We start from the raw sequence: 72,089 nt of genomic DNA, 5'->3' as shown, positions 1-72,089 counted from the left end.
GCGCGGAAGTGATTCAAAGGTTGCTGAAGACGAGATGTCAAAGTTGAGAACAATTATGACTCAAAATTCAGCCAAGGTTCAGAAAGTAACAGTAAAAGAACTTTTATCTGTTCGTGGTACGAGGAAAGCCCTATTAATAGGCATAGTGTTAGCAGTCTGCCAACAGCTCTCTGGAATTAACCCTGTGTTCAGTTATTGTGCAGTCATATTTGAAATGACAGGTGGCCACTTCACTCCAAATATATCTTCTTTCATAGTCAGTGCCGTAACTCTCTTGGGCTCGTTATTTTGCATCTTTTTCTCTGATAAACTAGGAAGAAGAGTACTACTCATCAGCACATACACTCTACAAGGCATATGTCTCTGCATTCTAGGATTGTACATGTACATGAAGCATCTGGGCATGGACGTCTCAGCATTTGGAGTACTGCCGGTTGTGTCCATATCATTTTACTGCTTCTTTGTTGTGGTCGGCCCTTGCAATATGTATTACGTAGTTCTGTCAGAAATATTCCGCCCTGAAGCTAGAGGTTTCGCCATGGGGTTGACGACTACGTCATTGTGGATTTTATCATTCATATCTTTGCAATTTTACTCAACATTAGTGAATCTATTGTATGGTCATGGTACCTTCTGGGTTTTTGCTGCATTTTCTTTCATAGGAGCCTTATTTATCTTCATTATGTTGCCAGAGACAAAGAATAGGAGTTTAGAATCCATTTTGAAAGAAATGGACGGTGTCAAAGGCTAGACCTAGTGAAGTAATTGCAACAATATGATATTCTTTGTATCTGTATCTGTAAAATTATGCAAATATTGCACACAAATTTGAAGAAAATACCAATTCAAGATACTACATTTGTAACCTTAAATTAATACAAGTGATTTAAAGTAGCATGTTAGCTACTGATATTTTATTATGTAGTTAACCTACTATTGAATTTGAATGGTTTCAAATCAGTCATGACCATTCTGCATGAAATATTTTCAGAGCTATTCTAGATTTAAGGTCAACTGCGAAAATGTAAATCCATATGATGCTAAATTTAATCTCACAATTGCAGCCCTCAACAGTTAAGGAAAGAGCTATTCATACTCACCATAAGGTCGATTAAGATAAGGTGTGATTAAGATAAAGTTTTAGTGATATTGTAGAATAGTCACGCCTGTCTTGAAACCATTTATGTGCCAACAGTCTAGTTACTGAATGACATCAACTGATTCAGGGACCAACATACAACAGAGGCTGAAAGGTAAACTGACTAATTGACCACATTAGCTTAGTTAACTAATCGGATTGATTTACTGACCTAGTCAAAGGACAGAATTAATGGATGTACATACCAATTTCTGCCATGACTAACTGACCGACAAAATGAATAGACTGACAAAGAGACCGAGCGGTCAACGAATTAGATTCACTGACGGACTGACTGGCTTTTCCAATCGATAAACTGACTGTATTGACAAACAGATCGATAGGTCAACAAATTGAATTCATGGACAGATTGATCGGATTCACCAACGATCAATTACTAGCTGAACAATCATTTCACTGTTTTAACTTACACTGTATACCTAATAATGTATAAACTGAATTATTTGATCGACCAACCAATTAATCGGCAGGATTTGACGATCAACTCTACTGTTCGAATGGATTTTCCAACATACTGACCGTCTGTATTGACCAATCGACAACTTAAGAGTGATCAAACAGCTGACCGACTGGCATGACCAAACCGACAACCGACTAGATTGAACAAACGGTAGGTCGACCGACTAGGCAGAGCATACGACCGGCCGACCGTCTAGACTCAGCAAACAGTCGACCAAACGGCTGATATCCTGGATTGACTAATCTATCAGACAAATGGGCTAACTGATACATCGACTGATTGAGTTGACTAACCAAATGAATTGACAACCTTCGACCGCCTGGGTTGACTAACCAATCAAATGACTAGTTTGACCAACTGGATTGACTAACTATTGAGTAACTAGATTGATTAACTTGTCGACCAAGTCCATTTACTAACCTATCAACCAATTGTATTGACTAACGTCGACCAACTGGATTAACTAACTTATCGGCCGATTGGATTGACTAACCTATCGACCGATTGGATTGACTATCCTATCGACAAACTGCATTGACTAGCCTATCGGCGTATTGGATTGACTAACATACGGACCGATTGGAATGACTAACTTATCTGCATACTGGATTTACTAACATACCGACTGACTGGGTTGACTAACCTATCGACCGATTGAATTGACAATTAAAATCAAGAGAATTAAGAATCACGCGTAAAACAGCACACTATATAATCCGTGCTAAAAAGAGATCAGATCATATCCTAGAATAATCAGGCGTGCCACTAAATATAACTTTTCTCAAGAATGTATAAAGAGATGGAAGATCACGCTGAAAGAATGGAAAATCTTAAATGGCCTAGAAAGTACAGTATTACCGGCCAACTGGTGAACAGTCATAGTGACGTCTCTTGAAACGCTGGCATGAGTCCGTTTTCGAGAAAGCAACGAATCAGCTTGCCAGATTGATTATGTTATTTATTTTATTTTATTTATTTATTATAAGATGGGAACATAATCATAAAGGACGAACCCAACAACAACATTCACGTATACAACAGTACTCATAATATTTATTCATAATAGTAATTTATAGTACAAGAGAGTAAAATTAGATTTTATGCGCGAGTAGAAAGGTTAGCGCGAGGGCACGATTTCCACGAGCGCATAAAATCTGTTTACTCTCGTATACAATATTTCATTCATTACTGGTATCTAAATTTAATTTTAAATGTTACGACTTTTCTTTGTAATGTGTTGTTTGTGAAATAGTTATAAATGAATGAACGTATGAGTTTTATGGTTGCTAATGTGTTGGTTGTCATGAAAAAAGTTTTTAATTCACAGAATATCAGTTATGGATAAACAAATTTTACAAATATACAGAGTTGAAGTGAGATAACCTTGCAGATTGAAAGGGATGCTAGGGTAATGTAAAATGAAAAGAAAACCTGTATTACGTTTTGTGATTAAATGGACAGATATTGTCGACCTGGTTGGCGAGTTGGTATAGCGCTGGCCTTCTATGCCCAAGGTTGCGGGTTCGATCCCGGGCCAGGTCGATGGCATTTAAGTGTGCTTAAATGCGACAGGCTCATGTCAGTAGATTTACTGGCATGTAAAAGAACTCCTGCTGGACAAAATTCCGGCACATCCGGCGACGCTGATATAACCTCTGCAGTTGCGAGCATCGTTAAATAAACCATAACATTTTGGACAGTTATTAGAAAATTAATTTTGAAGTTTCAGCAGTCTGGTAACATCGTTGTTAACACACTCTACTCATGATACAGATGTAAGAGGTCAACGAACTCTGTATATCTCCCTAGATGAGCTGTTTTCTGGCGCAGTGTTGCAACCAAATTGCACATTGCAGTGGCTTAAATTTAGAGATTTTTTAAATTAAATTTAAATGAAAACGACTGCACTATTGAAACAAGCCAGAGGGGTAAATTATTCTTTATTAGTTTTCCTATCGATATGGACAAAAATCACGATCATACTCGCAATAGTTACCGAATGAGAGGTTGTTAAACATTTGGGAAAAAACATTCTTTTTCTGAAAAAAAAAAAGACAATGAAGTTTCCACCAATATATCATAATTTTTTGTTACATACAACATGAGTTATTCGCTCTGAAAATCTACAAGGCTGTTTCACTTCCACTCTGTGTGTTCATAATTTTATACTGACAATAAATAGACACCAAATATAAGTAGAATGATATGCATAATTATAACAATAAAATATATAAAGAAACAGAAATTTAAACATCGAAATATAAATCTTAATACAATATAAATCTTCATACAATAGAAAACAAAACAATACAGTTACAATACAGTAAAAGCTATAGATCAGGCTCCATCATCACAGTGCCCTATCGGGCTTCAGATATAAAATACTTGTCCCGCTGCCAGCACTGAGTGAACGAATCGTACGGCTATGAAGCTTTTTAAAGCTGCAAGTACTGTCGGTGACTCAGGAGAAGACGAGAGCGGACTGAGGAGGAAGGGATTTGAATAGATAACGTACGACAACACGAGCAATATTTGTACTGCAGTAAGCGGAAACATTAGGTCTCCTTCTGTTCAACTTAGCTTTAATTTCCATACGCATTGTTACTCATGTTTCCTGCACGAGTAATAACCTGGCTACTGGGATGCTTATCTGAGAGATGTTTATAATAATAAACAGCGATAGTCAAGAAGGTCACATTCTTTCCGCTCGTCTTCTCCTGAGTAATGGACAGTAGATGCTGCAATGGCGGCTTTATAATGTACATTTATGAACCTGGGGCTTCATGTTCATTTTAATAAACATTTATCAAAACCTGTAATATGTACAGATACGGAAATAAAATTTTGAGCTCTCTTTTATATATATATATATATATATATATATATATATATATATATATATATATATATATATGGGCGGTCCGTCCATAAGGGTATAAGGGCACATGCCCTACCCTAACATTCTTGAGGAAAAAGAGGTTTATATTTTACCACGGTTTATTAAACAAATAACAGTCTGCTAATATTCGGTTCAAATCTATCACGTACACTACGTATTTGTACAAGTTTCACTGTTGCACGGATTTGTGTAACTATAGAAATGGCCAGACTGCGCATGTCCAGGTAGAAAAATTTTTAGGGCAGTCTGAGATTTTGCCCAGCTTTGCTAGTAATGGTGAGGCATGCGCACTGCGTTTGCTGCTTGTCATTGGCCGCTGTGATGCTTTTGGCGCTAGTAATTTAACCTGCATTGGGGCAAGAGCCTTGAACTGCCCATCAGCAGGGTAACCACTGGTAGTACGAAGAACATAATTCCCTCTTTACAAATACAGCTCAATAGCATGCCCTAGTAACTGTTGTGTTGGTAATAAATTTTAAAAGAAGCAGGAAGGCAGAAAGCAAACCGCGGTACCGCATTGTTCGTCGTGTTTTAATAGTAGTGATATTTACAGCGACAGCGTTACGCGTGCAGTGAAAATGTGTTAGTCGTTTCAAATCCTACTGTTTGTTACGGAATACAGAAAATGAACACAGTCAATTATTTGATTAATAAACCATTCTCAACTCATCCCTTGAATGATAAACTTGTAATTAAAGATCTGGGTAGGCCGAATCCTGATATTAAATTAGAACAAAGTTATTTGGTGAAGAGGTCATTCAACTCGGAAATCTATTCGAAACATGATTGGCTGTGTGCTTGTGAGGTAAAAAATGTACTATTTTGCTTTCCGTGTTAGTTGTTTGGAGATGACATTTCATGGACTAAAACAGGTGTTACGGATCTGAAATATTTATCTGAAAAACATTAAAAAACATGTTGCGTCTTCAAACCACAAGAGTAATGTCATGGATCTGGCCGTGCTGGGGAATCAGAATATTGCAAGTCGACTGAGTTCTGCTTACAGTCAGCAAATTGAACTTCACAACAAGAAAGTAAGAGAAAACAGGTATGTGTTGCCTCTGCTTATTAATTGTGTTCGATTCTGTGGTGCTTAGGAACTTGCTCTGCGCGGACATGATGAGTCGGACACTTCAACTAATCCAGGGATTTTTCGTGGACTTGTCGATTTTAGTGCAGAATTGAACGAGTCGCTGAGAACCCATTTAGACAAAGCAATGTTTTTAAAGGAACCTCAAAAACAATCCAAAATGTTTTGCTGGATTACATGCTTCAGGTTCGTCACAAATATATTTCCGAAGAAATTAAAGCTGCCAACTTTGTGACGGTTATAACAGATGAGACATCTGATGTTTCAAATATTTCTCAGGTGGTCCTGGTATATCGTTGCATTGTAAATGATAAAGTGGTAGAAAGATTTTGGCGTTTTCTGAACCCGTCCAATTATGATGCAGAGTCCCTCTCCGCCTGCATTTTGAAAGAAGTTAATGCTCAATTAAGAGACACTCCACATAAGTTAATTTCACAAAGTTACGATGGAGCTGCGGTTTTGAGTGGAAAAGAAAGGGGTGTCCAAAGACGAGTAAGACAGCATTATCCTCAAGCGTTTATGTGCATTGTCATGCTCACCAAATTAATTTGGTCATGTCTCACGCGGCTACAATAAACCGTGGCGTGCGCATATTTTTTTCTATTCTGGAAGGAATAAGTGCATTCTTTTCAAAATCACCACAGAGAACTAAGGTTCTGGATGAGGTGGTTGGTCGACGTCTTCAAAGGGCAGCTCCTACGAGATGGAATTTTCATTCGCGGGCTGTTCTTACTGTTTATGAATACCATAAAGAGTTAATAGAATGTATGGATGAAATTAAATCGCGGAATGACATTAAGCAGCTTTCCACTATTTCACAAGCTAGTGGGTTGAAGTTCATTTTGTCGGATGAAGAATTTAAATTCTGGCTTCATTTCTTTTATAGAATTATGCCACACGTTGACATTCTGTTCAACCAACTACAGAAGAGAGTAACGGATTCTGTTCAAGTGAAAGAACACATAAACGTTTTTGAGAATCACATCAAGATGACAAGGGACAATATGGAGAGATCTGCAGGGGTGAAAGAAGGAAGTGCGGTGTCCAGAAAACGAAACCACGAAGAAATGTCCGGAAATAGGTTGCGTGAAGCAAGGGAGGTTTGTGATGTTATAATCACACAAGCAAGTGAAAGATTCAGTTTCACTGGCCATCTCAGCGCTTCTAACTTATTCGTATCGGAAATGTTTCCTGAGTACTGTACATTATTTCCAACGAAACACCTCATATCAACTGTAGAAGCTTTTCCCTTTCTGGATCAAAAGAAACTGGAAACTGAGCTTGGAGTGGTGTACAGAAGGAAAGAGTTCAGATCCGTGTCCGGTGCAATTCCAATGTTGAAATGTATAGTAAATACAAATACCATCAGCATATTTGAAGAAACCGTAAAACTGCTACAAATAATAATAACAATTCCGATGTCAACATCAGAAGCAGAAAGATGTTTTTCAATTCTAAAAAGAATAAAGACATTTTTGCGCAACACGATGCATCAAGAAAGATTATCTTCCCTAGCCATGTTGTCAATAGAACGAAATCTGGTCACGGACATACCTGATTTCAATAATAAAGTAATTGACACGTTTGTCGCAATGAAAGATAGAAGATTGGATTTTACCTACAAAATGTGACAAGACAAAGTGTAAATGTAAATAATCTGCGAAATGTAAATAAGTGTTCATATATGTATAGTGAGACTAAGTGCATTTTTATAGTGTAAATAGTGTACCGGTACATAAAATGTCTTCAACATCACACACAACCAACTTGAGCAGCAACAACACAGCACATACTGATGACGACGGAGACGACGACGACAACAACAACAACAAGGAGCATTACGTAATTTTTTTTGTGCCCCACCTAGTTAGAAAATCTCGAGCCGCCACTGCTACCAAGTCTCATACTCAGACGCCCAGACGAACACCTAGATAATAAGCCCAAGGATCCGGAAGTCCAGCTCTTCCTATTTCACCCTTACTCCTCCCCCCCAGACTTCCAACCGCCCTACTTATAATATTACTGCAGATGATAGATGAAATGAGAAGAAGGTGGAGAGTGTTGGTGGAATGATAGAGAGAAATGAGAATACCCGGAGGTACACCCTCTGTAACATGCGCTTTTTTTCATCACAAAATCCTATCGCGACCTGGTCGGGGATCGAACTCGGGCCGCCTGCTTGGAAGACCAGCGCGCTAGTACTTGAGTGAGAAGCGCGGCGATAATATTAAAACAGTCGCTCGTCACGCGATAGTACGTCACTATTGCGTCATTGTGTCACGGGGTACAGTTGTCTTTCATGGTCGAAGTCGTGTAATTATCTGCTGCAACTTTAGATAGGGAGAGTTGCTTTCCAAACGTAAAAACAACGAGACACCTAGAAAATCAATAGCAATGCGTGCAGTTTGTGTAACTTTTTGGAAATACTGTCTTGATTCCACTTCCATGTTCCTGAATGTTTTATATAGGTAGGGGAGACTGGGAATGTTTGATATACAGAGATAAAAATTAATATTCTGGCCTTAAATATGCTTCCTATTGCTTTCTTTACCCTACTGTTAAATTACACAAAGCATATTGATAACATTAAGAAAATACATCATTTTAAACCTTTTTTGAACGCGATGTAGCAATATTTTCTGTCCTTGTCCCACGTAACTGCTGACTGTCTTTCACGTCTTATGCAACATGTGCCAACGCTGTACTGCAGTGAGCACGCTGTATTGGCTTAGGCCATATACCATCTTATTCTGAAACCCCTGTAGTATGTCTTGATGCCAACGATAAAACTCGTCTGCAGCTTCCCTTGTTTTGTGACTGTTCCTGCAGAGCAGTACTATTAGTTCCACTCGCTATTCAAGAGTCAACATGATCTCTTTTTAAACTCATGCATTGACATTTCGCTAGCCCGCGCTACGAGCGTGCTAAATTAGTCCCGGCTATCGAGTGATTTCTTGTACAGGATTCACATCACATCACATCACATCACATCACATATATCATATCACATCACATCACATCACATATATCATATCATATCATATCATATCATATCACATCACATCACATATCATATATATCATATCATTTATATTTTTGTTTATTTTATTAGGTTACTTTACGACGCTGTATCAACATCTAGGTTATTTAGCGTCTGAATGAAAATGAAGGTGATAATACCGGTGAAATGAGTCCGGGGTCCAGCACCGAAAGTTACCCAGCATTTGCTCGGATTGGGTTGAGGGAAAACCCCGGAAAAAACCTCAACCAGGTAACTTGCCCCGACCGGGATTCGAACCCGGGCCACCTGATTTCGCGGCCAGACGCGCTGACCGTTACTCCACAGGTGTGGACCATATCATATATCATATCATATCATATCATATCATATCATATCATATCATATCATATCATATCATATCACATCATATCATATCACGTCATATCATATATATCACATCACATCATATATATCACATCACATCACATCACATCACATCATATATATCATATCATATATCATATATATCATATCATATACATATCATATCATATCATATCATATCATATCATATCATATCATATCATATCATATCATATCATATATCATATCATATCATATCATATCGCTAACACTGGTTTATGAATACGAAAAACGTTAGTTCGCTGATCATCCACCAAGCCCTCGCTAAGAATGTCTATGAATATGGCCCTCAATCGATAACAATTACAACTGAAAATAATAATGATCTCTCCTTCAGCTCTCTATAACTAAAGCAACAGACCAAACAAAAATCAAACTAATATACCGTTGTTTACCATGACCTAGCCTACTTCACGATTGAATCACAAAACATAAATATAAATGAAAGACAGGTGTCATTACAAATAGAACGCGCTCAATTTCGCAAGTGACTTTTGTCTCTCTTGTCGGTATTTTAAAATAAAAAATAATGCTGTTCAGTTGTGCTCTGGCATAGACGCGAAACAGACGTGTATAATATATTATCGGGGGCTTAGAGTCATAACGACGTATCTACAAAATTCATGTTTTGAGATAAATGCAAAAGAATTTTTGCAACAGCTGAAACACTATCACTGTTACCGACTATGCTATTGTGTGCGACATACATGATAATGCGTTGTTATTAGAGAATGTTTACATCAACTCAAATTTGTTTAAGCTAAGTGCTACATTAGAAAAAAAAGATTGTGTTGTAGATACGTTGTTTTGACTTCAAATAAATTGTTCTTTTTGCAAGTTATATTTGATTTTAATGTTAATAACAACAGAAATAATGCACTCAAGTATTTATACATTATTGTTTAATTACATCTAATTATTGTGAAGCAAACAGTTTTATAAGTCTTTCTTCTAATAATGATTAGCAAGATGCTGGATAATATGCCAAAATGTTTAAAACACTAAACTGATGGCAATATACCATAATTTACCATATCTAACTGTAATGACTTGTATACAAACCGGTATCACTGAAACAATAGTACAAAAAGCCGCAGCCGTTCTCGCACAAAGAGACAGAAACAAATCGAGTCTTCGGTAAACCGAATAATAAGGCACTCCGCATGGTGGAAGAGCTTTGCATACTGCATACACCGCCCGGCGCTCGGTATCGTTGGACAATTTATTTTATTCTCAACCGGTTTTGCAGGACTCTAATCTCGATCAATTAATGGACTGCAACAGGAACTTTACTGCTTAGAGAGTTACTGTAGTTAATGGTGTATAGCCGTTTATACAGACAAGACTAAGACAGTTACTTTTGAAAATGGATTTGTATGTGGCAGGGATGAGACATGGACAAATGCTGGGCATACACTGGAAAATGTGAAACATTTAATATATTTTGAGGTTATTTTATCAATGTATGGGAGATGGACTAAACATATTGACATAACGAAACGTAATTGTGGGGTAAAGAGGGCGGAAGTATAAAAATTAGGGGAGAGTCGGGTAGTATCGGACATCGGGTAATATCGGACAGTGAGTTTCTTTCATCTACCACACGATGATAGTACCTCATTGACATGGTTACGTTTCTGTGATGTCGCATAGAGAAACGTAACCATGTCATTCAGGTACTACCATATGGTGGTAGATGAAAGAAACGCACTGTCCGATACTACCCGATGTCCGATACTACCCGACTCTCCCCTAATCACTAAGGTGCCAAAAATTCCTGCAGTAACATTGGAGCTGGTATATGGAGCTGTATTAAAACCATCTATGTTGTATGGGGCGGATATTTGGGATTGAAAAAAATGCGGGAAAATTAAAAAAAGATACAAACGGATTTCCTAATACGAATACTTCCCATTGAAAGAAGCAAAGATAATTGCAGGGTGTTAAAGAAGTTTGGACTTCAAAACGAAGCAATTCATATGAAAGTCAGGGTGGTAAAGTGCTGGGTAAGAATTATATTTGGGGACCAATCGATTTTAAGGGAGATTTGTTACATAATTCAACAAAGAGGGGGGTGGCAAAAAGGATGGGTTTATATAGTGTAGGCAGGGCTGCATCATATAGAAATAGGTTGGGTGTGGGGGAAAAGGAGAGTAAATGTATGACGTAATGTAAATATGCTCTTAAATGATATCGAGAGACAAGAGATTGAGCTCGAATGTTCGGAAAAATCCTCACTGCATTTACAATCAGACTTTATGCTTGGTGAGTAGAGGCTATTACAAATTCTTCTAGAAAAGACGGTATTGCGGGTTTGGCGTGGTTAAGATTGTAAGCATGGAAGAATCATAAAGTTGTCACCGAAGAAGGAGACTGCATCTGTCCATTATGTTTGGAAAAGGGGTCTTGGGAACACATTCTAGCGTTGTACAGAAACAGAGAATCTCCAATGCTAGGCCGAAATAGGGGTTCGCTTGTATGATGACTTCATGGGAATAGAGAATACGAACAAAAGACTGGATTGTTCCTCTTCAAGGCGAGACAGCTTAGGACATCAGCTGTTGAAGTTTATGATGCGAACTGACGAAGAGATAATGCTAACTATTGAATTTTACACTTTTATATTTGTTATTAAGTTAAGTTAGGGTATGTACATATAATGTATTTTGTATGTATACCACTTGCATATTAATGTCTGTGTTTTATGGAGAGTCGTTGGATTTTAATCACTGGTGAGGAAGGAAAAACCTACAAAGTAGGACCGATTGTGCAAAGCACGTATGGTCAAAAGACCCGTGCTCTGGGTTTAAAGGCAAATTTTGATAATGTAATGCATTTGTACGTTATTGCTGAATAAATCAACATCTATCTGCCAACTTAGATCTTGTTTTTTTCTGTATCATGGATTCAAAACCACACAGAAATACTCCTAATGCTGATGTTTTATAGAATTTTAATTATGTAACTTTTATTGCTTTGTTATATTTTAGTGATCGATTTATAGTTCCACATATTCCTTGGAATTTTGCTATTTTATTCATTATATCTCTATTATAATCAAAGGAGATGTCACATCCAAGTTAATTAAAATGTTTTCTTGTTCGATGAATTTGTTCTCTATTGCTATTTTGGATCTAATTTGTTTGCGTTGGAATGCAATAACCTTGGCTTTTTTCAAAGATATTTTAAAACTGTACTGTTGACATATTCTCTGTAATTTAAAATATTCCTTTACAGTTGGTCTTGTGCACTTGCTACTATTATCTGGTCATCATCATAGTAATGTTTTCAAGTAATTTGTGTTACCCAATTTTATTCCTTTCTTTGTTTCTTCATTCCATTTCTTATTATTTCATTCAAGTATAGATTACAAAAAACCGGAAAAAGACGGAAATCTTGTTTCACTCCTTGGTTAGTGTAAATTTGATTTTTTTATTTCGAATTGTTATGACACATTTGTGTTCTTATATAAGCTTTTAAGGCTTACATTAAGTGTCTAGGGATTCCATTATTTCCTTTTAAAATTGGCCAGAGTTTTTCTGTCTACTTTATCAATTGCTTTAACATAATCAATGAATGCTTGACCTCTGCACTCTTTTGAAATCGGCCGACCTAACTCGCCGATCAGTCCTCGGTTGCAAAGAAAGCAGCGGGAAATGATAGCCTACGCTCGAGCGCATGGAGTCGAGAATTTTTAACCGATCGGTTGAAACGTTTACTCGGGCGATCGCGAGCGCTCGAGATTGTTGCACTACAATAACATCATCTTTTAATCCTGAGAAGGTTACCATTTTGTTTTTATTTCAGGTAGCACGAAAATTAGAAAGAATTTGAAGATTTAAATAAAGAAACATAATTTTTAAATAACATGATTCTTTAAATGAAATAATGCTTTATGTTATCAATAATGTTATTCAGCATCCATCTTGTTGAACTCATTTATATCAGTAATGAAAACGTTTAACGTAGTGTAGTAAATATGTGATTGCATAAAAAGGACAGAAATTTTGTGATACGCCTCAAATTTCTTCAAAAGCAGACAATTTATTTATAATCATAATATAACTGTTTTGGATACAGAATATAATTACAACAACAGAAATAGAAATAAAGTAATACAACCAATATAAAAAAGAAGATACAGTAATATTAACAAAATTTGAGGACCGAATGAGCAGCGCTCGTGTTCGGTCGCAGTTGAGATATATTATTAATAGGCCTATAAGATAATATACAAAATAAAATAAAATAGGAACTAAAATTAAAATTATAGCTACAGTGAAATTATATAATAAAATTTAAGACACAGTATTTAATAAAAAAACATATCTACATATTCACTTGGCTTAATAATTTTACAGTAGTGCACATTAAGAGGTGTTTAATCCCAGACAATGATTGACGTTGGAGCTACATACTTATGGTAAGGTATATGCAGATCTGTTATTCCACATTCAACAACCATATCACGAAATGTCAAGGTTGGAGCAAACAAAATTCGTGCTGAAGTTATTCCAAATTAAAAGAATCAATGAGAAAATCGCCATTCGGTTTTAAAATTAATAATTTTTGTTCAGTCTTATCTAGAATTTCGTCCTTGATTCCTTTAATGCATTTACTTTTCCTGTGCCATTACGAATATAACACTGTTACAAAATATTATAATTTCACTGTTCCGTTTAAGTAGAGGATAAAGAGTAGGCCTAACTATTTTTTTATCTTTTATACTACTGCTTATACTTTATATTTATATTCTTATAGACAACATGGTCTGTTAAATTTTATTTCATTTTATTGATTTATTAATTTATCATTTAAATAGTTTATTGCAATTTTTATTCAATCCGGTAGCCTGTATACCTACTAGGTTCATTAAACAGGTGAGTCGACCTGGTTGGCGAGTTGGTATAGCGCTGGCCTTCTATGCCCAAGGTTGCGGGTTCGATCCCGGGCCAGGTCGATGGCATTTAAGTGTGCTTAAATAAGACAGACTCATGTCAGTAGATTTACTGGCATGTAAAAGAACTCCTGCGGGACAAAATTCCGGCACATCCGGCGACGCTGATATAACCTCTGCAGTTGCGAGCGTCGTTAAATAAAAAACATAACATAAACAGGTGATGGGATATCAGGCAGTTTAACAATTCCCATAGCGCATACTGTAAACACATCGATCGAAGACAGTTTTCAGTCTATATACCAGTCATATGACCGGGACGATCGATGGGCCGTGATGCTTCATTTGGTGTTTTGCTTTCTGCGAGTCAGAACACGTGGCAGCCAGCCTGCTGCGTATAGTACGGAGCGAGCGACCAATTACGCGTATTATCATGACTTTCGGTCGGTCGTTCTTAATGAAATGCAGCGCTCTAATAAATGCTATATGGTTTCCTTGTTATGTTCTTTTCTTTTAGTTATCATTTCCTTTAACATAAATATATTGCCCATAGGCTACATGATGGTCTTGGTTTGAATTAGCTTTATTCTTCTGTTAAAATTGATTCTGCTGTTTGTTTTAGCCTAATGTTAGAAGTCTTTACACCGTAATTGAAGCATGGCGTTGTAATCTCGCGCAGGTTACGTGGACGGAAGCTTGTGGAAGTCTTATGATGTAGGCGCATTTTCGTCTACAGCGCATCCAAGGTCATGCTTCAACCACTGTGGAACGGCTTCTATTATTTTTTGTTTATTTCTTATAAATCATCTATAGGCTATTTGTTGCAGTCTGTGCGCTGTAACGAATTCAATAATTGAAGACCTCGGGGATAAATAGTGATAACCCTCAAAATTTAGATTGACAGTTTTCCGCTTGTTAGGCCTAACAGCTTATAAGCGACATTATCTTTTATTTGGTTAAATAATTATGTAAATATGTTAAAATAATTGGATTATGCTGCTTGAAAATATGACAATCATCTTGTGTTTGCAGTAAAAATTGAAATGTATGCAATGTGTAATTGTGGACTATTTATCATTATTTACTCCCGAAGTCTTCATTATTGGCGATAGATAATTCTGCAGTTAAACTACCATCGTTTAAGGGGTTAGGTACTAGAGTCATGCAAAACCGGTTACAAGAGATAGGAAGAGACATATTGCTACTGAACGCCTGGCGCTATAGACAGTATGCGAAGCTCTTCTGTCTCGCGGAGTAGTCCAATATTCGGTTTGACGAATGTCCGAGTCTCACACGGTTGGACGGCTTTGGATCACGAAAGACAGATATATTGAGCCATCCAGGAGTTCCAAGAATCGTTGCAAGGACGCGATTATCATCGTGTACTTTGGATTGATATTTCCTTCTCTCTTCCCATTGATTGATTGATTGATTGATTGACTGATTGATTGATTGATCCAGGTAATGCACCAGCATGCATCATGAAGCTACAATATTTTTAGACTTAAAGAGTGCTTTTATTTTTATTAATAACTTTTTATCTCCTTAAAATGATTTATTAGTGAAATAATAATACATTCACTTACAACAAATTTCACAATTTGGGATATCTGGCCGAAATCTACGGCTGACCACTAGGATCGAGAATACAAAGCAGAGGTTAAATTAAAAATACAATATGATTGCGGAGAGAATACGGAACAGTGATAAATTTAAAAATAAAGTACAATTTGAATTAATAATTAATAAACAATAATTAAATGACATTAGGCTATATTAACAACTACTCTTTCAGAGGTAGCCTATGTATTATGAATTTAAAGTATGAATATTACAATAGTAAGTGTGTACATATTTGCTCTTATATTTTGTAAGTAACTGTAATTTATTTTATTCTTGTATTAGTTTACGTGTCAGATTTCATCTATGCATTATTTCCTTTGTTACCGGTGTCCATTAGTTGATTTATACTGTATATTAGTTATGAAGATAAATGTGCCAAAGTGTCCAATCAATTATAATCCTATTTCAAGCTAGCTTACTTAGTTACTTACTTACTGGCTTTTAAGGAACCCGGATGTTCATTGCCGCCCTCACATAAACCTGCCATCGGTCCCTATCCCGTGCAAAATTAATCCAGTCTCTACAATCATATCCCACCTCCCTCAAATCCATTTTAATATTATCCTCCCATCTACTTCTTGGCCTCCCCAAAAGTATTTTTTCCTCCGGTCTCCCAACTAACATTCTATATGCATTTCTGGATTCGCCCATACGTGCTACATGTCCTGCCCATCTCAAACGTCTGGATTTAATATTCCTAATTATGTCAGGTGAAGAATAGAATGCGTGCAGTTCTGCGTTGTATAACTTTCTCCATTCTCCTATAACTTCTTCACTCTTAGCCCCAAATATTTTCCTAAGAATTTCAAGCTGACACTTTTTTTAATTAGGAAAATTAAATTTCCTTCAATTGTTACTCCATTTGTGTAGTTACAAAATGTCATCAGACTTCCTGTATGATGAAATTAGAGTCCTGCAAAACCGGTTGAAAGCCGAAGGAACTTGCATAGCGCTACTGAACGCCTGGCTTTATAGGCAGTATGCGAAGTACATCTGTTTGCGTACTGTCTCAGTATTCGATTTAACGTGTATTCGAGTTGATTCGATCTCTCTGTGGGTGGACGGCTTTGGCGTATAAAATGAAGATCACAGTGAACCATCCAGATATTATAGCTGCGGATCATCAAGAGGAACAAACAGCATGCAGCGTGAAACTACAGACGTTGTAAAGCGTAAATTGCAGAAAAAAAACTTTCGGTATCCACAAATTACCAAGGTTGTAATTTTTGCTTACACTAGAAAACTGAATTATAATATTACAATAATGACACACTTAAAAACAGAAAACTCGATCAATAGTAAAACTAAAACAAAAATAACTTTATATCTTCTGAAACCTACTACAACCAATGCTTTTAGTATGTTTACTATGACTAGAGAATTAAACGTAATATAGGTTTTCCATTCATTTAAGTGAACCTTATCGCCCCGTACAATCTGCAGGGTTATTTCACTTCTACCCTGTATATGAATAGCACTGTTTTGGAGGAATGCATTTAGAGTTAATAATTATTTAATTTTATGTTTTGTGATTAATTGTAATTCTATTTTGGATTTATTTACTTATTATATCTCACATTACACATTATACTCATTTCATTTTCTACATACTAAATTGATGGAAAGATCACCAAACAACTCTAGCCTCTCTAGCAACACTTGTGAAACGAATATTGGCCATTCCATGAATAAGTGTGCACCGAGCGTAACTTTAGACTATTAAAAGAGATTTATTAATACATAAACACAAGAAGTCAACTCTGATCATGTAGTCTATGATAATAGGCCCTAATAATAATTGTGAACATCAAATAGTTGATATTAGCAAGTGTATAATAAAATAGTTCCTTGAAAAAAAAATGTTATGTTTTATTTAACGACGCTCGCAACTGCAGAGGTTATATCAGCGTCGCCGGATGTGCCGGAATTTTGTCCCGCAGGAGTTCTTTTACATGCCAGTAAATCTATTGACATGAGCCTGTCGCATTTAAGCACACTTAAATGACTTAAATGCCATCGACCTGGCCCGGGATAGAACCCGCAATCTTGGGCATAGAAGGCCAGCGCTATACCAACTTGCCAACCAGGTCGACAATTCTTTGAATGACACTTGTTTTCTCTGAAGTAGATCTTTTCTATACAGAATGATTTGTTTCTAAACCTTGCTAATCTTTTGCTATTCGTAGTTTAGAAATGTGTAAATTATACTTATTTTGTACAGAACAACCACCATTGGGAGCCAAAGTAATCGTATTGTTGAAAATAACATTACTGTTTATCTTTTTAAATTGATTTCTTAATAATAAATAATATTGCAACTGATTAGAATAATTAAAAAGCATGCAACTATTGTTTTAGAGGTAGGTTTATATATATTTTTTTTAGTTTAAAGTACAAACGTCATAATGGACTTATGTACTTATTTCCTATTTTGTTTTATAATGAATTGTAATTATATTTTTGAATATGTTTACATTATGGTATTCCACATTATACATTACGTCTATTTCCTTCGATGTCACTGTGTCCATTGTTCATTTATTTGTTACTAGTCAAATTACTGCAAGTTCCGAATACAAAAATAAATTATTAAAGTGTCAAATTATTTGTATTCCTATTTGAAGCAAACATATTTTTGTAATTAAACAAAATAAATATCCTTCAATATTTTTACTCTGTTTGTATAGCCTGCTGAGAAAATGTTAAAAAGTTATTGTATGATGAAATGTACCTGGTGTTATTTGGAGATTGTATTTTGTTCCTCCTTACCATTTCTTTCTGTGTGAGATTTGTGTTCTAAATAATTCGCGTTCTTACATGAACTTATGTAATATCGATCATTGGGTTATACAAATCGAACAAGATTCAGTCAATATGTGACGAGAAAGAGTTACGACGTAATCAAATGATGAAGTTATGACGTATACTGTTTAACACTGGTATAGAAAAACGCCAGGTATATAGCGTTTGTTGGTAAGAAAAATATACATGGCTTGTGCACGTCTTGTTCTGTGAAAAACTATAACATTGTTTAACATATCTTTAAGCAACTTTCATTAGTAACACTCTAAAAGTTTAAAATATAAACGATACTTATAAAGCTACTGCAAGTTCAGAATAATAAAGAAAACATATGTGTTATAGTGTCGAATGAACTGTAAGAATACTTGCAAACACTTTTTTTTTCAACGTAAATTTCCTTGTTAATCCGGTTGTGTACTCGAAAAACGTTAGTTTCATGTAAATGCGCCTGATGTTCTGTCTACTCTGCAATACATCAGGCGTAATTGCTCGACAACCGAGTTATTCGGCCCGATGTCATCGTAGCCGGTTGAGCTCCCGACCGGACGAATCTAAACCGGTTGTGAGCGCAGTTTTGCAGGTCTCTATTAGGTACATCTTACAACAGTAACATTTTTTTCTCTATTACTGTATCTTGTACACTAATGAAAATTAGTGTCTGTTAAACACTGTCCTTCTGAAATATGAAACAAATATTTTTATAATTAAAAAAAATATATTTACATTTTTTCAAAATACAGTTTACTGTGCAGTGAAAGCGTTTTCCACATAACTCAAAAACTATCCAACATTCTGTGATGAAATGTTTTGTGTATATTCATATCTACAATATGATGCAAGATCACTTTTCTACCTTTGATAGATTATCTGATGGTGAAATTAGTATTTTCTTCTAACACAAAATAAAAAAAAAATATTATTGATTAAGGAATGTAGTTGAAAGAGAATGATATTGTAAACATGAGTTTCAGCAATAAAGTAAAAGAGAGAGAACATGAAAAAGTTAACAAGTTTATGAGTTATGAGGGAAACGCTTCATTATTGCACAGTGAACTGCCAACATTTTGAATTTTGAAAATATATATATATATATATAAAACTAATTTTTTAAGTCGTAAAAATATTTTTTTTTTCGTATAGCAGAAAGACAGTACTTTACACATACCAATTTTGATTATTGTACAAGATACAGTAATGAAGGAAAAAAATGTTGAATATTTCAAAAAATGTTACTGCTCTAATCTGTACCTAACCCCTTGATAATCGGTAATTATCCTACGCAAAGTACACCATTTTGTAATACTAACTAATAATAACGAAGGTCATCTTTAGAAATATCTACTTTTTCGTGTGCATGCTAATTGCAGGCTTACACAAGAAGTGTTGGTGGAGTATAGTTTACGTAAGTAGGGCTGTACAATTTGATCAAATGTGCTCTTTATCGAGCTAGAACATACAAGTCAACAACTACAGTTACAGTGTAACCAGAAATCTTGTAGTGTGTAGTCGAAACAGTAGAAGAGTAAGTAAACACTTTCCTTCCTTTAAAATGAACTTGTACTTGAACTTGCTCATATGAGTACTTACACCGTAGATGTACAAAAAATTGCTGGTATTATTTTAAGTACTTATATAGCCTCATGATGAATGATTTAGAAATGTTTTTAAATATTAGATATACACTTTAGGTGCATAGTTTCTTTTTATTTACTTACTATTTGAAACTTATTTTTAAACATGCATGTATCAATTAGAGTGCACACACCTCAAAACATTACGTTAGGAGATTTATTTCTTTACTGGTTGGCAGTCTATAAGATAATCTCTGAAATAAACTATTACTTTGTAATACTATTGTTCCTGTGATTAATTATATTGAAAAAAAAATATTTAGTTATCAAAAATCACTTCAATTAAAATGCACAGATTCATAGTAAAAATACTTCAATATCAATAGAAAATGTTTACTATTAACGTACGAGTTCTGAAACTCTATACAAAATGCCAGCTTTCTGGAATTTATCGTAATATTTTAAGAAGAAACTGTCAACTGAAGGATACACTAGAATGATAACAGGGAAAAAAGTTCGGGACAGAAGAAGATACCAACCAGTTAGACATTATATGGGTTCGTACACAGAGAATAAGATGAAGGCGGAAAATAGAAAAGATTAGAGAATGCTGGGCTTGCAGTGAACTATGAATGAATTAATTTCATTATGAAGGATTTCACCCTCCGATTCGGAATATTAAAAACAATAAGTTATGTCGGGAAGAAAAGGGGTTCTTATTTAAGGGAAAGATAGATTTCACTTTCACCTTTGCTCATGATGTATGAAATAACATTTTCGACGTTTCCATCTCGTTTCCATCTCCCTTAGTTTTCTCATCAAGATGTTGAGGTGGAACAGGTCTTCTAATTTTATTGTTGTGGTCGATACATGCAGTTTAATGCAGCCAATGTCTAAATGTTTAATGATCCGAAGAAGTAGGATTCCTATCCCTTCTTCTTTCATTTAATGAAACGTAAAAACACACTTGGTTATAAGCTAAAACTAAAAGAAAATTGCATATTTAAGCTTTTCTGCATTTACGAATACATACTGTGTAATACGAATACGCCTAATATGTTCGTCTGTTCTCTGTACATAAATCCTCAGTGTGACCGTTGATTGCCACCTTCTGACGCTGAAATTAATTCGGCTGCCATACTTTGCAAATTTCGATTCACAGTACCAGGGTGTAGAAGACAACGAATATACACAGAAATGTAATGAGTGGGAAATAATTTTGTTGGTAAAAACACTAATAGGGTAAATTGAGTAAAGTGCAATAGGCCAAATGGTCAGCAGACCAGATGCTGTAGGTACTATACCTTCGAATCATTCACTATTCTGTTAAGCTTTTTTATAGGTATTGCCGTAATTCAAAATTGCCTGTAAAATACGTTAACCTATTAATTTACGTAATATTACTGTTATAATTTCCATATTTAGTTATGTATGGTTACATTCTCTTTCCTCCCCCCGAATTTATAAACTAATCTTTTTTTTTCGTTTGGAATTATTTATTTTGAATTAGTCATAATTGCAATCAGTATTTTTAAATGGCTATTTTACAGCTTGAAATTCGGTAACGAATTTGTTGACATACTCGTATCTTCGTAACTTCGGAATTATAGACACCCCATGTCTTGAATCCCGCATTTCTCTTCTCCAGTAGATACTGATTGTTTCACTATTTAATGACGTTGTAATTGCAATGCGTTCACCTATCCAGTATGCCAAGATCGCTGCCACAGTGCAGCGAGGTGCTGAGGCTTCGGTGGCATTGCATAGGAATAGGACCTAATTACTCTTTTTGTCGTGTGGAGGGTACAAAAGACTGTTGCAAGACTGTTCTGAATTGCTCTTTTTACTTCCTGAATTTCTTCTTTATTTTTGTACACGAAATTAGGTTCTATGTCAAATGTGAAAATGCCTAGACTGTTTTTAAAATTAATATCACTTAAATTCGCCCTTTGTTAGTTTTTTTAACAATTTCCGTCTGTGAACGGATGGTGTTCCGAAGCTATTATTATATACTATTTCATAATTAGTCCTTAATACAGCTTCAGGTGAACATTTGTTTATGGCCTAAAAATAAACAAATAATTTTAAATAAGAATATCATCGAAAGGATAGCCGGATGGATTTAAATGATATATTTAAAATATCGGCATCCTAATGAATTTCAAATGAACAAAAAAGAAAATGTAAATTAATGTTAAAAAATGCATAATGAAATTTAAAAAAAAGAATATTCTGCGACAAGATGTGGTGGCTATCAAAACGATAACAATTTATTGAAAATAAATAATATACATTGAATATTATAAATATGAATAGAGATGGTGATTGATGATGTTCAGTGAAGATTTTAAAATGGATGATGCAATTGTCTGAAGAGACTTATCAGGAACCTTTAATTTTCTGAGGATCTCCAATGTAAATTTGGGAATTGTTTTTCGCGCACCAAACATAAGTCCAATGACATTCCAATCTTGAATATTGTATTATGACTGAGATCATCACAGCATGGAAGGTAAATAGAGCGTTTCTATTCATGTACCTGCTTTGGTTGATCTTCATTAATTTCGAACCTCACAGTGGAGTCAAGAATGAGACCAGTTTTTTTATCTCGGTTCATTATTATGATGTCAGCACGCGAGTACATATCAGTATTAGTTTATTAATTTCCGTCGTAGCTACGGTTAAATTTAAATTATGTTTTATTTAACGACGCTCTCAACTGTCGAGGTTATATCAGCGTCCCCGGTATGGCGGAATTTTGTCCTGCAGGAGTACTTTTACATGCCAGTAAATCTAGTGACATGAGCCTGTCGCATTTAAGCACACTTAAATTCCATCGATCTGGGCGGGGATCGAACCCGCAATCTCGAGCACAGAAGGCCAGATATGATAGTTAATAGCCGTTAAATTACTCAAATTGTAAAGACGAAAATTTAAATTATTAACAGAAGCGTAATATTAATTAAATATTACTTACTGAGAAAGCTCTTCTCTCAAACGCAATAACATATCATACTTTCATCGCCTACCACGTGTTTATAATCATTTATATTTTAGATCATATTAAGGATACGATTTATATGAGAATACATATTTTTTATGTATATCTTTTATTTTACTGCAAATTTTCATTATCTTAATTTGTAAAACATAATCTTCTGTAAATTTCAGTTTGTGTAACCAAACCAATTTCTTGTAAGACATTTTTTAATGTCACACTTTAAATTTTACTGTTTATCATTTTTTGTATCTTTTTACTTCGTTATTTAACAATGCTGTGATAGCGAGATGGTATTTGGCGAGATGAGGCCGAGGATTCGCCATAGATTACTTGGTATTTGCCTTACGGTGGGGGAAAACCAGGTAATCAGCCCAATCGGTAATCGAACCCACGCCCGAGAGCAACTCCTCATCGGCAGACAAGCGCCTTAGTCGACTGAGCTACGTCCGTGGCCACATTCTTTGTATTTGACAACGAGTAGATATTATTATTATTATTATTATTATTATATTTGGAATGATATAAAACATATATTATTCTATGTTAGGCCATATTTACAAGTGTGGTGCATGTTTTATATATTTGAAAAGAACTCACGTCTATATATTTTAACATTTTACTTTCACATTTTATTTCAGAATTCTTATCACATAATATTTAAAATCTACTTTACTTTAATCACAATTTGAAAGATTTTGCTTTTACATGAAATGTGGGAACCAGACTTCGTTTTATTTTAATTACTGTAAAGAAAATACTCCAATAATTTTAATGTCAAACTTCGTTATCTTAAATTTGTATTCTATGGCTTGTTATGGTTATGCAATATGTTCAGTATTTTTGTATAATTCGATAGCATAAAAATCATTCAAGATATACTGTTAAAATGCAGTATTTATTTTCATTGTTTGGGTTATTTTTATAAAATTCTTAATCCATATTTTGATAATGTTCAGTCCGTATGTACAGCCTTAGACACAAGAAAATGACCGCTGTCTTGTAGCGTGAATTTGTCTAAGTTCACTTTCTGGCAGCGCCAGGTTCACACGACTAAGAAGAGAATGTTTATTTTGCACTTGATTTACTCCTTGAATATACAGTTATAGATTTTGATAACATTTGACCTATGAACAGACAGAAAAAACAACAAACAAAGAAAACAAAGGAAAAACAGAGCGGAGCGGAGTCGTACATACACCTAAGCTCTCACGGAATCAACCGAAGTCTTCTGACATACAACGAAACAAAACTAATTTTATTGCTTCAACTAGTCGTTCTCTTGTGAATCAGGTCTCTGCCTTCTTTCTGGGACTTAGAAAAAAAGTTTTGTCGCACCTTTATAAGACTGGACATATTTAGCCAATTAAGTCGTCTTGGCTATAGTGATTGTTTACATGAGGCCCCTAGAGTCATAACTCACAATAAAATGAATACTTATTTTGTAATAATTCATAAATTTATATGGAATTAACGATTTTACTAAAAAACAGTAATTAATATTTAGAATTATAATAAAAGGTATATTTACAAGTCCACACCTGTGGAGTAACGGTCAGCGCGTATGGCCGCGAAACCAGGTGGTCCGGGTTCGAATCCCGGTCGGGGCAAGTTACCTGGTTGAGGTTTTTCCGGGGTTTTCCCTCAACCCAATACGAGCAAATGCTGGGTAACTTTCGGTGCTGGACACCGGACTCATTTCACCGGCATTATCACCTTCATTTCATTCAGACGCTAAATAACCTAGATGTTGATAAAGCGTCGTAAAATAACCCAATAAAATAAAAATAAATATATTTACAATAATTCTGCCAAATGGTAATTAATGAGATGTAAGTTTTTGCTTAATTGCCAAAAAAAAAAAACAAGTTTTTGAATATTGTGAGTTATGATTCTAGAGGACTCATATTATCTTATATTTCTTTACTTGCAGTATTTGATTACAGAGCAAAAACTTCATTTACGCACCATACCGAAATTCTCACACAGAACGGCTTTCCCCAGTCAGAAACAAGATATTTAATAGCGCCTCATGCACAAGCCATTGCTGTACCAGTACAAATACTGAACGCAGAGTAGGTACTTCAGTTTGAGATCAAGGGGTGCACTGATGGGGTAGTAGTACGAGGCATGCCATAGCCAATAGGTAACCTTGATATCCCCGACCTAAGCAGTGGAGGGGAAGAATACATGAACTTGCAACGTGAAGAAAAATATCAAATGTCGTGGATCGCTCATGTGTAAAGATAGCAACATTTATTTTCCTTTGTTTTGAAATGTGTTAAAAGATAGCATAAAAAATTCATTGACGATAAGAAGAACATACGTAAATACAACTTAAAAACTTCGCAAACTAATATTGTCATAATTAGGATTAGAACAAGTTTGCTTTGCCCAAATAAAAATGTTGCAAGGTTGACAACAAGGGCTCGTGATCCAATTCACTGAATTACAGAATGCTTACGTAATAGTTATTTACGATACAATTGTTAAAAATGGAACTTTATTTTCTGAGTAGGAATGTTTGCCAAACGAGGCCGCAAGTGAAACATTTTTAACATGTGTGCTGAAAACGTTATTTTTTTAGACAGACGTCTGAATAACAAATAATTACAACAATGCATTGAAACGGTTACAGGTTAACCAAACAGTAAAGCAGAAAAAGTTAATTACCAGAATTGCATAAAATACCTTTTCCAAAGCATTCTTCGTACTGTACCATGTCACAAAATATCTCTAGATGCAGTACCTAAGGTTTGTGTCATTATGACATTAAAATTATCTTCAAATAACTTGAAAACAGTTAGAGATATATCAAAACAGATTGCACCATTGTTTTGTTTGTACGTACGTATGTATGTATGTATGTATGTATGTATGTATGTATGTATGTATGTATGTATGTATGTATGATCAGTTTGTTTTCCTCTTTGGTTTTTACTAGTAAACGTCTCAAGATATTTACGAATGTATTATTTTATTATTAACCTATTGTTTTGCTTCATTTCTGTAAATGTTACCCTGTGTTATATTTTATAGGTGTATATGATGTAAACATGTAAAGAGCAATTGTATCAATGTCAATCTATATGTATGTAACAATTTGTATAGTTGTACATAAACATAATTATGTAACAAGCAGTGCAATGCCCCATAGGTCTTCCTTTTTTTCGGAAACGGGAATACTGCCTTGACGAGTTTGTTTTCCTTTCCACTGTACGTTCCTGTTTCTATGACTAGCTGTAGCTGTTTTTTGATGACGTCGCACCTGGCTTGACGTACTCTGCACAGGGCGACAGCTATCGGTACGAAGTTCCTAGCTCTGATTACCATCAGCTTCCAAATTCTCCCTTGAACTGTGATTTGCCTACTACACGTGATTTTACTCCTGATAGAGCCATAATTTAGCAATGTATGTTACTATACGTTGGCGTTTTAAGAGAAATTCATTATAGAACATATTTTCTATTTCAGAGAATGAAAACTGCTGCTAAATGGAACTTCTCGAAGAAGTTCAAAGGAAGAATTCGGCAGTTCAGTGCGTCTATTATAGGTACGGTAAGAAGGATTGCAAATGCATTGTACACTTCGAGAGTCATATGTAATGATCTTGTTTTAACACAAGACTACGATTACTACACGTGTAAAATTTATTAGTGTATATTATGGCGTAATATTTGTAGTAGGACAGATACAAAATTATTACTTATTACACATCTTCGAAATCGTTTACCCTGAGTGACGCGACACACTTCTCGTTAAATGGTACCCTTAGTACGAAATGTGGGGAAATATGTATGAAATGCCTTATATTTTGATGTAGAATAAAATATATAATATTACTGTGAATACAAGGAAGAACATACCGAAACCTTCTTTCTCCGAACTTTCTTTCGTTACTAGTATGTACGAATAAAATTAAAATATTTGATGGTCAGTTTTTGTTCTACTAATAAATCTCAAGATCCCATTGCAAATTTTTGTACTTTGAAAGACTTAAAAAAAAAACATGTTTTTTCTATGTTCCACTCAAATCTCAATAAATGAAAAAAACTCACTCCAAATCTCATGACGTCCTGGAAAGAAGTTATAGGCTACAAAGACAAAGTGACGGCACAAAGCTCTGTAGCTCCTCTGTAGCTCAATATAAAGGTGCAGATTACTGCGAACCACTTGTTAGACTAAATTCTGGCGTCACATTATTACAATATGAGTAAACACTAACTTAAACTCCTATCCCAGAAACGCCAAATGTCGGATTTGAAATCATCAAGATGTACAAAACAGAAACTGTAAATTCCTTATAATAAAATTACATTTCAAATACAGAGATATTTAATTCCATTATACGAGGGTGGATCGAAAAGTAACGCACAATATTTTTTTTTCTGCGTTTGTATTACGACTGGGATGTTGACATTTCATCGAGATATAGTTTGAAGTTTTCACTATAGACACAATTTGTTTTGCATGAGCAGCTCTAGCGAGAGAAGCGTGAACTCCGTAACAAAGATGGCGCGCATGTTACTGACGTCAACTTGTGAAGAGCAGCGAAGTGTTGCGCGATTTTTGTGTGCTAAAGGGCATAACCAAGTGAAATTCACAAGGACATGAGTAGCGTGTACGGAGAAGACTGTATGGACCATAGCTACATCTCCAAGCGGTGCGCATTCTTCGCAGACGGCCGTGAGAACCTTTGTGATTCGCGATGTTCCGGGCGGCCAGTAACAGCTGCAACCCAGCGGAATGTCACAGGCATTGAGGCAGCAATTTTGAACGACCGGCGGATCTAACTGCGAACCTTATCTCAGCAGTTCAAAGTTCATACGGTGCGGTGTACGATATCGTGCACGACACATTGGATTTTCATAAAGTTAGTGCCGGCTGGGTGCCTAAGAACCTGACAGACGACCACAAGGGCAAGCGAATGATGATATGCTTGGACCACTTAAGGCGTAAATGCCTTTCTGGAAGCAATTGTCACTGGTGATGAGTCCTGTGCTTACCACTACACGCCCGAAACGAACTCTATGGAGTGGAACCATGCTCCTTCCCCAGTAAAGAAACAATTTAATGTGACTCACTCTGCTAAGAAAGTGCTTGTGACAGTGCTCTGGGATACGCATGGTGTTTTGTTGGAGGACTCTGCTAAACATGGGACCACTGTAAATGCTGCAGCCCACATTCAAACTTTGGTAAAGTTGCATCGTGTCCTTCGTGACAAACGCCATAACATTGATGCTGACGATGTCAGACTTCTTCATGACAATGCGCGCTCTCATGTTGCGGCTTGTTCGTGAGAAAATCAACACATTTGGTTGGGAGGTGCTCGAGCATCCAACATACAGTCCAGACCATTCATCGTCGACTTTCATCTGTTTGGTCCCATGAATAAATTCTTGGCCGTCCATTGCTTTGCGACCGATGCAGAAGTGCAATCAACTGTCCGCAGATGGCTATATTCCAACCGAACGGAGTTCTATGAATAGGGTATATTGAAACTGACACCACGATGGGAAAAATGTGTTAGAAACTTGCCGTCTATGTAGAAAAGTAGCTGAAAGATGTGAGTTCAATTGTGCATTTTCTATTTTTGCTTACCTAATAAACCTTTTCTTGTGTTGCAGTGAACATCATGAACGTCGCTCATGGTGTTGCTTTGGGATGGCCTTCTCCAAGTCTTCCTATTCTAAGAACAAATAAAGAACTATTCGGAGCACTCAGTGACGATCAGGAATCATTGACAGGTTCTCTACCTTATCTCGGGGCCTTGTTATCAACTCCACTTTTCAGCTACATCAATCAACACATGGGACGGAAAACGGCCGGGTATATCAGCGCGGTACCAAATGTCGTCGGATGGTTACTAGTCATTTTTGGGGACTCTGTAACGCTGCTCTGCATCGGAAGGTTTATTTTGGGACTCGGACTATCGGGAATGAACATATTCATTACTTTATACATAGGAGAAGTTTCTGAGGACTCTCTAAGGGGAACTTTAGGAGCTTTGAGAGGATTAGCTCTGGACACTGGGTTTCTTCTTATATACGTGGTGGGATCCTATTTGTCCATTCGAAACACTGCCATCATCAGTATTTCCCTTCCCCTCTTCTTCATACTTACATATATATGGCTACCAGAGTCACCAATGTTTCTGTTGGGAAAAGGAAATGATAAGAAGGCATTTGAATCTTATTTGTGGATGCGCGGAAATGATTCAAAGGTTGCTGAAGAAGAAATGTCAAAGTTGCGAGCAATTATGGCTGAAAATTCAGCCAAAGTACAGAAAGTAACAGTAAAAGAACTTTTATCTGTTCGTGGTACGAGGAAAGCTCTATTAATAGGTATAGTGTTAGCAGTCTGCCAACAGCTCTCTGGACTTAACCCTGTGTTCAGTTACTGTGCAGTCATATTTGAAATGACAGGTGGTTACTTCGCTCCAAATATATCTTCTTTCATAGTCAGTGCCGTAACTCTCTTGGGCTCGTTCTTTTGCTTCTTCTTTTCTGACAAACTAGGAAGAAGAGTACTACTCATCAGCACATACACTCTTCAAGGCATATGTCTCTGCATTCTAGGATTGTACATGTACATGAAGCATCTGGGCATGGACGTCTCAGCATTTGGAGTACTGCCGGTTGTGTCCATATCATTTTACTGCTTCTTTGTTGTGGTCGGCCCTTGCAATATGTATTACGTAGTTCTGTCAGAAATATTCCGCCCTGAAGCTAGAGGTTTCGCCATGGGGTTGACGACTACGTCATTGTGGATTTTATCATTCATATCTTTGCAATTTTACTCAACATTAGTGAATCTATTGTATGGTCATGGTACCTTCTGGGTTTTTGCTGCATTTTCTTTCATAGGAGCCTTATTTATCTACATTGTGTTGCCAGAGACAAAGAATAGGAGTTTAGAATCCATTTTGAAAGAAATGGACGGTGTCAACGACAAGACCTAGTGAAGTAATTGCAACAATATGATATTCTTTGTATCTGTATCTGTAAAATTATGCAAATATTGCACACAAATTTGAAGCAAATACTAATTCAAGAGAATATATTAGTAAACTTTGTGATTTCAAGTAACATATTAGCTAGGCCTACTAATATTTTATTATGTAGTTAACCTACTATTGAATTTGAATGGTTTCAAATCAGTCACGACCACTCTGCATGAAATATTTTCAGAGCTATTCTAGATTTAAGATCAACTGCGAAAATGTAAATCCATATGATGCCAAATTTAATCTCACAATTGCAGCCCTCAACAGTTAAGAAAACAGTTATTCATACTCACCATAACGTCGATTAAGATAAGAAGGTGTGATTAAGATAAACTTTCTTATGATATTGTAGAATAGTCACGCCTATCTTGGAGCCATTTATGTGTCAACAGCGTAGTTACTGAATGACAACTAATTAAGGGACCATCATACGATAGAGGTTGAAAGGTAGACTGACTAATTGACCACATTAACTTAGTTAACTAATCGGATTGATTTACCGACCTAGTCAGAGGACAGAATTAATGGATCTACATACCAATTACTGCCATGACTAACTGACCGACAAAATGAATAGATTGACAAAGAGACCGAGCGGTCAACGAATTAGATTCACTGACTGACTGACTGGCTTTTTCAATCGACATGTTCACTGTATTGACAAGCAGATCGATAGGTCAACAATGTGGATTCATGGAGAGATTGATCTGATTCACCAACGGTCAATTACTAGCTTGATTGACCGGCTGAACAATTAGTTCACTGGTTTAACTTACACTAATGTATAAACTGAAGTATTTGATCGACCAACCAATTAATCGGCAGCATTTGTTCGAATGGATTTGCCAACCTACTGATCGTCTGTATTGACCAATCGACAACTTAGAGTGACCAAACAGCTGACCGACTGGGTTGACCAAACCGACAACCGACTAGATTGAGCAAACGGTTGGTCGACCAACTAGGCAGCATACGACAGGCCGACCGTCTAGACTCAGTATACAGTCGACCAAGCGGCTGACAACCTGGATTGACTAATCTATCAGACAAATAGGCTAACTGATATATATAGCGGCTGATTGAATTGACTAACGGAATGAATTGACAACCTTCGACCGCCTGGGTTGACTAACCTATCAAGTGACTAGATCGATCAACTGGATTGACTAACTATTGAGTAACTGGATTGATTAACCTGTCGACCAAGTCCATTTACTAACCTGTCAACCAACCAATTGTATTGACTAACGTCGAACAGTCCACAACTGTGGAGTAACGGCTAGCTAGTCTGGACACGAAACCATGGTATCTAAATATAATTTTAAATTGTACAACTTTTCTTTGTAATGTGTTGTTTGTGAAAAAGTTATTAATGATTTAATGTATGGCTTTTTTAGTTGCTAACGTGTTGGTCGTCATGGAAATAGTTTTCAATTCACAGAATATCAGTTATGGATAAACAAATTTTACAAATATAGGGTGAAAGTGAAATAACCTTGCAGATTCAAAGGGACAATAGGGTACTCTGAAATGAATAGAAAACTATATTACGTTTTGTGATTAAATGCACGGTTATTAGAATATTAAATTTGAAGTTTGAGCAGTATAGCAACATCGTTGTTAACACACTCTTCTCGTGTTACAGATGTAAGAGGTCAACGAAATCGGTGTGTCTCGCTAGATGAGCTGTTCTCTGGCGCAGTGTTGCAACCAAATTTCACCATGCAGTGGCTTGAATTTAGAGGTTTTTAAAATAAAATTTAAATGAAAACCGACTACACTGTTGAAATACGCCAAAGGGGCAAATTATTCTTTATTAGTTTTTCTATCGATATGGACAAAAATCACGATCATACTCGCAATAGTTACCGAATGAGAGGTTATTAAACATTTGGGAAAAACATTGTTTTCCTGAAAAAAAAAACAATGAAGTTTCCACCAATATGATATCATAATTTTTTGTTACATACAACATGAGTTATTCGCTCTGAAAATCTGCAAGTCTGTTTCACTTCCACTCTGTGTGTTCATAATTTTATACTGACAATAAATACTGTAGGTACCAAAAATAAGTAGAACGATATGAATAATTATAAAAATAAAATATATAAAGAAACAGAAATTTGAACATCAAAATATACATCTTAATACAATACAAATCTCCATACAATAGAAAACAAAACAATATAGTTACAATACAGTAAAAGCTATAGATCAGGCTCCATCATCACAGTGCCCTATCGGGCTTCAGATATAAAATACTTGTCCCGCTCCCGTATTGAGTGAACGAATCGTACGGCTATGACGCTTTTTAACGCTGCAAGTAGATGCTGCAATGGCGGCTTTATAATGTACATTTATGAACCTGGGGCTTTATGTTCATTTTAATAAACATTTATCAAAACCTGTAATATGTACAGATACAGAAATAACATTTTGAGCTGTCTTATTGTGCAAATTTCGCTTACAGCACACAAGAGCCCTTATATACAGTATATATATATATATATATATATATATATATATATATATATATATATGCTAATTGTGGACAGTCTTGCGAAATTGTTGTCTACAAACAGGTGGACTCCCATCAAGACTCGTTCGAAATTTTCTTTCAGTATCTATACATGTGTTTTGTTGCTGCTCTTGTAGTTATAGGCTATGGTAATGGTGATTGTGACGAGGCGTGGTTAATTACGGATATGATGACAATTATGAATATGACGATAATGATAATACCGTAACAGTACACACAAAAACTAATATTTTGCCATAAATTAAGTAAATAGTGATCATGAATATCAAGTATCAGATAATTTTCCTATATTTGAAATGAAAATGTATTAATTTACCAATGCTGACATACACAAAACTGCAGTGATTGAAACGCAAAATGTAATAAAATAACTGTAGTAGTCCAAAACAATGTAAATGTAGATTACTTTACATATGATTTTGAAAATACGCTTTTTAACATTGTGATAATTCATAATATTATTGAAATATTCATTCGGCACTAGCTTGCAATTTTGACTTTCTTGGTCTTACTAAGGTGACTTGTTACGTCCACTAAGAAAACGAACCGCATACCCAATTTTTATTCCGTACTTCTATAACTGGGTTCCCTGTTAACTTCATAAATAAAGCTATTTCTTCATGTAATTAGAAAAATCGATCTTAAGATTCATTGTCAACGGAATATAAATAAATTTTCACATTAGTCCTTTTCATTCTAACATAATAATAGTATCTATGTAGCTTAGGAAACAATACCCTATCTACAGGTCGCTAGGACAAATATATTTCAATACACACGTAAATGGAATTCGCTTGAAGTTCATATCCCATATGAAATGTGTTTTTCAGTTAAAAAGGAACATTTAAATATTTTAAATAAAAATAACATAACACACGGTGTCCCGATTAGAGGGATCGAGAAATAAGTGCTAATTTAAAGTATAAATAATGGTTTTATAACATAATTTTTTGTACAACTTGATGCAAAAACTCTCCGAGTTACGGAGAATGGTCAGTGCAACTCGATGTGTGCGCCTCGAGCTACCCTGAAGACGTCCAAAAGGCACTCAACCTTCTGGAAAGTGTTCCATAACATTTGTGGGGTGATTAGCGCAGCTGCATTTATAATGCGTTGACTCAGTTTTTCCAAAGTGTCAACTGTACCACGTTGGTACGCAACATTCGTCATAAAGCCCCAAAAAAGGTCAATGGGCGTCAAGTCGGATGACCTAGTTGGCAGGCAAGGGTTCTTCACCACTGGTGTGGATCAGTCGGTTAAGGCGCTTGCCTGCCGGTCTGAAATTGCGCTCGGGCGCGGGTTCGATCCCCGCTTGGGCTGATTACCTGGTTGGGGTTTTTCCGAGGTTTCTCCCAACCGTAAGGAAAATGCCGGGTAATCTATGGCGAATCCTCGGCCTCATCTCGCTAAATACCATCTCGCTATCACCAATCTCATCGACGCTAAATAACCTAGTAGTTGATACAGCATCGTTAAATAACTAACTAAAAAAAAGGTTCTCCTTTTCCGCTCAACCTATTGTGAAAGTTTGCATTCAAGAACTGCTCCATAGTAATGGGGTGGAGCACCATATTGCTGAAAAACCGATCCAGGGTGAGGTGATCAACAACAAAAGTTCTGCACATGTCCAGATACACATTCCCTTTGATTGTCGCCTCGATGAAGAAGAATGGTCCAATGACGGAATATTCTACTGAATGGCGCCAGGCTTGTTTCCACGATAAAGGTTAGTGCGCATGCGCATGAAGATGCAACTGTTGTAAACCATTGGTGCATAAACTTGGACAGTTTCTGCATCTTGTCAGATGTAAATTATACAATATCTTCATCTGATTTTAAATAGTGAGCATATATTTCTCGATCCCTCTAAGCGTGACACGGTGTATAAGATAATTAGGATAGTTTCACGAAATACTTTCCTTCTGTAACTGTGATAGCCATTATTTAGAAGTAGATAAAACCAGTAATTTCATTAATGCTTGAAATGCTATAAAAGTGTAAGATTATGAACTAACGATTTAAACTTCTGAAGATTTTATATCGAAAATATGAAATAATGTTGACGATTTTTTATTTTTCCTGCGCTTTTTACTTTTGTATTTATAGATATATAAATACCCATTTTAGTTTTGGAAAAAAATGTGTTCCTGATAATAGTAATAAAATTCTGAAAATTGTTTTATGAACTGATTTAATAACTAATTGTTAAGAAATATTTTCTGCAAAAGAATTTAACAACTGACGACCTAACATTCTAAATCTGCTAAGTCCCAATTTTTCAAATGCCATTTTATTCAATCTATGGGAGGAACATCCATATGAAAATATCATACTGAACTGACTTTGTTGTAGCTCAACTGTAAATGACTCATTCGCGCGCCAAAAGACGATATTGTGGGTATCTCAACATGCATTACGTAGTGTGTTTTTCATTAATAGCTCAGAAAGTTGTTACTAAAATGTAGTAAAAATTAGTATTTTACGTGGACGAAATAAATTTTAAATAGGTATATGTTACCGCAACTCATCCAAATATGTAATTAAGCAGTAAAATATTTACCAGTATCTTACTGAATAATTAATACTTAATAGAAGATAAACGTGCGAATTATAAATGAGGCAGTAGAGCAAGTGGACAGCTCCAAATACTTGGGATGTAGTATAAGCAGTAACATGAGCTGCTGCCAGAAAGTCGAAAGGAGAATAGCAATGTCCAAGGAAGTTTTAATAGAAAAAGGAGCATTTTCTGCGGACCTCTGGCAAAGAACTATGGAAGAAATTAGTGAAGTGTTTTTTATGGAGTGTGGAATTGTATGGGGCAGAAACATGGACATTACGAATAAGTGAAGAGAAGAGACTAGAAGCATTTCAAATGTGGATATGGAGAAGAATGGAACGTGTGAAGTGGACAGACAAAATAAGAAATGAAACTGTGTTGGAAAGAGTGGGTGAAGAAATAATGATACTGAAACTGATCAGGAAGAAGAAAAGGAATTTGCTGGGTCACTGGCCGAGAAGAAACTGCCTACTGAATGATGCACTAGAAGGAATGGTGAACGGGAGAAGAGTTCGAGGCAGAAGAAAATATTAGATGATAGACAACATTAAGATCATATGAGATAAAGAGGAAGCCAGAAAATAATGTGACGGCCACGTGAGGTTCGATTTCACGACCGACGGAGGAAGGGCAGAGGGGGTGTATTACGGTAACGCGGCGAGGGGAGGTTGCGCGCGCATCTGCTACCTGCCGAGTGAGGATGGAAGCAAACTGCTACGTGCGGAGTGAAGGGGGGGACGGACACTCCCGAATCGTCCAGAAGTCCGTCGAAGTGGAGATACCAGATAATTCGAGAGAGCTATCTCTGGACACCCGTAAAAATTTCTCGTAACTATGGTTTAGTTATAAAAGAAGAAACGCGAGTGAACTTGAGCAGTTTATTCAGCCAGTCAGTAAGCCAGCGTTGTTACAGTCAGTGAACAGAGCAAGCCAGCCAGTCTTGTGTACCGGAGTTCGACTTGAGTATGCGTCCGCAACTGTGTCAGCATCCGAAGGCCTGAGTTCGAGTGCAGTGGACCGCAGTTGGAGGGACCTGAGTTCGAGTACAGTGGACTGTCTCTGAAGGTCTGGGGTTCGAGATTCTGTGAACGCGAGTGACTAAGCTAGAAGAACTAGCCAAGACAAACGAGCTGTGAACTGAGAACTGACAGTTCTGTGTTGTAAATAGTGCTTTGTGAATATTAGTTAAGATTAACAGTTCATTGTTGTTCGTAATGGTCCAAGTAAAATTGTCATTGTCGTCTGTGGAGTGCACTACCGGATACTGTGTTACTGTGTGGAGACCAAATCCTATTGTTGAGATAATAAAATTACATTGTTGTTGAGTTGAAATAAATTTACAATAAGAAGGATTGAAGAATGCTGTGTTTGCAGTGAAAGACTTGCCCTTGGGCAGAATACTGAATGAAATGTGTCACGTGTATATTTGCAAAATTATTGCGTCTTTGACTTTCATTTTCTCATATATAAACGCAACGCAAATTAGAAATCTAATTTTATTACCTTCAAAAAGCATTAAATTTAACTACATATCGCTCATTCATCTTCAGTTTCGACAGTATACAAAGCTTTCTGTACGTAAGGTAATGTTTTAGTCCTACCTTATGATGCAATTTTTGTCCCCAGTCCTCGATTTCCTCATGAGCTTCTGTAACGACATAAAGCCTTGTCAATCTAAAGGACTATTACACTTTTCAATGGTGAAATAACTAACCAGATCGGTAAAATAGTATCTGAGATTGCCTGATACAAGCACACAAACATTTTCTCTTCATAATTATAATTATTCAGCATAAATAAACACATAAGAATATCATAGAATACAATAATATCCGAAATAAAAAGCGTTGTTGAATGAATATTTTCCTATTGTTATACAAGACCGCCTTAAATGTATGCAGAGTAATTTTCTTTACCTTTATTACTCATTAAATAATATGACAGGCGGAAATGCCATAAAAAGCATTGTTATTTTAAACTCGAATATCTCATTAAATGTCAGCCTGTAACATTCTACTAAAATATCAATAATAAGCGAGATATTTTTATTTATTTACTTCAAACACCCTTATAACGCCCCTTTCAATGAAAGTATTTTGAATGCCATATAGCCTAAAATCTAAGTGGGAACTAACTTATCTTGCATACCAATTTTCATAGAAATCCGTGTAGCTATTTTTGAGTGAAAAGGTAACGAACATATAGATACAAACAAACCTGTCAAAAATGCGATTTTCGGTCTCGGAATAGCTAATTACAATATAGATGTTTAGAGCAATTATTATTTTTGCAGAAGGAAAAATTACCAGAAAAATTTAGGTTACAGTTTTATTATTAGTATAGATTGGCAGTAATTTTACTCTTAAAAGAAAATTGTTATTAACGAACACGTTTAGTGTGCCTATTTGTGCATTTTTAACCACAGAAAAAAGCACAATTTTTAAGCACAGCAGCGACTTAATAAGAATGTTTTATTACTATTAAAGAACTATTGTTGCATTAATCACGTACCGAGGTGTATTTGTTTCAAAATATGCCCACAATTCCTAGTAGTTATTGACCGTTGTAAGTCTGGTCAGGTTATCAAGAAATATTGTGTGTTTAGAATAATTCTAGGAGTTTATGTTGCAGTGGCTATAATACTTTACTTATCCCTTGGGATGATATTGTAGAAGTTGTACATAATTGTATTATTTTTCTAGGAGATTAAGTTTCCCGTTCTGAGATGTACTTCTGCTTCTTCAACGTTTACGAGTAGAAATTTTTTACAACTTATCTTTATGTTTGAAAAATTTTAACTGATCTATTTATGTTGTGTCATTAATCATTATATATGAGTGTAGTACATAGAAATTTCAAGATATTTTTATTATATTGCAATTTATATTTTTTACCCAATTTATAATTTATAATATACAATTTTCGTCAGCATCATTTAAGTGCTACTGTATTGAATATAAAATAATATTTTAGTCTCCCTTCCTCAAAATCCAAATCTTCACTAGAGATTATGGAAAAACAATGACTAAAGGATAAAACGACAAGTCTTAACATAAAAGTGATTAAAAGATAAGTACTATAACCATAGAAACGATAAAACTATAAATTAATTTTTAGTAAATGGAAAATATAACTAAATAAGCTAAGAGAAATATAATTGTATAAGTAGGTACAGTATTTAATTAATCCATACAGAAACTAAAGAAGATAATTTTATTTCTTATGAAAATTGTACAAACGAAAACAATTCTTAATTAATGCAATTGTTAACATTGATACAGAATATAATATTGGGCCGGCGCTCTGATTCGGGTCTCGGCATAACTCAGACAGCGCACATAGCTGAGAGGTCCTGGGTTCGATTCCCGGTTCCGGAACGAATTTTTCTCCAATAATAGGTATTGGTACAGAGTTTGGTAATATTTCAGTATAACACAAAAATATGAAAATAAGTTAGAGCCTGTTAAAATCGATTTTATATGATCCAATAACGAAAATCAAATTTAAAAATGTTAGAAGATTTTGAAAATAGTTCAAAAGAAGATCCAGAACCATATGAACAAAAAGGAGAACCTTGTAAATTACTTAAAAATTAATATTTGACCAACTCAAAAAATTTGAAATTCTAGACAAGATACCGTCTTTGGAATTAGACAAGAAGAAAAACCTAACGAACAATATATGGAGACTCAACTTATCTACAATAATAATATTAGTGCCAAAAATCGGAAAATATATTACAGAGCAAAATGACTATCGGTGTTATCTTTCTTTTTTTCTTTCTTTTTTTTTTTTTTAAGGAAAAGTGATATTCGAATAATATTTTAAACGAGAAGATACGTTGAATTAAGAAAAAAAAATTAAACAAAAAATAGTAACTTCTTCTGCCGTTGTGGCTACGTGGATAGCGTGTTTTCCTTCTCAACCAAACGGTCCGTGTTTCGAATTCATGCATGGGCAATGGAAGAGATTTATTTATCTTCCGTCCGTAAGACTGAGTGTTTGCCCCTTGTCCTTGTAAACAGTCGTGTTCGACAAGATAGTAAGTTATCACCAGATCTAGGAAGTTGGTACCAAAACTGATAAGTTGTGTGAGCTTGGACTATATCTCTACCGAATGAAGAGTAATAGCGTATCTCTCAATGTCAGTGAAACAGAACGACAAACATGTACAGCCGGTAGCCAAACATGTGCTCCAATCATCAACAGTCTTAGAACAAGGAAATAATAAACTAATAATATAAACAAAACAATAATTTGTAATTATAAACTTCGTAACTCTCAATCTAAAATCATTTATCCATACATATGAAAATAACATACAAAGTATACAATTATTATTCTAACCACATTATAAAAAAAACAATTGACATTTTCATTTTATCAAAAGAAATACTCCTTTTATGTTAAAAAAAAAAGCAATATTTGTACTCTGAAAATATTCATTTTACGTGACAAGACGTTAATGGAGAAAATCTGAAATATGATACAGTATATCTTACTATCATCAGGTGAATTTTATGAATCTAATGGTGTTTCTCGCATGTGGTCCACAATATTAGATCCGTAATTGTTTTCAAGAAAATGTTTCATTTCTATTGTAATGACAGCTAAGAAGTTCGTATTGTAATTCTGATGTTCAAATTGATCTGTGACGCAACCGAAAGCATAGCAGCACGAGACGTCAGTATCTAACGAAGAATAATCCGGTAAAATCAACCTGTTACACACTCCTGTTTACATAATTATTTAATAATAGATGCGTTTACTTTTTTGGAATCATTCATAATATTAACATTTCGTAAATAATACAATAATAACAGAATAGCTCACTTCGTTCAGAACCTAAAATATTAATATAAATTAATATTCTTCAAACTATTCACGACTCTACACAGCTACACAGAATGCCACTATACGTTGTTTATGTGAACTGCGTATCGTCTGTAGCGAGTGGCAGCAGAACGAGGAGCGTGCGACATCTATACTCCTCGCTGTACTCAACTGAAATCTAATGTTTTGGTACGAACTTCCTATCTATGGTTATCACCGGCATTATTTAATTTGCAAATAGACACATTATTCAAAGAAATAAAACTAAAATATCAACACTAATACACTTTTATTTTCTAAGTCTGGGCAAGTCTGAAAATGCATTTTATAGAAAGGCTTTCACTTTTAACCAGGTATCGGAGCACTGTAGCTGTAAAATATCTGCAACAAAATCAGCAGTAATTGCATTCCATAAAAATCTCGTGAAATCAAAAATATTCTAGCTTAATGAACAACATATATTCTAACAGGTTTATATTTCTTATATCTGTAGTTCAGAAAGTTGCATATAATGCTCATGATGACATTTAAAATATAAACTTACAAAATATCAACTCATGTGGTGTAAATTTGAAAAAAAACATGAAGTAAAATACACAGAAAAAACCCAACCCAACAATATAGAGATTGTACCAACGCTTTTATATAACGGATATGAGAGTTGGATTTTAAAAAATGCAAGACATAGGGTCTCCCGCAGAGAAAGATGAGGGTAGCAGATGCCTCCTTTACATTGCATATTTACTAATTTTTTATTATCAATAAATATTTTTTGCGCTGTAACTGCATAGTTGAAGACATCATGCCTCGGACTACCGTCATGGAATGAACACGGATTAGAGTCTTGACAAGGTAAGAACTTTTCTCGTAAATTTCGGCCAGTGTATGGAACCGGTACACACCGAAGATCGTGGTGAGTTTAGAAAGCTACAGTGAGTAGCGACGTTCGGTTTCGAAAACCAGCTATATCGGATGGGGAAATCATCATGCTAACTACACGTTACTCCCGTACTAGGTTGATGATCGTTCACCTCTACTGAAGCCAGCAGTCAGCTCATAGGTCCTAGCCCTCCATGGGTTGTTGGAATTAATTTTTGTTTCTGTTTCCCCCGATTCATTATTCATATTGTCCTACACCTCAACCATAGGAAGACTTTAATCATACCGCGTGGAACATTCTACTCGTATAGTCTGCAAAAAAAAAAAAAAAAAAAAAAAAAAAAAAAAAAAAAAAAAAAAAAAAAAAAAAACCGATATCCTACATTTCACATTACTACAAGAAAAGAAAACGATTTTCTTTCTTTCTTCCTTCCTTTCTTTCTTTCCATCTTCATTTCTTCTTTTCTTCCTTTCCTTCTTCCTTTCTTCCTTCCTTTCCTTCTTCCTTTCTTCCTTCCTTTCCTTCTTCCTTTCTTCCTTTCCTTCTTCCTTTCTTCCTTTCTTCCTTTCTTCTTTTCTTCCTTCCTTCCTTTCCTTCTTCCTTTCTTCCTTTCTTCTTTTCTTCCTTTCCTTCTTTCTTTCTTCCTTTCTCCATTCCTTTCCTTCTTTCTTCCTTTCTTCCTTCCTTTCCTTCTTCCTTTCTTCCTTTCTTTCTTCCTTTCTTCTTTTCTTTCTTTCTTCTTTTCTTCCTTTCTTCTTTTCTTCCTTTCTTCTTTTCTTCCTTTCCTTCTTCCTTTCTTCCTTCTTCCTTTCTTCCTTTCCTTCTTCCTTTCTTCCTTTCCTTCTTCCTTTCTTCTTTTCTTCCTTTCTTTCTTCCTTTCTTTCTTCCTTCCTTTCCTTCTTCCTTTCTTCCTTTCTTCCTTCCTTTCCTTCTTCCCTTCTTCCTTTCTTCCTTTCCTTCTTCCTTTCTTCCTTCCTTTCTTTCTTTCTTTCTTAGAGAAACGTCAGTCCAATGTTTCCACACAATTAAAACGATCTGTCGCTTTTTATAAGCTACCTTAAGAATTTGTGTCAAATATTTGTATTCAATTCCTTCTCAGTTTTAATTAACCTTAAACACTATTTCTCATTTAGTATCATTCTGTCATACACCACGGTAGGCCTGCCACCTACTTGTACGCACTCGTACCGCACTCGACAAACATGTCCGCTGTGGTTACGGCGATGTACAGCAGTGGCAAAAAAAAACCGGACCGACCCTTGTAGCTGATTTCAGAGTCACAGATTCAAATTTTGCTAGTCACAAAACACATCCATCTTGTATAATTAATTGTAACAATGAAATTTATTACATTTGTTCGATTCTTACAGTCTTTTGTTTCCTTCGGTGCCTCGAAGCTTACAGATGAAAAAACTTTGAGAGTTTTATTTTCATCTGGCATCAATATTACATTTCTACCTCTATTCGGCAAAGATAACTGCGTATTTTTGCATTAAATAGCAGTACATACCTCTGGCTTCACTATCCATATTGAAATTACCACAGTTTGACACATTACACATCACTGGATTCTTTTGTAACAGCTACAAGGGCCGGTCCGGTTTTTTTGCCACTACTGTACCATATCAATGTGGTTAGAGTCAGAACCAAATTTATAAACATAAGATAAATAAGTAGTAAGAGCGAACACAAACACACCCAGACGACAAGTTTTGATATATTACGTCACAAAATTATGTGCTTCATATGAAGTATTGCTATAAACTATCTTATGATTGAAACGGACACAAAAAAGGCGCTTATATGTGACGCCATTTGAAAAGCTGAAATGTGACACTTGCAGCAAGCATACAACAGTCGTCAATTAGAGCCAAACATATCAACATTCAAATAGAAAAGGATCGCTCTGATTGAAATATCCTAGGCATAAATTGAGTGCGTCTACTAACAATGCAACACGCTAGTAAGAAAGAAAATCATTAGTAGATAATGAAAATGGTCTGTATTATGTTGCAGTTGTTTCAGTTTATTGATTATTTCTATAGCTACGATTTCTGTCGAGTGAGTTGCTAAACGTGGCGATGCGTAGATAGTATTCAATACATTTCTTCTATGGTGTTATTAAATCAGTTGTTCTTTTTATTCTTTTTACTTGGTTATTTAAGACGCTGTATCAACTTCTAGATTATTTAGCGTCGATGGAATTAGTGATAGCGATATGATATTTGGTGAGATGAGGCCGAGGATTCACCATAGATTACCTGACATTTGCCATAAAGTTGGGAAAAACCTCGGGAAAATCCCAACAACGTAATCAGCCCAAGCGGGAATCGAACCCGCGCCCGAGTCAAACTCCGGATCGGCAGGTAAGCGCCTTAACCAACCGAGCTACGCCGGTGGCTTGAAATCAGTTGTAAATGTAGCTACAAAACTAGGCATTGAAATAGCCGCAGAAGGTTCGCTGTATACAGGATGTAAGGGGTTTAAGTGCCGTCCTTTTCACAGCCGTCTGAGACGGTCTACAGGATCAAAAAATATCTACACAACATAGGATCAAAACGTGATAGTTTTCCCAGAAAAATATTTCTTCTCTTATTTTATTCGCGTTTACTGTTGGTCTGTGCACACACACTATTTGACTCCACTCTTCAACACCTTTCAACAATCAAACACACCCACATAACAGGCAGAGAAGTTCGAGATGACGCCGTGATCTAGTAGGCACTGAGAATGGTGCGTGAAGCACTGAAACAGCTGTAAGCCGGACAAATCTTACATAATTAACACTAGTAAGTCCACTAGTTAATAAATTAATTATATTCAAGTGTTAAAAGTAGTGTACGCAAGATTCAAAATGAGCTAATATTAGTTTAAATACATATTTGTGTGTTCTATTACGTTTTCGTGAAATTAAATACAATTGCATGCTTAAATTTGTTAATATTCTGGCGTGAGAGACGTGGCAACAAATTGAGGAGGCAGTATTCTGCACAGACGTACGTACATGCCAGCTGAGGTCTCCTGTCCATAGGTCTACTGTCGAGCGGATGACAGTTTGGTACCGAGTATTCGATAAACAACTTACAATGTCATTCACAGTTTAGGAATAGGCCTATCATATGTCATTAATTTACAGAGAAAGTTGTCGTAATTCAAGTAAGGCAAGAAGGATGTACCGTCAATATTTTCCGCAAAGAAAGTTACCTAATCGGCGAACTTTTGTAGCAGTTTCTCAACGATTATTAGAAACTGGGAGTCTCTTATCCCGTTTCGAAATTAATACAAACAGAAATTTCTTTAAAAATCGTATTAAAATGTTGCATTTAAAAACAGTTCGTATAATTATGTGCAGTAAACCATTATTGTTTATTTTTTAGACGTACAATAAAAATGGACCAATGTTGCCAATATTGTTAGATAAAATGAAAATATACCATAAAGTTCTATTAATGAGATTAAATGTTTGTTTTTGCTTTTCGTTTTATGTAAAAAACGGTCCGTCCCTGCATTAGAACAGAGCACCTGTATCCACTTGAGCTGTACTGTGTATTGCAAACTTCCTCCTCCCCAACCAGCAACGTTACCAAACGCCTAATATTGTCAACTTTAATAATTAGTTAAATATTGCAATTATAAAAAAATTGTGAGGACATTTTTTCTTCCTTATGACATGAACAATCATTAATTAAAATAATGGCACTTATACCCCTTATACCCTGTATACCGCACATATCCAAGATCACCATAATCTAGAACCCTATCATCAAGTGCAATATATTCCGTGTTACAGATATCCTCTATCAACGTTGCGTGATAAGCAAGAGTTAAAAAGTCTTAGGGAACAATAGCTGTATATATCAGCAATAAACTATCAGATAATTACCTAACACTAAGGCCACCTTGATAGTGTTTAGTTGGCAGTGCACTGGTTTACAACGACCGTGGACCCGAGTTCAGTTTCGTCGGTGACGGAGTTGTATAGTCCGGATCGGCTTACTTAATACCCTAAGGGTAAAAACTAACAAATTTTCCCCTATTTCTACAAATGCTAGTGGATTATGGTGATTTTCTAGATGTCAGGTTGAATTTTCTTTTACCAACTTTGTTTCGAATTTCGAGTACTGACAAATACGACAACTGGCAGCAATAACTTTGGTTTGCAGTAAAGAAAACTGATTACAAGGAAGTAACAAAGCTTGTGAAATTTGAACGTAATTAATGATCAATTAGTAATAACGGTATTAATATTAATATAAATACATAATTCAATTGTGTTGCGCTGTGATTCCAATTCAACACTATATTCAGGTAAGTGTAATTAAACAAGATATAACTTATACACCTATTTAGTATGAAACATGCACTTGGCTAATGGACAGAAATATATTTCTTAGTGTTCAGATGTTTATTAAAATGTCCAAGAGACGAAATAGTATGCTAGCGACTTAGGAGTAAGTATTTTAAGTACGGTAGGCTATACATTTCGAAGTGGTATTCTGTTTTCGGAATTCGTTCTATTCATTTCACTTGATCAAACAAAATACATTTTTAGATTAGGGTTCGTGAATCGTAAACTGTTTAGCCAAAGCAATGAATTTTATGTTGTCAGACATAGGCCTAATACTTTTTAATATTAGATTATACTAATCTTCTAATTACCAACATACTGTAATGTACGAGAGATCCAGGAGGAAAATATACGCTTTCGCAAATTATTGAACCATTTAGAAAACACCTCCCAACATAAAGATATAAGCAAGACATAGTTTTTGTTAATAATAATAATAATAATAATAATAATAATAATAATAATAATAATACATGGCATTGTGACTACCTTTTTGGTGATACCTATCTGGTATTACTTGGCAACACTGAAGAGACGCCCAAATTAGCCTTTTAGGAACTACTCTTACGTGATCCTCACTATACTGTATTTGTGGTGAGCGATATTTGATATCAGTCTCACCTTGTTGATATCCTATTTTTACCTTTAGCTGTTCTAACTAGATCTAGACAATATTTCTTTACTAAAAATCTTCATTGTGTTTATTTGTAACATAAAATGTCATAACATAATACAAGCTTTACCTCCCTTCTTAATAAAAAAACTCTTTCTCTTTCGACTCATCACTGAAGGAAAATTATATGGGGTTTATATTGTTTTTCACTTAAAACGAGCCGCCACTTACTGCAGACGCGAGCGATCTCGTTTCTTGCAAGAACCGCATACAGATACTACAGCTAGTACAGAGTCCGTTCTACCTGCACTGAGGTTGTGTTGACACTTTGAGAGCACGAGTTGCCCATCCATGAACAAGATCATACGTTCAAAACCGTGACACCAGCAATACCTTTGTCATATAAGATCTGAAAATGACGACCTTTGCCGCTACACATCTTTCACACCTTTTGAGAAAATTTACATTAACACGCATTAGTTCTCCTTCTGGAATTGCTTTCTATATTGTCTTTTAATTCTTTCAATGTCTTCTGAAGGGGGTTTAGCGTATGACAGGCGGCCATCTTCTGTATAAGATGATGCATAATGTACATTATATAAGGAAACATTTATGTATTTGTACATACGGTAAATGGACAAATTCATGTACGAGTAGATTTTTAGTGTCAAAATGATTTTTGTTGTATTCTATACTATTTTCAATGACACTATTCCTAATGAGTTCTGCATATAGAATGTTATGTCACCTCACAGAAACTGGGATGAGCTTCGCACTTGTAAAACACATTTTATCTTTTATTTGCATTATTATTATCGGCTTAAATGTGTTTGTTCCCTGCAACTGTTCTTTGTCACTTAGAAGTGTTATTACTGTTTTGTAAAAGCCAGACGTCTGTAGTATGTTTTATGCTCTCTATCTTTACTGTTTTTAAGTGAAGTTCGTGATCGATTTTGTTTTCTACTCTAGAGAATGAAATATGCTGCAACATGGGTGTGCTCGAAGAAATTCAAAGGGAGATTACGTCAGTTCACAGCGTCACTTATAGGTAAGAAAGAAAGCGTGCAAAATGTCACGTGCACTATATGTGGAACAGCCAAATTTTATATTACTACAAGTCTTTTCCTTCTTCTTCTTCTTCTTCTTCTTCTTCTTATTTTCCTTCCACAAAGAGTAGGCCTGTTGGCATCTTCCGTCTCAATGTGAATACGTATTGCTATTTTGTTTTTGATCTGTCTACATTTCTGTAGCCCTTTGGTTTATAGTTTAATATAATTTTTTGTAAGCAATCTTCATCCATTCTTAGTATAATATGTTCACATCATATTATCGTTCATGAACCTTTGTGTTGCGATTATGTTATACAGTCAACTTCTTATGTATGAGGATAAATGCAGGTACTCATCTTAAGAATTTCATTTCAGCTTATTATATTTTCTCGTCATTTAACCTATTCGTTTTCCAGTTTTCATACTCATAGTTGTGATAGGCACTGTCATCAGTTTTTAGAATTTTAATTTTTTACTTCGGAAAACGTATTATTTGTCTTTCTTGTGTTAAATTTTATATTACCTCGTTAACATGTTTCAGCCTGCTATCGGCTATCTTCAGAACTGGTTGTTACTGGTCTTGGCGCCTTTTGTTTGTGTTTCCTGTGGGGGTGTGTTTGTGTAGTGTAATGTGGAGTCAAAGAGTGTGTGTGTTCTGAAATTGAGTTGTGTGTTGAGAATTTCATTTAGATGTGTTTTTGTATGACTGTATATTTCGTTTTGTTCTAGTGTGTTTAGTTTCTGGCTTTTTGGTTGGATGTGTATATGTCTGTATTGATGTCTTTGTAGGTGTGGTTAGTATTTGTGATGTGTTCTGCATATGTGGAAGTGTTTTGTAATTTTGTTATGGTTGTGATGTGTTCTTTGTAACGTGTTTGAAATGATCTGCCTGTCTGTCCTATGTAGAAGTTGTTGCAGGTGTTGCATTTGAATTTGTATACGCCTGTATGGTTGTATTTGCTTGAGTGTTGAGATGTTTTTGTAGAGCAGTGATGTCAAAGCAAGCGCATTTTTCTGACCTTGACGTCGTGCCCGGGCAGCTAGTGCTAAGTATGGAAAGCGGAAGGGTTGTGTATATGAATAAGCAAGCTGTTGGATTAAGAAAACAGTGACGCACAAACTTCAAACGGAACGTGAAATTTTATGTCGTTATTTTTATATTGCTTCTTTCTGTTTAATATTATCTATATTGTCTGTAAAACAAAAGTACTAACACTGATTTCTTAATATTGCACTTGTGTTTTAAATCTTAATAACATAATAGAGAGTTAAGAAGGATATTCACTTAAATTCCATAGTAGTATAAGATTATACTGTATTAAGTGGATGAAACACATCATTCATAAAGAAAGTGATATTCCGAAGAAAGAGATTGAGTATGACATGATAAGTTAGAATTTATATTGATGGTATCTTTAGCCTTACAAAAGTAATCAATAAACTAATCAAAGCAATATTACAGTACAAAGCAAAGTTACCTAGGTACTGTATCTGTTTTAAGTGTAACTAATATTACTTAACAAAACTCTCATCGCATTATGCTTTTAAGGCAGGCATGTCAGAAATCAGACACTGAAAGTGCAGTGTATGTGCACGGAACGCCGGTCTGTGCAGATTGCGTCATTCACGTGTTGCTCTTTCCAGTTCTTAACGGGAGGGATGTACAAGAATCTATTCTGCACTTCTAGTATTCAATTAAATTAACATTTGGACATTATAAACATACTTAGCAGAAGGAAAAAACACAATTATTGTCAGTGTCTATATTTGACAATAATTGTAACACAAGAAACAATAGACTTACTCAGTTACAATTCACAAAGCAGTCGTTTGTAAAGAATCATTTATTTACATTATTTGTATACAGTATTTGAAGAAAATATAAATCTTGCAGTAATTTCGAAACAACAAAAAAACGAACACAGTATTTCATTTTACATAGTAGGTACTGATTATTTCAAAGTAATACTCTTTCATTGTTCCTCAAGCATTATTGGGACCATTGGTGCACAAATGTTAAAGAAAATATTTTACTACCAATTACATGCAATAGGACATTGTGAAGCTTTGACACTGGAATCATTTCCTTGTTGTATATTAATATAAATTCACATTATTATAAATAAATTGGATAAATTAAGCTTGAATTTAAATTTATATATATAGTTTATTTCGAAAACGTTGAGCAAATATCAGAAAGTTGGGAGCGTTACTGAATTGAGTTAAAAGAGTACTTCACAAGCTGTGAAGCGAGGACATTTTCTTTATGTCAGGTTTAAAGATTTATTAACTTAAGTATATTAAGATAATATAGTAACGTGAGATGGAAAATTCGCCATTATGTACTATTTTTTCGAGAAAATTTTTCGCTTTACAAATAGTTGCTTTCTTCCTTCCCTTACAACCTCAAGACCCTCACATGTATTCTTCACTCAATATTCTCATCACTTATCAGCTTATCAAATAAAAGTTGTAAGTCGTCTAACCATTGATGGCTGTGTTAGTACAGACTACAAAACAACATCATTGTCATGTTTGTCTTGCCGTGAGAGTACTAATTAAGAAATAAGAGCTGGCGAATATCATATTTTGAGAATTTTACTAATCTGATTTAAATTCTCACATCACTATTAGGTCCACATGATATGATGAAAGGCTTTCATTTTAAAATAATTACTGTTGGCTGAGGAAAACATCATAACATTACGTTATATGATTCGTGATTTCTCTTCTTCGTTATATCTGTGGACTCCTCACTTCATTTTCATAAAGCATTCACAATCACAGCTCAATGAGCACCCGTACTGATCTGTGTTACTGAAACCAAAGCTGTTCTGCTACTGCAGGTAATGTACAGCCCTGTTGCTTTCCCCTCCAAGCCGATTCACTCCCTTCAGGTAGGGGAATAGTAACTGCACATTGCACAGAGGCCAGTGCACAATGTGCGCGACTGCACAATGTGCAGGGTTTTGACATGCCTGTTTTAAGGTGATATTTGTGAGCAACTTCCTATCACCAGAATATTAAATTATTTTCTCGAAATCTGCTGAAGCTATAGAGCTGACATTTTTCCAACACATGGGCACGTATCTTTTGCTTATGATGTAACAGTAGTTGATTTGTTAATTCATTTCCTTACAAACAATTTCCATGCGAATATTTTCAAAATTTTCAATACACTGTCTTCAGTAATACGTATATACGGTATATTAGATTCACGAAAACATTCTGTAAGGCTACTAAATAAATAGGCCTATACCTGAAAATTTCACTTTTCTATACGAAAAGTTGAGAAAATATTTCTTTTGAATAAAAAAATCATACTTGTGAAAAATGAGCATTAAAATTAAAACTTACATTCTTATAATGCACTTATACTTCTCAGGCAAATCTAAAAATTAACATGGATAATAAGTTCTCTTCCCTTTATCTACTGAATCAGTGCTGCCATCCCTGAATATAGCTCGACCAAGCGGCATATACCACCTCTTTCGTCTGTCTCTTTCCTTTCCGCTGTAAAGCGCTCAGGCTCTCCTGGGCTCTAAAGCGCGCGCTTGCTCCTGTGGGCATCAATTGACATGCCTGTTGTAGAGTATTATTGTTCTGTATGCGATGTTGTTATTTTTTAGTTGTTAATGTGTTCCTTGTTATTATTCCACTCACTTTCCTGAATTTAAGTTACCGAGCTTTATATTCAAATAATCTTGAACAATAGATTAAAACTGAGATAAATAAAATCTAACACTACGTAAATTATTTAATAATTTGCATGAATGAATAACTATTTTACAACATACCATGTTTTTACTTATAAAAACCGGTTGAGCATTTAAAATTTTATATGCCCATTATATATTTGATGTTATTAATTCCTCTTTGTAATCGAGTTTCCATTTCGTCAAAGATAACCTGATCATTAGGAAATACTAGAGTTTTCAAAAAGTTTTTATTTAATAAAATTCCTTCCATGAAACCACTATTTTTCCACTTCTTAGTACAATGAATACACTAAATAGTGTTGACAATAAGGGACATCTCTACTTAAGGTCTTGATTTGTTTCTTCCATTTTCTTTGTAATGCTTATACCATTGTCAATTTTTATTTTTGTGTTCTTACACACTCTCTGAATAACCTTTCTCATATTTGCGGTATATCGTTTATAGGCCATAATTTATTCTGGAAAACTCTATCATAAACTTTCTCAAAAAGTTAGAATATAATAGAGGTTGACAGATTTAAATCTATACATTTTTATTAATTGCCCCAGTACAAATGCAATCTGGAGACTATCTCACTTTTCTAAGTTCTCATTCTATTTCTTAAGAGGGAACATATCTGTAAGCAATTTTAAGTACAAAAAATTGGTGAAATTCAATATATATTTTTTTCATTCTCCTGGAGCTACAGTTTATGAAGGGCCCAATATTTTTTCAGCAATGAATAAATCTGTATCCTTAAAATTTCATGTGCTCAATATACGCCATTTCTGCAATCGTATACTGTTTTCAAAGTTAGTGTAACTGTTATCGTTACGCGTAATTAGCAATTCAAATGGGAGCTGTATTTTGTGCATTGAAATGTCGTTCCCCTAACAATTTCCACAAATATAAATGTATTTATGAGTGATTCTTTTAAATATTTTTATTCTTGAATATCATATGAAAACTATGGCCTAGAACATTTTTAAATATCTTTATGATAAATATTTTTTATTTTAATCAATTTATTTCTTTTACTTTTATTGTGTTTTATTTTATTTTATTGGGTCAACTACCGGGGTTAAACAAACAGTTTTAGGTAGGTTTGTTCACAAGTATAAAATACAACTCCACACAGATTTTCACTACAATATCTTAAAAATTTCTTTTCAGTCATCAGGGAAACCGTTTTAATAAACAAAAGTTATGGGCGCCATTTTGTATTTGAATTCTAAAAACTCGTAATGGTAATAGTTTCACTAAATCTGAAAATACTTCAGAATTGCAAAAGTAGTGGATAATCAGCATATAATATTTCAAGGCTTATTCATTGCTGAGAAAAAAATTATTGAATTTCACCAATATTTCAGTCTGTAAAAGTAGCCTACTTAAAGGCATAGAGTATGTCTTCGTTTATCTATCCAAATGTGATATATTTGGTTGTGTGTCAACTCATCTGGAGAAGTCCAAGTATATTTATTTATATCCTCATGGGGGAATGTTGCGCTTTTGATAATTAAATTTTTTGATGTCGCAAATTTGACTAACCTAACTTCATTGTCATTACTAATTACGCGTAGGCTCTCTTTTCCAATAGTCGGTATAAAATATTCTCCTGTCCTACTTTAGCGTTAAAATCTCCCAATAAAATTTTCATGTGATATCTAGATAACTGATCAAAAGTTACACACGTTATCTGCATGTTTAAAATATTTGTTTTCAATTTTTCGTTCTAATAATAAATCTTACAATGTTACGGCAAATCTTTTGTATATGTATAATTAACGCCCACCTTTCTTCCCATTACAAACCCAATAAACGTAAATATAGATCGAACAATTTCGTAGAAAAAGTTAGTGGGTTCGAAGTCACAGTGATGATACCAATTTTTAATGATCCAACCATGAAGAAACATGTTATTAGGCATTAAACATTACATCTGAACATAAGCGACAGGTTGTTGCTATTGTTACGCCTAATTAAAGATCGTGAATAATTCCCAGAATGTGTAATACTTTGGTATTAAAATAATATTGCAAGCATAAGAAGAAATTTCACATACAGAAAATAGTAGTCATAAATGAAATAAAATAATATTGCAAGCATAATTATTTATTTCCTTTGCAATTAAGAAGAAATTTCACATACAGAAAATAGTAGTCATAAATGAAATTCCTAAGAGCAGTGGAGAGCCACAGATTGCTAAAAAAAAGAAAGGAAATGAAAGGAAAAGAAAGGGAATAAAGACATGATCATCATCGTCATTAAGAATTATGTACTTTTCGTATGCTCTGTCTCCAACTTGTTTATGCTATCTTTTTTGAGGTCGACCAACACTTCTTTCAAATTTACAATTATACTAGAAAGCGACTTTTTTCAGGTGTCTGACATTCACTGGATATAATATTTCCAATTAGGTCTGATTCTATATTTTCAATTACATTTACAATAGATTCCATATTTAATTCTTGTCTTACGTCATTTCTCCTCCGTTTCAGTAGTATGCAACCCATTACATATTGGAAAAGTCTCATTTCTAATTATTATTCAATTCGTCTTAGTTGGTCTGACGTTAAACACATAAAGACAAAAGAAAGGAATTACCAATGGACTAACTTAATACAAAAATCGAGCATATAGAACACATTGGACACAAAATGTAACAAGGTTGAACAATACGTGACCAAGAACAATTCCATACTACATGCCAACTGACAGGAGACATTCGGGAAGATCGTTGAAAATATGGGCAGACTAATAAATTATTGATAAAGTACGGTGTCGAAACGAATTCAGAAGGAACCCAACCCTGACTATAATGATGATGATGATGATGATGATGATGATGATGATGATTAAATAGAACTCCATGTCCCGGCTTAAGTTTTTATAATTTGCATTTAGAACTACACCTAGAATAAAGCCTGAAATTCTGTTTCTTTTGTTGCAGTCAACATCATGAACGTCGCCCATGGTGTTGTGATGGGATGGCCTTCTCCAAGTCTTCCTATTCTACGATCAAACAAAGAACTATTTGGAGCACTTAGTGACGATCAGGAATCATGGATAGGATCTCTACCTTTTCTCGCAGCATTACTATCTTCACCATTTTTCAGCTACGTCAATCAAAACATGGGACGTAAAACGGCAGGGTATATCAGCGCAGTACCAAATATCATCGGATGGTTACTAGTCATTTTTGGGAACTCTGCAACGCTGCTCTCCATTGGAAGGTTCATAATGGGACTTGGCCTATCTGGAATGAACATATTCATAACTTTATACATAGGAGAAGTGTCTGAGGACTCTATAAGGGGAGCTCTCGGCGTTTTGAGAGGATTAGGTCTGGACCTTGGCTTTCTTATTATATTTGTCGTGGGATCCTACTTGTCCATTCAAAACACTGCAATCATAAGTATTTCCCTTCCTGTGCTCTTTATACTGACATATCTATGGCTGCCAGAGTCACCGATGTATTTGCTGGGAAAAAAGGATGACAAGAAGGCACTCGAATCCTATTTATGGATGCGCGGAGGTGATACGCAAGTTGCTGAAGAAGAACTGTCGAAGTTGAGTGCAGTTATGGCTGAAAATTCAGCAAAGGAGCAAAAGTTAACGATGAAAGAACTTTTATCGGTTCGTGGTACTAGGAAAGCCTTATTAATAGGTATAGTGTTAGCAGTATGTCAACAGTTCTCTGGATTGAACCCTATGTACAGTTACTGTGCAGTCATATTTGAAACAATAGGTGGCCATTTCACTCCGGAAATTTCATCTTTTATTGTAAGTGCGGTTGGCATCTTGGGCTCGTTCTTTTGCTTCTTCTTTTCTGACAAACTGGGAAGAAGAGTACTTCTCATAAGCACGTACTCGCTCCAAGGCATCTGTCTCTGTATTCTAGGTGCATACATGTACATGAGAGATATTGGTATGGACGTCTCGGAATTCGGAGTACTACCGGTTGTGACCATATCATTTTATTCTTTCTTTGTTGTGGTCGGTCCTTGCAATATGTATTACGTAGTTCTGTCAGAAATATTCCGCCCTGAAGCTAGAGGTATCACGATGGGGTTTACTAACACTTTGTTGTGGTTTCTGGCATTCATCATTCTTAAGTTTTACTCAACACTAGTCAGTCTCTTGGGCGTTCATGGTTCCTTTTGGTTTTTTGCTGCATTTTCTTTCATAGGAGCCTTATTTGTATTCATTGTGTTGCCTGAGACAAAGAATAGGAGTCTAGAGTCTATTTTAATAGAATTAAACGGTTTGAAGGAGTAAAAATACTTAACTAATTATAATATTATATATATATATATATATATATATATATATATATATATTTTTGTTTGTTTGAATCTGTGGAAATATCCAAATTTGTGAGCCAATATAAATACCATTAGAACGTGTAAAAATTTAAAATAATACTTTTATAAACCTAAAAATGAATGTAAATTATTTTTAAAATTTATTGGTGCCTACACGGTACAAATTTCAAGCTGAACATTTGTATATTTTATTGAATATGGGATTGGCCAATTTCTTGATTATGTGAATGACTTATTTAGAAATTTATCTTTCAACAATCTGTTTACCGACATGATGGCTTGCTGGTTCACAGGCTAATATAGCAACAGAGGTACACAGGCAGATATTCTGACTGCACTGATAGGGTTAGCCGATCTGACTGACTGACCACAGACCGACAGATCGACAGGATTAATAGGTGTACCTACCACTTGGTTGATCTACTGGCAGATGACTGTATTGACTAACCGATTAACTGACCGGATTGTATTTAAGTGACCGACAAGTCAATTCATTGGTTTCGCTCATCTACTGATAAGGAAGCATTTGATCGATCGACAAACTGGTTACATCGAATTGACTAATCAACCAATCTACTGGATTGACTAACCGAGCCAATACACTGACCAACTTGACTGACCAATTAACCGACAAGACTGATCAACTGATTAATCGAGTGGAGTGACCCAGAAATTTTCCGACAAACTGGATTGAGCAACTGAGCAATCAACTGCATTGATCGCTCGACCATTCGACCGATCGACCTATGACCCGACGACCGGACCAACTGACAGCCTGATGAATTCTGAAGATTCACCAACTACTTGCCGAAATATTCAAAGGACCGGATTGTCCACTTGACCGACCGAATTTATAGTTTCAATGACTGGGTTGAACGGCTGATTGATTACCTGGCGTGATGAACTATCTAAGTAACCGAACTATCGACGGAACCAACTGATGGACTTACGTACTGCTTGGATTGAAATAAATCTTCCATTAAATGTAGGTTATATACAGTATGTTCACAACAGTAAGAACAGAAGAGGGTATAGCTACCCCCTTTACACTTCATGAAGGCGCAGTGGGCATGGAGGTAGAGCTTCAAGTTTTAATTAACTAAGATTTGAATGAGGTGGTGCGGCGAACGCTCCGAACACGTTTTAGTCCCGGGAGAGGCACGGTATGCGCTTTACGTTCTTATTTATTATCTTAATGTTGTCTATAATCTGATATCTTCTTCTACCCCGAACTCTTCTCCCGTTCACCATTCCTTCCAGTGCATCATTCAGTAGGCAGTTTCTTCTCAGTCAGTGAACCAACCAATTCCTTTTTCTCTTCTTGATCAGTTTCAGTATCATTCTTACTCCACCCATTCTTTCCAACACAGCTTCATTTCTTACTCTCTCTGTCCACTTCACACGTTCCATTCTTCTCCATATCCTCATTTCAAATGCTTCTATTCGCTTCGTCGTAATGTCCATGAATTCAAGATACGTACACAATGTTTATGTTTTGCTTAGATTAAACCGCATTTGTAAATCTTTTTCATCCATTATATTAAAATAATCTTCTTTTTCGAAAATTATCCTCGCCCGTCTTTGTGAGAAATCATTTTCAAATATCAAGTTAATCACTGTCCTCGCCATGATGGAAATTATTATCGTTAATGCAGGAATAATAATTATTTGAATGACCAAATATTGACCAATTAACTTAAATGAAGTTTAATGAGAACTTAAAGTCAAAATTGTGTTGGTGAAATGAATTGTTCCTTTGAGTGTCAATTAAAAATATTTTAAGTGACAGTTAAAGTTAAATAAGCCGATTTCACCAACATGTTACTAATCCACAATTAAGTAACTGTAATTTAACTTATATCAAATCGTATTTAATTCCTTTGCATTTCACCAAGCTAATACGCATTTAAAATAAATGCCAATTAATTTAATTCCCAATTAAGACATCACGGCCTTCGGAATCATTGTAAAGTCGTAAATTCGAAGGCCATGTGCCCTATTAATGCAAGCAGTGACCTATAATATAGTGAATTCATTTGTTATTTACAACAAAATGTCGTCATAAATAGAGGTAACTTCAAATCGCAATAAAATCATCGAAAATAAAAAGACGGATGGGTAGATTTTAGAAGAAAAGAATAATAATAATTATTATAATTTTAATAGTTGTATCATATATAATAATTGCAATAAAGGTTGCAAATAAGTAGAAAGAGATTTCAATGCAAGAAAATCTCATACCAGTGTCTTCAGCAATATTGAAGACAAAACGATATATTACGAAAGTAAATGCAAGGAAATGTCATGTAAAAGCAAAATGGAAAGACTTTACGTTTTCGCACTATTCCACTGTCTTCAAATGTGATATTATGCCTAGATGATAAATATGTTATTTATATTAATTTAATTGCTTTATTTTAGGCAATCGAAGATTGATTAAACGTTTCTTCAATAAATGTATTATTTAAATAACATTATTAAGTACATAACTATCAGTTGGAAATTCTAAATTACCTTCTGTACTATTCAAAATATACAATGATTATGTCTTGCTTAGTCTAAACAGCATTTGCAAATCTTTTTCATCCATTATATTAAAGGCCATCTTTGTCCTCTCCATGATGAAAATTATTGTCGTTAATGAAGGATTAATTACTTAAATGATCAAATATTGACCAACTAACTTAAATGAGGTTTAACGAGAACTTAAAGCCCAATGTGTTTCGGTGAAATGCATTGTCCATTTAAGTGTCAATTAAAAAGACTTTAAGCAACAATTATTAAAGTTAAATAAGCTTGACGAAATCGGCCCTTAGTCTCCAAACTGATTTGTTTGCCTGTTGCACCTGTCATCATTAATAAATGACAGTCGGAATGTGAAAGGCGCCAACGGACGGAACCATAAGAGTCACGCGACCTTGAAGCAGGTAGAGTTGTAATATATCAGAGTGGTGGTAAATTGCACTGGTACTCAAACTTCCTGTATGTAAACTGTACTGATTGTGCAAGTGGTAAATTGCACTTCTTCTCTTTTTATTAAGCTTTACCCAACATTTTTGCCCGGTTTGTACACATTCGACAATCGATACATCGCCTTGCTTGAATTTGATAGGGTTTGTTTTCACTGACTCCTTCATGACGTTGGCTTTTGCTGCGTATTGAAACTGATGTTTGTTTTTGAACAGACTCCAGTCACTTTAGTTATGTGTACTCTAACGGTTGGAATGCCTGTTGCTACTCTTGCTACCAGTGAGCGAGGAAGAAAGTTACTCAATATTGACTCAATTTAAAATTTTACAAAGATAGTGAACTTAAATCTGGTGAAGTGAAGTGGAGATGTATACTCCGAAAGCGTAATGCGAAAATATATATGATAGGAAACAATAAATTTCGGCTGGTGTATGGGACCGGTACCCACCCAGCATAGTGATTAATTTGGGAAGCTAAGATAAGCAACAAAATTCGTTCCCGCGACCAGCTACAACGGCTGGGGGATCATCGTGCTAACCACACGATAACTCTGTACTGGCTGGATGATTATTCACCTCTGCTGACATGCAAACATTCTCATGGGGGCAGATAAAAAACTTATTTCTTTTCCTTCCGCCTTGTTATTAATGTCAGAACAAGTGTTTATACAAATTATGGCCACTCGAGCGCAATTACGAGGGTCCCACAGATTGTAAGTTTCCCTGTGACCGTTTACAGAGAGAAAACACAATATGATAGAAAGATTTATTGGAACAGATACAGCAATTGCTGAGCTATTATTCAATGTATTTTCCACCGGAAATACATTTTTCATACCGTGGAATCAACTTTGAATCCCTGTGTCATAGAATCTGCCTCCTCGGTTCGGAACCAGTTGTGACAGCCGTCTGCACCTCTTTGACCCCATGGTATGAGAAATGTCTCATTTCGGGTGGGCAATATGTTGGAAAATTACTGTATCTGTTCCAATAAATCTTTACATGAATTTGTATTTTCTTTCTGTAAACGGCCCCAGGAAAACTTACTTTCTGGGGGGCCCTCGTAATTGCATTCGAGTGGCCAAAATTTTTATAAGCACATGTTTTGACATTATTAACATGGCGGAAGAAAAAAAATAACTTTTTTAAATGCTCACATGAGAATGTTTGCTTGTGAGACATGTGGACGTGAGGCCTGCAATAGGTTGGTCGGTTTTGCCGTTTATGGGCACATCGCGTCCAAGACACTCAATAATAATCATATCAACCACTCATATATAAAAATAACACAATTAGAACATTTAAAAAATAAAAAAAATAAAATGGTTTTAGCAAACTTGTACCAATGGCTTTCCTAAAATGTGGTTTGATAATGAAAACTTAGGCTATGAACTAAAAATTTGCAAAATTCATTTCCAAAACATAAAGGGATTAACATAAATCATTATCATGATAATCATAATCGTAATTATTATATAACCAATATAATCATTATCATCAAATACTAAGTACTTTCTTGGCGATTTACAGTCATCATCACGGATATTTTCATCTGTCTCGAGCATATGCAGATGTAAAAAAAAAAGTGGGGGGGGGGGTTGACGTTATGTAGACTAGTATTTACCAAAATAAGAACTGTGACAGTGGATTCATAGGATTCTAGGAATGGCGGGAAACGTTTATATCCGCGGTTGGATGTTATTGTGATATTTAAATTTTTAAGGAATTATTTCTTATTTATAAGAACTGTGAACATGATTAAGAATAAAATAAATGTAATGTAATTTATGTGTCATGTTATTTATCGTAATTTGTTCTTTATTTGTTTATTAAATATATATCGTACAAGGCTTTCATTTCAAAGTTCTCAGTCTAAATGAATATTTATTTCATTTCAATTTAATTTTAAAAACGTTAATTTAGATAATAAGGAAGAAGTTCAAAACCATTTTAATTGCATTTTAGGTTTCAGCCCCTTATCCCCTTTGAAATTTTAAATGACACATCTATATTTTGATACTTAAATTTGAAAGAATATTCAAGTGTTGATGCATCTCATTAATATGTTTAATACCTTTTGTGTTCTATCGTCGCCCGGCAACCTGGACGGGAGCGACGGACATAGCGTCCGTCATTTTTGTCCATTAGATCAGATTCGCAATAAAAGGTTCATGCGAAAAGATCCATACCTAAAGGTAATTTTGTCCTAATGGTCCATATATTAAAAACGTTCATGTCAAAATGATCAGTGCGCTTAAAGGTCCAAATATTATAAACTTTCATGTACAAGACAAAATAAAAAAAATTACATCTTCAATTAAATGTATATATCAATGGGGGCCCGAGGGGAACCTGTAAAGCGGAAGGGCCTTAGGGTATGCATAAAATTCCATCCCTGATAGTACAATGGACCCACTCAAGCGGTCTACGTGTGATAGCAGTCCTAAGGGGGGACTAGTATAGTATAGGCCTATGCTTTGTGCACGAGTTATTGAAGCCAAAATCCGCGATTCTCTAAACAAGCAGAAAACAAAAGAAGAGGTGTGCGTATGGAAGTAGTCGGAGCTTAACTCATGAGACTTCAGATAATCCTTTTAACAGGATTTTTTTTTTTTTTTTTTTTTTTTTTTTTTGTAGGGGACAAGATTTTTAAGGTAAGGCTTTATGGATATGTCATGTGGCGGATTACTTCCCTATTTCCTCTGAAATTCCTCCATTCCGTAAACCAGCGGTGCATATTCAGAAGGTGCGCAGAAGGTAGATTATTCGCCAGTCGCTCTCTTATCGCTTTAAGGGAGCGTTAAAGTTGGATATGTTCAACTTTTTGAAAATTAGTCGCTAGCGAACAAAAGAAGCAGCGTCTTTTAGAAGTTTTTGCCAGCGAATGGGCTAGCGACTAAAGACGCTTGTTCAAAGCGAATAAAACAAGGAGGATGGCAGACAGTTTCAACACTTTACAGAGAGGCCAGCAGAAAAGGGTGGGATAAATCGAGATGCGACATAACCACTCGGTCGGACTGTAGCTGTAGTAGCCGAACTAACAGTAATAGCCTAATGAAAATAGGCATAGTAGTAGTAGTAGTAGTAGTAGTAGTAGTAGTAGTAGTAGTATACTACTACTACTACTACTACTACTACTATTATTATTATTATTATTATTATTATCATTTTTATTATTATTATTATTATTATTATTATTATTATTATTATTATTATTGTCAGTTATCAATATCAACATTGCTATCTCTGTTTTCTTTCTTTTTGTTGTATTAGCTCGATGAGAGCTCTATAGTGTTCTTTTGACTCTGCTGACCCTCTAAAGGGGTTTAACTTAATTTGTATCATTTTCATCAGTGTTTGTATTTCTTTTTTGTATTTATATGTGCTATCTGGTAGGATGGAAGAGAAGGCCTTATGGCCTTAATCCTGTCAGATTAAATAAATTATTATTAGTAGTAGTAGTAGTGGTGGTGGTGGTAGTAGTAGTAGTAGTAGTAGTAGTAGTAGTAGTAGTAGTAGTAGTAGTAGTAGTTCGTAGCAATATTTAGAATAGTAACAATAGAGGTAGTATTAGTACTGACAATAGTAATAATAGAAACGATAGCAATAGTTTCAATGGAAATAGTGGTGGTAGATTGAGGGGAGAAAATCATATTTAATCAACAAGATAAAACGAAAGAAAGATGAAATGTTACGTCACAACGAAATTTATCTTTATGGTTCAATGTCAAATAATCCTCCTCATACATCATGGAAGTTACTTTACATTAGCCTTAGATAGTGACAAGCATAATATTAAAGCTGAATTATGCGAAAGTTACATAGGCGCTACTGCATGAAGGTCGACGAGGATTTCCTGAGTAGACAATGATTAAAATAGTTATTTGAGATTTTCTATTGTAGAGACAGACGAAATCGGAGATATCAGAGTTCCAATCTCACTTCCTTCGAATACGAAACTGCTGCTAGTTCGGCAGTTATAAAGGGTCAATCTTCTCATCCTGCGGATTTGTAACTAGGCAAACCTGCATTTTACAGACAATGCGAAATGCAGGTGCTCATATGCATTCACCAGTCCGTCCGATAAGGCTACGATGTTGACCTATGTTAATGTGCTGTGATAGCGCAACAGTTAACACGCTGGATTGTCCCGGTGCAGGTCCGGGTTCAAGTCAGGGCTCTGGATACATGCTTTGTTTTCATAATCTACATGTGTTTCGAGAACGTTTTAGAAAAGCATGTTTTCTGTCCGAATGCGTAGAACATTCTAATCATTGAATTTGCCTATAAATAAGTGGTTCCAGCAGCTCGTGCTCAGTGCGGTACGTAGCCGTCAATTCAGCCGAAAGTTACACGACGCAGGGGACTGTGTTTACGGTATAGTCTGTAAAACGCAGGTACTGCATAACTTCTCAATCTGTAGGATGAGAAGATTCACCCGGTATAATATATTGTAATTCAATATTTAAAAGAATAAAGATATCTATTTTCTTCGTCTTCACCCTCATGGCACCTCTGAGGTAGCTGAGTGGTCAGACCTCCAGTCTGTCATGCAGGAGGCCCGGGTTCGAGTCCCGGTCAGGTACGGGATTTTTCATTGAAAAATCCATAGTGATAATTGTGGCGGATAAGATCGCAGTTTGGGTTTTTCTCGAGGTTCTCCTGTTTTTGCCCATATTAGGCACCTATATCTTTCTTTCACTATTTCTCCATTTTGTCATCATTTCATAGCATTCCCGGAATGCCGGCTGGCGACGCACGGAGGGGGCTGGCCTAGGGATGAGAAGGATTGCCTACTCGAAACCTGGGTACGCAGCGAACCTTAGTATAGTCAGCCGGTGTGAGTTTGGGAATGCGCCTAGCTTGAGGGTTAGCGCAATAGATTGTAACAGGTCGCAGTGCTGCCCCATAGTAAATTTATTCAAATTCAGCGAATTTATTCAAATTCAAATTCAAATTCAAATTTATTTACAATTTACATTTGAATTGAATAGATATGAATAGATACCCGAAATGAGCATAATGCTCGTGCTCGGGTACAGTCCAGTAGTCTACATAAATTTTACAGGGTTCAAATAATAATGCTGATGATATAAATAATAGTAACAATAATAATAATAATAATAATAATAATAATAATAATAATAATAATAATAATAGAATAATCGTGACAGAAATGATACAAAGATTGTAATAGAAAATAATTCATTAATAATAATAATAATAATAATAATAATAATAATGATAGTGATAAAACAAAAATATTTACAATAATAAATAAATACTAAGACGGATAAAATAAAATATAAAACCACTAGCGAGAGTTAACACAACTTAAATAAGCATATAATAACCGGAAAAAATGCCAAACTCGAAAATCAACAGAAAAGTTCGTTATATCGCAGACGACAGCAACCGCCGTATTGACATTGTGTTGTGCATTAATGGTAGTAGTGGGGAGCTGAAAGTCTACGTAACTGCCGTTCTCTTCCAATCTTCCTGTAAAATCATGGGAAGTTAATGCTGAAAAAACAAAATGTCTACGAGTCAAACTGTTCATTATTACCAGGATAAATACAAATAATACTGAAATATATTAATCGAGTTTCAGTTATAGATCTCTCCTTTTGTGCAAGAGGTATCATATCAAAATATTTTATTAATGGCGGGGAAAATATAAATTTCAATAACTTTCTAGTGACAAGATATAGTGACAAGTACAATCAAGTGTCTCCCTCCCGTAAATTCCATTCATTCCAACCCTTATGGCACCTCTATGTATTGTCAAATAGGAACGATGAAGCTGCAGGGACGTTATGCTGACAACTCACTTCGTACAAATGTTGAATGATCAGAACTTCAACTTTTGGTTAGAATTTTGTCATCATCTCATGCCTCATGTGGATATTTTGTATAACCAGCTGCAACATCTTAATGCGAATTCCACCAGTTTCTGCAATGCAGTAGGCTAAATTCGTATCTTGAGGCAATCATGGAAGAAAGAAGCGAACTTCCTCCTGTTACTCATCAACAAGAAGAAACTCCTCCTGTCTCTGCGAAAGAGGTGTGTGATATCATTTCTTGTCAGGTAAAATAAGCATTTGTCGGCAGCACAATTGTTAAATTTCTCTCTTTTCAAGGACAATATAAATTAGCCTACATAAAATTTTCTTCAGCTTAACTTGATGAAACCATTCAAGTTTATCCTTTTTTTTTTTTTTGTAAAGAACATCTGAAAACTGAACTGTTTTGTGCTAGAGGTAAGAATTCCGTAGTATTTCTGGACTTATGAAAATGAATGAAATCATGTTGGATACATGAATCGGCCATTCCTGCACGGAAGTGTTCACTCTCCTGAAAATAATTCTTCCTACTCCGATGATTACTGCTCAGCCTGAGAGTTGTTTTTCTACGCTGAAAAGAGTGGAGACGTTTCTAAGAAGTACATACAAGACCGTCTTGCTGCTTTGGCAATGTTAAGCGTAGAAAAAGTAATGATTGAAAATATTTTTAATTTCAATTATAAAGTGATTAATAAATTTTCTAGCCGCAAAGAACGAAATAAAATTGTGAATCGAACAGTGAAATGTTATCTCCAATAAAATTAATAACCAATATAGTATTTTCAAATTAAATTGTAGGTATAGTGCATAGTCATTCAAAACATGAATTATAAACAAACAAATATCTACAACAGCAGTAGCAGAACCAAACAGTACTGGATCATTGGTTGATTATGGCTTCAACTTTAGTACAGGTAAAATTTATTAATATAATTAATTTTTCGCTGTGGTACATCAGACATAATAATATTGAACATTTTAGTGCAGCTCTACCAAGCTAAAATCCCACGAGCCGCCACTGGTTATTCCCAAGATATAAAAGTACCAATAGTACTCTGAGCTAAAAATCGTTTATACATTAATGAATGACTGTGATTATGCGATTAACTACATAATTAATTCCAGTTAGTGATAATATTAATGCTTAATGATCTGAGAGCGGGGTTTAATATCTCTACAGTGCATCTACTGGGTGTTCATTTCAAAGTGTGTCATGACGTCGCTGTTGATGGGTCACCGATTTGAAGCGAGTTTCAGCTTATATGTTAGAGAAGTTGCCTATTATTTAAGGCGTTCTTCAATCTGAACTTGAGAACGTGTACGGTATAACTTGAACGTCGTAGCAACAGATGGCGGTCTGTACGGTCTGTGTGCTACCATAACCTCTTTCGAACTGTGTTTTGCGCCGGCAAGTCGTACGCAGGGTATTTGTTATCATCGGTTGCGTACGGTAACATTCCACAACACAAATCAAATGCTCCGTGTCCATGTTGACCGTTGAAGTTAATGTCAACAAATACGTAAGTAATCGTCTTAACCCTCTCCCCATATCCCGACAGTACGTATTTTCAAACAGTTCACATTCCTGCCACTACCGGCGTTACCGTACGTATCGGTACGTACTCTTCAGAATGAACGCCGTACTTGCTAAGCAACTTCTCTGCCTCATAGGTTATACACCTCTGCGGAAGTGTAGGAAGATTGAATTCTCTAGGCTCATCGGCTAGCCACATGACGGCATACAGCGAGCCATGACACATTTTGAACTGAACACCCAGTACTAGGGCATTCGATAAGTAACGGCTACAATGCTGCAACTCAGTGCTATTAGTGGTGACCATTGAAATCTTGTACTACGTAATACAGCGACGATTGTTTCATAAATTTGCAGTATTGAAAGTCTTGATGTAACCATATTTTGGAAATACAGAGGCTGTTTCTGATTTACAGTAAATAATACAGCCTCAATGTATGAACAAAAAAAATCCAAGTTGCCTGCAACTCAGTGCTTTAGGGCGAGGGAAATCCTACCATATTGAACTATTGCAAGTTGGGTGGAAGAGAGGCATTCGCTTTCAATCAAGAGTTGACATCCGAAAAGCTTTAGATTGACTAGTGAGAGTTACTGTATATTCAGAAATGCTGCTGCAGATGGAGTCCGTCGTCTTCCAAGAATTTGGCAACGTATTGTTGACATGACAGGAGACTATATTTGAAGTATGTAATGTCAAAAGTAACCTAAATAAATTTAGTGTGAAACAGTAACTATGTTGCTATTACTTTTCGAATGTCCTAGTATGTCTCTAAAGATTTGTTACAAACTTGTCTAAACAAGTTTCCGTCCTTGTAAGTTCATTGCTGACATAAAAATATCTCATGGATCTAAATATATTTTGCAGACATTATTATTAAAATTAACTGTATTCATATTAATATTAAAATCATCATAAAAGTTTCCATTAATTTTCTTTCTATTAATCATTAAAAGCCTAGCCTCAAGGTTATTAAAATATATCAAGGTCACCACTTGGTGAACGATATAAACAAATTGTAATGCGATTAAAATATATTACACTTATTGCAGCCAACTCAAGATGTTTTTTCTTGACAATAATCAGACAAATCAATACTATCGGCTATAAAAATACTAACTTCATCATTTTTAACTGCGAAAGGTAATAAAAATATGCAATTGAATAAGCTTTTATTTTGTAAAAATTAACTTCATCATTATGCAACCAATGTTGTAAGAGTATATATAAATTTTATTTAAAGATGACTTTAATTGTAAAGGTCATTCAGTGTCTAAATTCGAAGCAAGGGGGAATTAGGCCTAGCCTACAAATGTTATCCAAAGCTTACTTATAAAGGACAATGTTTTCACGTGCTGAAAATAAAAGATACGGATCAATAGGTTTTTCTTTTCTTTTGCAGGGTGCCATGTTATGGATTTCGCCGTTTTTTTTTTTTAGTTCATCGTCACGTCGGGTTTGAATCCATCAACCACGGATCCAACAATTAGCTACTAGGGTGTCTCTCAAAAATCAAATTTCAAATTGTCAACGTGCTCACCCATAATTCTTTTCCTTTTGGTTCCCACATACTATGAAAAAAATTCCGCGCAATCGAATGATATTTACCCATGCCTCATCAGGGTTTAAATGTTTTAAATTTAGCCCGTTTTTTTATTTTGATGAGTACTGTAAATATGTGTTTCTATATTGGTTTCTGCATTTCTCCCTAGATTCCTCCATATTTCTGATGTGTCTGCCACCTGCACATGAAGTATCTGATGAGTCTGCCACCTGCAGAGTGAAGCATGAACTACTATGTGTATTACTATCAAAGGTATGAATCTAGTTGCGTTCAGTTGGAACCAGTGTTGCCAATTCAGCGGTTTTCCCGCTAGACCTAGCGTTTTTCAGAGTTAGTTTAGCGGGTAAAATTTAAAATTTGTATTGCTGATACATGGATTTAACGGGTGTTTTTAGCACTCACAGCGGCAAAATAATGCAATTTTACATTTACAATATAGCAATTTAGCGTTTTCTGCACTGCTTCACACCGGATTTTTAAGAATCGAGTTGGCAACACTGGTTGGAACTGGTTACCAACAGTCAGAAGAGACTAGTTACTCTTCTTTGTGCTATTTTATGAATTGTGTAACAATGAATGAAAATAAATCATTACGAAAAACCCATCTATTTGATTGAACATTGTTTACAATACCATAAATGAATGGGGGGTAACGGGCAATGTACAAGCCATGTGTACTAGGGTGGAGCGAAAACATAGGTAATTTAACTTTGATTTGGAAACCGTAATCGTGCGAAAAAGTTGCTTTTTACAGAGACATTCATTGTGATTTGACTTTCTGATTCGGTAACATTTTCAAGCCTCTACCCAGCCTTATATTTTAGAAAAATTCCGTAAATTCAATAAACTTATTTACTAGTAAAATTCGAATATACCGTGCGTTATATAATATTGTCAATCACAGATCAATATAAATACAATAATTGTGCACGGTGTTATGGGACAGGAAGGGCATTCTGCTCATTGACTTCCTTCCAAGAGGTGAAACAGTGAACGCTGACCGTTACTGTGAAACACTGCGAAAATTGCGACGTGCCATTCAAAACAAGAGGCGTGGAATGCTTACTGCAGATGTGCTCCTCCATGACAATGCTCGTCCACATACGGCTCGGCGAACAGCAGCTGTTTTGACGGAATTTGGCTGGGAGTTGTTTGACCATCCACCCTACAGTCCTGATCTTGCTCCCAGCGATTTTCACGTTTTCTTGCACCTCAAGAAATTCCTGTCCTCCGGTGAGCGTTTTGGCAACGACGAAGAACTGAAGACGTGTGTCACACACTGGTTCCATGCACAGGCGGCAGAGTTCTACGACAGAGGGATACAAAAGTTGATCCCACGATACAAGTGTCTCAATTCTGATGGTGGCTATGTTGAAAAATAGCTGAAACATTGCTGTACCTGTTGCCAGTTGCCAATAAAGGTTTTCCTGAAAGTGTGTGTTTTTTTTAAATAGGGAAACTTACTTTCTGGATTCGCCTCGTAAATACCAGCAATGAGATAATGAACCTTCGTTGTTTATATTTGTGGTAAATCACTCTTAGTTGAAAAAAGTGTCAGAACAGACAACAATTCAAACATTCTAATGCTGTCCCTATACTTCTAAGGTATTATTTTAGCACAATAGTACTTCAATCAAGAATCCCAAACAAGTGACGAAGGGGAAGCCCATTGCTGTGTATTCTGTATGCAACCTACCCAAGTGGGTGTTTAAATTCCAATTTTAAACTATAAGAATCGTATAATATCATTTTTAATACACATCCTGTAACTGCCGTACCATCGCAACCAATTTGGTAACAGACTATCTGAACTGAGCCTGACTTCAGGAAATAAATTATAGATTTTGCAACACTCTGTCTAGAACTCGATCCTGATGTAATATGTCCAAAATATTCTGATCTTGGCTCTTTAAGCAGTGATATAATAAGTATGATCTTGTTTTAATACTCTTGGATTAAATGCATTTTAAACTTTCTCTTGGCACAGTGTTTTGTCTTTTCTACCAATCATTTCACGTTTAAAGTTGTAAGTGTAAGTTACTTTGTAGATTGGAACAATTATTCTTTCGACTGGGCCTTTGAAATTTACTTCTGGAAATAACAAAATTTGTATTTTGTTTTGTGGCGATCCCTACGTATTGCAACACAGCCGATGCAATTACTACAGCTGAACAATCGGAGACACCAAATCGGTCGCATATTTTGCCACAGAAGGAAGAAGCACTCGCATTTGACATTTGTGAATTATTTCCTATTGGCTCTTCTATATCCCCAACAATTAAATGAAAAGGAATCAAATAGATTCAATAATGAACATGCTCAAAGTATAGTTTTGAGAACATATTGAACCGAAAATTCATGTGTATAAATAATTTATTATATAAAAACCATAATTGACTGTCACTATCTTTGTTAATCACTTTAATATATGAGAAAATAAATCAAGCGTTAACGACGAGTACTTTCGCCTTTTAAGCCAAATGCCACTAACATGTACGAGTTACGGTTGAACTTGGCTGGTCAAGCGATTATTTGAAAAATCGTTTTTCGAAGGCTAGGCCTTCTCCGGATTAGAAATTTATAGGGAGATTTCTGATTTGAAATGGAACGTATGGGGGAAAAATCGTTGTGAAAGTCCATCATCACTTGGTGTGCTTTCCTTGTTAGTACTAGTGGTCACCAATACTTTACCAATGAATATCTACATGAACTTCGCGCGATATTTTGCATTAATTCTTGTGTGTTAGTAGTAAGAGATTGGATTGTTCGATCGATCGAAATAGCCACAGGATCTACCTATCAACGAAACGACTGGATCCACCGACGCGAAAGACCGGACTGACAGACCGACGGATTGAGATGCGTCAACCGACTTACCGAAACGTGCAAATGACAGAAGTGTCCGCCTGTAAGGCCGCATTAACATGCCTATTGATTGCATTTAACAACAGAATGCTGATTATCTAGATTGACTTTGTGAGCACCTAACTGAACAACCATCAGATCGACCAACTCAACGACTGCCTCACATTTTGTCTGCCACTGAAGCGTTTATTGCATGGAATATAAAAACCTGAAAGTAAGAACAGAGTAGAACATAAAAGAGAAATATGAGCAATCAGTCACCCGATAGTGTCAGTGCATCACGAGGTACATTTTTCTTTCATCGCAGAAGTCGTGAAAGTCATCTGCTCGCAATTCCACATCAGAAGAGTTGCTTCCCAAGCGTAAAAATATACTGCAACAATCTGAAGATCAGGTCAGCCATAATAGTGTTGCTTGTGTAACTTTTGAAACTACTGTTTTACCTCCAGGTTCCTGAAAGTTATTAACCCGGTACGTATGCCATACACTGTACTGTATGTCGAACAGAGGTCTGAACGGGTAGTGGCTAAGCCGATGGGCGAGGTTCGGGCTGAAATCTTCAAGGACTCTCGGACTCGGGGTCAGGATCGGACAAGTAGGCCTACAACAAGAAGTAATATTTTACGGGTCTTTTCTCGAGCTGTGGTAACATTTTTCATTTTAATAAAAAAAAGATGTTCATATTTTGTTTCACCAGAAGTAAGGAGAAAAAAGGATAAATGGAAAATCTCTGTTCTACAGCTCAGCATGACAAATGCAGGCTACAAGCCGCATATTTCTTTATTACTTTAACTTAGTTATGCACACCAAACTAAATCGTAAGTTGATTAGTACACAGCAACAAGGATCAGCAACTGTCAGTGAGTATTCATGTTTACATTACACAAATGGATTTAATTATGATCATTTTGTTGGTGTACTTGATTGCCTGTTTAATGTTATCGATAGAGATGGTAGATTTTAGCTATTTAAAATAAATTCGTGTTTATTTAAATATTTCACTCACATTATGTATGGATCCTACTCTTGTAGGTATAGCAAGCGACTGATGATGGGAATGTTTACAATATTAATTATGGAACCTACTTATACACTCACTAATTTACATTGGCTATAGCGTTTCCTACAATTTAAATTATTTGTTCATTTATTTAATTCATTTATTTTTACCGGCAGGGTTAAGACCATAAGGCCTTCTCTTCCACTTATCCAGCATAAAAATGCATAACAAAATTAATAAGTTACAACAACACAGAAAACAATGTAATAATAATGATAATAATAATAATAAATAATAACAACAATAATATTATTATTAATAGTCATAATAATAACAATAACAATAATAATAATAACAACAACAAAACGTAGATGTGTTTAGTTACATGTAATTAAAAAAGTTAAACAATTACAATTCAACGTTAAAAAAGACAATTTATGTCAAAGGAATAATATTTCATAATGAAGGCCATATTAAAAATAAAAATCATGTTTCACAAAAGATATTTGAAGAAAGATCATATTCTAGAGACGAAAAACAATCTTTTTGACAATAGCTTTTTGAAAAAAGTCAATCCCTGAAGCCCCTTTATACATTATTATACACAATTTACGAAGTAAGCAGGCTATAATATTATGAAATAAAATACCTTGCATTGCAATACACAACACTGTACATATTAGTGTAAATAATGTTTGATCAATATAGGCCTATATTCTTTATCAAAGTGTAAATAGTAAACATAGCTTATCCTATCGTATAGCCTATAGTTTAAATAATATAAATTGTAAATAATAGTGTAATTGTTAAAGTGGTCTAGGTTTTATTCTGCCCAACTTGACAAAACAGAACTCGCGTGACAAAAGACAGAAGTACTTCGCTTGCTACATGCACGCACTCATCCGCTACAGTATGAACTCCAGTAATACTTAACCTTGCAGCCTCCTAGGACAAAGTACGGTCCCTAGTTATTAGTGTTGACACTTTCCCTATCACAACATAGGATTAGAGTTGCATATCCTGTACTGCAGGTACTTCAGTGTACAGCTACTGCGCTGCAGTCGTCTTGTGAACAGTGCTCTCTCGTACACGCAGTGTAAAGCAGCAAGTAAGCTGCTGCAATAAGCATACAATATGGAAAGTATTCAGTAAATACGATTACACGGAGTTGGTTGGCATCCAATGCCAAGAAGGTTTTTTAAAAGCTCCTTATAGGCCTAGGCTGTAATTTCGGGAAATTGCAGGTTTACTTCCAAGACAGATGATAGTTCGTTGGTGAATCTGGTTAGAGGATACTTTCATACAATCATGGACATAAAAGACGCTCTCAATAGTGAAGACAGATTTTCTATTAGAGCGGCGAAATGTCTCATATCGGACCAACCATTTCCAGTTTCACTAGCAATTGAAATACATTTCAAAAGTGCAGCAAGGACAATCATAATGTTGTAATGGAGAAACCACTGAAAATTGTTAAAGCTCTTTAATATGTCGATGATCGGAATGGAATGACATTTCGCTAGGAGCACTACGACCCAGCACTA

At 35.4% G+C, this 72,089-nt stretch overlaps 3 protein-coding genes across 3 annotated transcripts in view; all 3 read left to right on the top strand.

Annotated features, from left to right (window-relative positions):
* The window catches only part of LOC138705658 (facilitated trehalose transporter Tret1-like), a 3,806-nt gene extending 2,798 nt beyond the window's left edge, over nt 1-1,008 (top strand). The window contains exon 2 of the mRNA XM_069834246.1: nt 1-1,008. This exon is cut by the window's left edge and continues 577 nt beyond it. Coding sequence (XP_069690347.1) covers nt 1-751 — 751 coding nt within the window. The 3' untranslated portion in view covers nt 752-1,008.
* An 18,811-nt stretch (nt 1,009-19,819) lies between these two features.
* On the top strand, nt 19,820-31,890 carry LOC138706028 (facilitated trehalose transporter Tret1-like). The gene is made up of 3 exons (XM_069834922.1): nt 19,820-19,876; nt 26,398-26,476; nt 28,551-31,890. The coding sequence occupies exons 2-3, from the start codon at nt 26,401-26,403 to the stop codon at nt 29,882-29,884; spliced, it is 1,410 nt and encodes a 469-aa protein (XP_069691023.1). The 5' UTR covers nt 19,820-19,876; nt 26,398-26,400; the 3' UTR covers nt 29,885-31,890.
* Nucleotides 31,891-46,577: 14,687 nt separating this feature from the next.
* LOC138706027 (facilitated trehalose transporter Tret1-2 homolog) lies at nt 46,578-59,525 on the top strand. The gene is made up of 2 exons (XM_069834921.1): nt 46,578-46,747; nt 53,398-59,525. The coding sequence occupies exons 1-2, from the start codon at nt 46,672-46,674 to the stop codon at nt 54,723-54,725; spliced, it is 1,404 nt and encodes a 467-aa protein (XP_069691022.1). The 5' UTR covers nt 46,578-46,671; the 3' UTR covers nt 54,726-59,525.
* The last annotated feature ends 12,564 nt before the right edge of the window (nt 59,526-72,089 follow it).

This window comes from Periplaneta americana, chromosome 9 (assembly GCF_040183065.1).
Source record: "Periplaneta americana isolate PAMFEO1 chromosome 9, P.americana_PAMFEO1_priV1, whole genome shotgun sequence".
Classification (NCBI taxonomy): Eukaryota; Metazoa; Arthropoda; class Insecta; order Blattodea; family Blattidae; genus Periplaneta; species Periplaneta americana.
This window is presented reverse-complemented; position numbering and strand designations above follow the sequence as displayed.

Bases quoted from the DNA above. Each gene is read 5' to 3' on its own strand.
- LOC138706027 (XM_069834921.1), top strand. From the start codon at position 46,672: ATGAAATATGCTGCAACATGGGTGTGCTCGAAGAAATTCAAAGGGAGA. The intron at 46,748-53,397 runs GTAAGAAAGAAA...CTTTTGTTGCAG, and splicing joins GTTCACAGCGTCACTTATAG to TCAACATCATGAACGTCGCC.
- LOC138706028 (XM_069834922.1), top strand. From the start codon at position 26,401: ATGAAAACTGCTGCTAAATGGAACTTCTCGAAGAAGTTCAAAGGAAGA. The intron at 26,477-28,550 runs GTACGGTAAGAA...CTTGTGTTGCAG, and splicing joins GTTCAGTGCGTCTATTATAG to TGAACATCATGAACGTCGCT.